General features: G+C 40.6%; 3 protein-coding genes across 3 annotated transcripts; 2 read left to right on the top strand and 1 right to left on the bottom strand.

Annotated features, from left to right (window-relative positions):
* Positions 1-214: 214 nt before the first annotated feature.
* On the top strand, positions 215-12,362 carry LOC125378363 (fucolectin-like). Its single transcript, XM_048393806.1, has 4 exons — positions 215-329; positions 3,598-3,822; positions 9,804-10,061; positions 11,744-12,362. Exons 1-4 carry the CDS (start codon positions 272-274, stop codon positions 11,959-11,961), a joined length of 759 nt encoding a protein of 252 aa, XP_048249763.1. The 5' UTR covers positions 215-271; the 3' UTR covers positions 11,962-12,362.
* An 8,001-nt stretch (positions 12,363-20,363) lies between these two features.
* Positions 20,364-24,958, top strand: LOC124117881 (cytochrome P450 26A1-like). Its single transcript, XM_046479923.2, has 6 exons — positions 20,364-20,449; positions 20,550-20,733; positions 20,905-21,402; positions 22,615-22,842; positions 23,328-23,507; positions 23,798-24,958. Exons 1-6 carry the CDS (start codon positions 20,430-20,432, stop codon positions 24,131-24,133), a joined length of 1,446 nt encoding a protein of 481 aa, XP_046335879.2. The 5' UTR covers positions 20,364-20,429; the 3' UTR covers positions 24,134-24,958.
* Positions 24,959-29,078: 4,120 nt separating this feature from the next.
* On the bottom strand, positions 29,079-51,583 carry LOC124118105 (synaptic vesicular amine transporter-like). The gene is made up of 17 exons (XM_048393807.1): positions 51,498-51,583; positions 50,673-50,789; positions 45,373-45,616; positions 42,198-42,256; positions 41,680-41,763; positions 40,598-40,690; positions 38,454-38,543; positions 38,159-38,199; positions 37,146-37,209; positions 36,235-36,330; positions 35,552-35,630; positions 35,006-35,057; positions 34,354-34,417; positions 32,950-33,069; positions 31,930-31,975; positions 31,565-31,655; positions 29,079-29,653 (listed from the first exon to the last, which is right to left on the bottom strand). Exons 2-17 carry the CDS (start codon positions 50,785-50,787, stop codon positions 29,555-29,557), a joined length of 1,437 nt encoding a protein of 478 aa, XP_048249764.1. The 5' UTR covers positions 50,788-50,789; positions 51,498-51,583; the 3' UTR covers positions 29,079-29,554.
* Between the last annotated feature and the right edge of the window lie 227 nt (positions 51,584-51,810).

Raw genomic sequence — 51,810 nt, forward strand, 5'->3', positions numbered from 1 at the left:
GTCTCTCACCATGCTATGATACCCATTGACAGACAAACAATTCGCTATTGTACATAAACAACAAAACACTCTCTCATGAACATTGATCCCCAGCCAGAACGGAAGCTCTGAGCTTTGAGCAAAGGGACCAAAGCCAAACACACCAGTCACATTGGACAGAGTTCTACAAAGTATGACAGAAACAAATCGATCCGCTTCGTTGTCTGTGGCAATTGACAGCGCGTCATAATGCTACGTTCCTTTCGAGTAAGAAGTTCAGTTCAGAAGAGGGATGGATAAGATCAGTATACCGTGGTTGACAATATGTGTGTGTACATGTACAATATCAGGTAGGTGCAAGTTTTTGTTTTTGATGTGAAACACCGAACCTACCAAAATAAATACAGATTCTTTATTCATTTTTAAAAAAAGTTTTAAAAATAGTTTGGAACATCTCTTGAACAACAGGATTACTTAGATCACTTCTATTTTATCGTAGGTAGGGGCCAGCATTTCGATAGTTGTATGTCATTTGTTACCATTTGATGTTGTTTGAACAAGGTTGAAAATCATTATTAAATGTCAAGGTAAATATTAACATTGAAATATACTGAACCGCAAAAGAAACGGCACCCTAAGTAACGTTGCATGAAAAGTTGTCATTTAAAGTTGTAATTTTTGTCAAAGTTTCTAAAATTTTAACTTTAGCTTGTCCGGAAAAATGAAATTTGATGATAAAAAAACAAAGCAGATGACAAAAAACCGATCGCCCAAACGCATCACGGCAACGGCCATGGTAACCCGATGCAAATTGAAATGCACATGCGTTCCCCCATTTCTTGCCCTATAAAAATCCACCCAGAACATTCATTCGTTATTGAATTGCTACCACATGCCAAGATTGACAAGAAATCAGCGACACCAAGCCCTTGGACGATTGCAAGCTGGACAATCCGCACGGCAAGTAGCCAATGCATTTCAAGTCCACGTAAGGACCATATACAGGCTCCAGCAACGATACCAGACCACCAACACTACAGATGACCGACCACGTAGTGGAAGACGAAGGGTCACCATCCGACGTCAGGATCGTCAGATTGCGCGACAGCATCTTTAATATCGCTTTGTTACTGCTGCGGAAACTGCTCGACAGACCATGGGGACACACCAGCGACACATTCGTGCGGACACCTGTGCGTCGACGATTGACGAGCAGACACCTCCACTGTCACAGGCCACAACGAGGACCCATTCTGACATCGCAACACGGTGTGGGCAACACAGCACCAGCATTGGCGCCACCAGCAGTGGAGAAGAGTCCTCTTCTCTGACGAGAGCCGTTACTGTATCTCAACAGCAGATGGCAGAGAGAGTCTGGCGACGCCGTGGTGAACGTTATTCGGGTGCTTGTGTTGTTTAGAGAGACTCGTAGGGTGGTCCGAGCATCCTGGTGTGGGGTGGAATTGGGCTTGCACAGAGGGTCGGCCCTGTGGTCCAGGGAGAGGCAGTGGTGTCACATCACCTCGGTACATTGATCAAGTCTTGAGACCACACGCCATACCTCATTTGGTACGTCGCCGCAACCACGAGTTTCAGCATGATAACGCCCGTGCCCACACTGTGAGAGCAACAGGAGACTTCCTCCAGCAGAATGGCATCAGAACCATGCAGTGGCCTGCCCTCAGACCCGATTTAAATCCCATTGAGCAACTGTGGGACGAGATATCGATTCAAAGACGGCTGAATGACGTCCGACCAGGGCCGACAACTGAAGCTGAACTACGTCAGGCGTTCCTCAGAGTATGGACTCAAGTGCCTATGGCCTTCATCAACCGCCTCATCCATTCCATGTATCGACTTTGCACGACAGTCATCAATGCACATAGCGGACACACGAGATACGGACTTGTGATGCCAGTTTCTCAGAGACTAGTGTTGTGTTTCACTTTAAGAACATTTGACACTTTAATTTCAACCTTGATGATCAGTTTTGCCAGGTTTCATCTTTTTAATATGTCTCAAAGTATGTTTACACTGTTTGGACAAATCAGGTTCCTCATATATCTATCCATGGTGACGTTTCTTTTGCGGTTCAGTATATATTGCTTTTGAGTGAGTCACAAAAATATATTTTTGCAGCACTTCATCACGCTTATTGCGTGTTACTAAGTGAGTTCCATTTTAAACAATCTTCAGTGCAATTGTTTTGGGCCCATTTCAACAAGAAAACTGTTATGTCATGAAAGGAGTCGATCGAATGTGTGATACATGTACATGTATTGTGAATATGTGTGTATATTGCACCTTGTTGTCCTTAAGCTAGTTTGAATAAGGTTTACGTTAGATCTGATTTTTATCTTACAGTCCATGTGTCGCTATTGACGACGACTTTTGATAAATTTAGCATTGTTCCCATTGCTTTTGGGCTGAGATAGTGCAAATGCAACGTCAATTTATCACTCGCTCGCACAAAAGCCGATAACAATCAGTATCGGATCGCGACCTGGTTCCATGACATTCTACCCGACCACTGGTTTATATAAATCAAACTAGATTATTTTTACATGCCGTCGTTACCGAGTAATTATATTGCTCACTGCTGCGAACATTCGCCCACCCACTATGTGGAACGTAATAGTGAAGTTTAAACCTACTCTGCATACTAACTTCAAACTAAGGCTATGGAATTAGGCATACCTACTTTTAAAGTAGAACATCACACGTTCTTTACAATGTAATTTGCATATACATGCAGGTTTAGAATGCCGTAGATACGCTCGTTCAAACATTTTAATATTGAATCAAATTAATACTACCCGATTCTTGCAGTAGAAAGTAAGCCAGTTAAATCTGTTGACATTTATTGTGTTATATATTTTTTTCATGCGTATTTATGTATACTGCAATTTACTGACTTTTGTAACAGCTTTACTGTGTCCAGAAAAACAACAACTTGAAAAGTCATTTGTCCTCAGTATTCGCTCAAGAAAATATATTGTTCGCTCAATATGCTGGATGTAAAAAAAACCGTGTTGGAAAACAACTTAAAGAGTTCGGCTCCTTTTTTCACAGACAAAGAACTGCATGTTTTGAAGTAGCACGAATTGACACGAGTGAATCAGCTCAGTCTGACATATCTCTGGCAAGTCTTGCAAAAACAACAGATACTAAAATAGTTTTCATTCTCAAAGCCTCGAAAAGCATAATTATTCGTGAACACAATGCCAATATGTACCTTTGAACAACATGTACGTTTGACTAGTATGCACGTCTAACAAATGTAAGTCTGGACAACATGTGTATGTCTGATGCGTCTGGGGGCGGTCGGGTAGCCTAGTGGTTAAAGCGTTCGCTCGTCACGCCGAAGACCCGGGTTCGATTCCCGACATGGGTACAATGTGTGAAGCCCATTTTCTGGTGTCCCCCGCCGTGATATTGCTGGAATATTGCTAAAAGCGGCGTAAAACCATACTCACTCACTCACTCACTCACTCACTCACTCACTCACTCACTGATACGTCTGAATGATATGTCTGAACACCGTCAACCGTCCACAAACACCACAGTATCGTTACTCTTGCCTTGCAATTCACTTGCACCCACTTTGATGTGAAACAGGTGTCGGAACAAACAACATTGCTCTGGGTAAACCGGCAACACAGAGTTCCGTTACCCTGGATGGGACGGCAGATCGGGCTGTTGATGGTAACCGCGATTCCTCTTTCTGGAGAAAGAGTTGCATTCACACATTACACGGAGAAACTGACCAGTGGTGGTCAGTCGACCTCTTGTCCACCTACAGGATCAACACAGTCCGGATCCAGAACAGAGGGGACGAACATGGTAAGGGGGGGGGGGGGGGGGGGGGGGGGGGGGGGGGGGGCAGGGAGTGATGAGATCGGGCTTATGACTGTATCAAATGCGCTTAACCCCTTTATGTAAATTTTGTTTTCATGTAAAAATTATAATGTTCCCCTAAATGACCAGATCCTAAGTAGCGTTCAAATTTGCAACATTTTGTTTTTGAAAAAAATACAACTGTGTCATGTTTTCATGCCTCACCACCCCAATATATAGTTGTGATAAATGTTTGAGTCTGCAACCCATGCTAGTCGCAAGATGCGACTAACGGGATCGGGTGGTCAGGCTCGTTGACTTGGTAGATATATGTCGTCGTATCCCATTTGCGTCGATCGATGCTCATGATATCAAACACTTGATTCTCTGGTCCAGACTCGATTATATTCAGACTGCCACCATATAGCTGGGATATATGCTGAGTGCGGCGTTAAACAACAAACAAACAAACAAACAAACAAAGCACATCAGCATATCGTGGCCAACTTTGATGATAGACCCCAATCAGGATGGCCAGGATCGACACCACCTATCAAGGGTCGTCTAGACCCAGGTTCTGCAGAAATGAGGACCAAGAGCAAATCAAAACACAAAATAGGCCTGTTGGTGTTAGAGTTCCCGGGATGACCATTCGCATTTGACTTTCATGCAGTTCACCTGCGTGTTCGTCGACCACCTGTTATTCAACATTGCAGCACTGCACCAGTGGTGCAGACAGCGTCGTCACTGGGATAGTAGGCCATGGTCACGTGTCAAGGGTCACACCAGGCGTCCTTTATAGGCGTGGTTGTGTTTGGAAACGTTCAAATACACGACGACAATGTCTGTTTGGAAACTTCAAAAACACGACGGCAATGTCTGTTATGAAACGTTCCAATACACGACGACAATGTCCGGTGGTGGCTCAGTGATTGCATGCAGTGGGACCACCATGGTGGACTGAACGCCGTTGCCCCGTGGAGGATAAAACGACGGTACTAACGTGACAACATTTTGGCGGCTACCGTGGTACACACGCAGTCAGGCTGTTACTGTATACGTGCAGCAGCAGAACGTCTTCATATTTCTTCTATGGTCAGCGCTGAGCACGTATGGGACATCATCGGGCGTCTACGCCCCAAACAGCCGTCGACCGCGCTGGATGAACTCGGCCCTGTGCTTCAAGGTAGAATACAAAAACAACATTGGCCGCATCATCAGTATGAATGTTTAAATCGTTGTGGGTTCACCTATTACTTAAGGAAACATGTGTAACGTGCATATGTCAGAATGAACCCTTGGTGATTTTTATGAACGTTTACCCCCAGTTTCCTTTGTTTAATCAACACGTGGTGATTCTGATTTGCCAATTCAATCATTGTAATGTTTACTCATAAACATAACTAAAACACACCCTACTTTGTTTAATTGTATTATAAATTTTTGTTTTGAAGCCTAACCGTGGCACATTGATACTAAGCTATTATAGAATAGAGTTGTTTTGTGTGTTTGTTGTTTATCAAGTCTGGACCAGACAATCCAGTGATTAATATCATGAGCATCGATCCACGCAATTGGGATCGATGACATGCATCAACCAAGTAAGCGAGCCTGACCACCCGACCCCGTGAGTCGCCTCTTACGACAAATGTAGTCGTATTTTACAGCAAGCATGGGTTGCTGAAGACCTATTCTACCCCGTGTCTTCACGGGTCGAATAGAGTTGTGCCCGACTTTGGAATATTGTTTGAGGACGGAATTATGTATGGAGCTAAATCGTGTGACGTTCTGCCGATCTCTGACGCATTGTTTTCGGATATAATTCATCGGGATGATATATGCAGCTATTACAGTTCGAGGTTGTCCGTCCCATTGTACATACTAAGCGTGAAGGTGTGGCTATCTTTTGTCCATCTATTGTCATATTTTCCAACAGCTGTTTTACCCAAAACCATAATTAATGTGATTATTAGTTGTTGACCACAACAGACACTTATCAATCAGCTTAGAAGCATAACTGTATAACTTTTGTTCAACCATCGAATGGTACCAAAATCAATAAGAATACTGTTTACAGTTTAGTCATTCTTCAAAGACGACAAAGGGTGAACTGTCAGTTGGTCTTCTGTGCATTGGATCAACCATTGTTCATATGAGTACACAGTATAACTTTCTATGCACGTGACAGAAACCACCCATGCCTTTGGGGTATATTTCTTTGTCAACTACACCCACTCACATTACACGATATCTATCCGTCACGATATCCGTGCAAGTGATGATTGGCCCGGTGCACACACAACATAATCAGGCAGTTATCTGCCAATCAGTGTTCAAAATTGACTTAAGTATTTCTTAAATTATAACTGAAAAGGACAGGTATGTTCTGTAAATCATAAAAAAAACACATATGTAAAGCACATAAGAGCAGATTAATCAAAGGGCGAGTGTTCCAGAATATTGTACCAAAGGATGTAATTCACCCTATGTCAAACAATCGTTAGATCAAATACCACCGAGATAGACCGATTAAGCACTGTTACGACGTAAATTGTAATAAAAAGGTAAATTGTAATACTTGCAGCAAATTGGCGTCTTGGACACTACGGTAGTAAGGTTATTACAATTTACGTAAGAATTTATTACATTTTACCGCAAGTAGAGATTATTACAATTCACGTCATTTTTTATTACAATTTGCGTATAACAATTTACGTCAAATTTTATTACAATTTACGTTGTTATTACAATTTACGTCAAAATTATTACAGTTTGCTGCAAGTATTACAATTTACCTTTTTATTACAATTTACGTCGTAACAAGCACGTTTGTAATTCGTGTGTGAGGTAGATGCATTTTGGTAACTGATAGCCAGAAGAATATTTACGAAAATTAAAATTGACTTTAAGGAAAGCTTCGTCCATTGACAACACCATATCACCATGGAAACGTCAATGTTGTTACCCTTTTGGGACTGATATTTATGTTGAAGAGACACAGCCGAACTTATCGACACAAGTCAGCCAGTATACATCGGGCATCAACAGAAATGTTTCCAATTGTGTCTACCTAGATTTCAATTCTGAAAATCACTCCGTCCTTCACATGAAAAACTTAGGATATTAGAAAATATATACCTTCCTTCTAATGATGTAACACCATGAAATGCAGTCGACGTTATAGAATGTCCAGAGACTATAACTGAATTCGACTGTTCTGTACGACAATGCCATATGGATGTAATGACAAAATAAAATACGTAAGCAGTCTTTCTAAGCAGCGAATTGCAAACGTCACTGCTTTGAGTCTGTTTCCGGCATCCCAAAGACGCAGCGATGGTCATAAGAAAGGTCGAAGGCCAAACGATACCAATTATTTGGAAGATGTGTTGTCTCTCCTTCAGGAACCATTGGGACTGCACAAGTAAGGACAATACTGTAATATGTTTCACTGAAAGGAATCAAACGACTCCAGTAACGCTTGATGAGGGTCTCTCACAAGTGCACAGTATCGAGAAGAGAGTAGTAGTTACTGTTGTTACTTTGAAATGGTTGGCCAAACGAGAAACATACTTCTCTAGATCAGACAAAGACCGCATGTTCTTGAGTTTGAAATGTGCACACAGGTGAATTAAAGTAGCATTACATTATTACAAAACGTGGTGACCATAGATAGATACTAGTATCTATCTTCAGAGGATCAGGACAATTTGTCAAAAATGAAAGCAAGTTTACTGAGAAAACAATATGTGAAATGCTGGACTTCCTCATTGATAACATCTAAGTCACATTTAGGGGTAAAACATCAGGCAAGAAGTAGACATCCCCATGGACACCAATTGTGCTCCCCTTCTAGCTGATCTATGTTTTTTGCATGTGAATCGTCATCGTCTCGGATTGGCAAAGTGAAAACAAGGTACTTTGGCCAAGAAGTGTTAACTTAAGCTTCAGGTATAGTGATGATCTGAAATCGTTCAACAACAACCAAATAGCCAATTCCACTCAGCCGAATTACCCACCTGAACACATCGGTGACCGTCTCATCTGTTTCGTATTTAGATCTATGCATACAGATTCAGAGTGACAAACCATTCTCCACAATATTTTATGACAAGAGGATGACTTCTTCATTCCCATAGTCAACTTTCCCCTTTTTACTTTGAGCAATATTCCTGCAGCTCCAGCCTTTGGTGTTTACATTTCACACCTTTTGAGGTACAATCGAGCATGCTCTTTCTTCCAAGTTTCCAAAGGGTGTCATATGACTTTTACTCAGAAGTTGTTCTATCAAGATTCCAAAGTTCAAGGCCTCAGTAAAGCCTTCAAAGGGCTGTATGGTAGACACGTGGAGGACATGATTGTGTTCCCCTGTTTTGTCAGGTGAACAATTGACTTTCCTTTGAATGTGTTTGTGACGGGTAGACCTGTAGGGCAGTATATGCCTTTTCGCAAACACCTGGTAGCATTACTATTTGATAGTGATTCATAAACAAATGCTCATGATATAGACAGAATCATACAGTCTACTTTGCTTTCTTATGGATATGGAAAGGAATTTGCCGCTTTTATTTCGGGTAGTCAAATTCTGACTGTGTCACATCAAACGGAACTTTAGACGGAACCTCGCCACTTGAAATGGAATCAAATGGCCGCTGACAGTCACCTGACTTCCTATCCTTACCTTGGTTGAAACCACGTGGTCAAAACTCAACGATGATGGTTATCGCTAGCAAAGTGGATGTTTCTTTAAAAAGCTATTATGCATTCTAAGAGGCGAGGACAAAAGCGAAAAAACAACAACAACAAAACGCACATTTATGAATAACTTTAAAGTTAAAGAGACGACACCAGGTTTTCGCCAAATGTTCGAGCATGTCATCTTGAGTGAATTTCATTGTAGCATTGAATACAAAACATCACTTCATAACGGAAATGACGTCATTGCTAAGTGACGTCATCTCGGACATGATATATTGTGAAAATGAGATAGCGTGTCTTGAATACATAGAGGATATTTATCTCTTCATGTTGGAGAACATGTTTATCTCATTGGCTGATCTGACACTTGATTTTCATGAGCGACGCAGCCACAAATGAAGATGTAACCTCTTTCAGGTTACGCGTTCAGTTAAACGTGTTACAGTAAACTACGTTTATAACGAACACGCTTATAACGAATATAATTGTCACCATTCTCAACCGAGCATTCATAAGGAATTAAACATAATTATTTGATCTTCATGTGTAAGCATCACCTGTACCTTTGATTAAATGTAACAAGTTTGACATAGGGATTATTGTTGTAATTTATGACGATCTTAAAGGAGTCCGCTGATCTTTTTGTGTATTACGCATCCACCTAATCTGTTTCATATTAGATCTATGCAGAGATTGATGACAAGAGGGGTGACTTAATCTATCCAATAGTAAACTTTCTCTTCATGTCCACAAATATTCCTGCAGCTCCAGCCTTTGGTGTCGATATTTCCCATATACAGTAAATTACGTTTATAACGAACACGCTTATAACGAACAGACGGATATAACGAACTTATTTTTTAGTCCCGGCCATTTGATGTATATATGCTGTATATATGCTTATAACGAACTACGGTTATAACGAACTAAAATTAGTGCTCCCTTTGAGTTCGTTATAACCGTAGTTTACTGTATTTGAATGAAAAGCCACATTGTTTAACATGCATATTGTGACACATTAATTTTCCGCTTGGAATACCAGAAGGGATAGTGCGGCAGCGTAGCCCTTACAAAACCATGCAAAAGGTTGACGGAACTAACCAAAGCGCGCCATCGCGACAACACGACAGTTTGACCATTGTCGCCTTTCATTAAAAAACAAACATAATATTCAAAACATTGTCTCGATATCACGCTTTGGTTAATTTTATGACTTGTGACTGGTTTCGTAAGGGCGACAACGCCCCTTATTTCACAAAATACACAATAAAGTATGTTTTTGTTTTTAGGATTCAAATTCCATGACTTTGAAGTGGAAGTGTACAAACAGAGCCCAGGCCATTGTCCAGGCGCCAACAAGACAACGTGTGCCTCACACCCAGGAGCAGCGAACCTCGATGAAAACGTTCAGCTGACGTGCGCTGAGGGGACAATTGGCAGATACGTAAAACTACTGAAATTACCGCAGTTCATATCCGGCCCTGAGGACGTGCTAATCATCTGTGAAGTAGAGATCGAAGGTGTTCTTGTTCATCAATGCCTAAAAGGTGGTGCTTTGAGTTGACTTTGAATAAGCTGAAAGTTTTGGTACAAACCTGTTCAAGCAATATAAATTGATTTCCCAATGGATCAGTGTGGTCCTATTTCAGAATTGCACGGTCGAAAACCATTCACAGTTCAGGTCTTGTGGGAGACATATTGATAACACATTTAATGTGTTCGTTCTTGTGTAACATCATGCTCAACCGAATGTGACGATTATTTATTTAAATATATTTATTCACAAGAGGCGAACGGGATTGGTGGCCAAGTTCTTAAAACTTAGATTGTATTTCCATTTTCGCGACCTGGAAAGGGATGTCTTCAGAGAACAAAGATATGATTTTAATGAAATTGTAGTGTACATATAATGTGGGACTGCCTTACACATATAGCTTCTTTAGCTGTAAAATCGTGATCTGCATTGCCGTATAACTATAGGTATGGTATTAACAATATTTTTTAAAACTGTTTAACGTAATTAAACGCTCATGACTAAACAGTGTCCTTTCCATGAAATAATGATATGCATTTTCACATGCATTTCAACATGTTCAGTGGGGGTGATCTTTTATACAAATTCTACATAAATTATAATTCAGTTGACTATATTTTAGTTGTTTATATTTTATGCAGTAAACTACGGTTATAACGAACTCAAAGGGACCACTAATTGTAGTTCGTAATAACCGTAGTTCGTTATAAGCATTTATACAGCATATATACATCAAATGGCCGGGACTAAAAAAAAAGTTCGTTATAAGCGTGTTCGTTATAAACGTAGTTTACTGTATTCGAAATGCGAAGTACGAAGGTGGCGTTTGACGATTTGTGAAACCGTGTGTACATTGTTGATCTGCAATGATATACTTTGAAGCCTTTCACTCTTTCATTTGTCAGATTTAGCAATGTATTTTCTGTTACACAAGCTATCAAATCGCTAATTCAAATAGTGTGTTATTTACTCAGTGGAGATACTGGAGTAGAATGAACCACCAGTAACCTATGCAGGACGGTTGTACCATAGAGCAGAGTGACAGATTTGAAAAACTCCCAACAAGAAGCAGAAAGAATTGTAACTGGTTTACCAAGCTATACTTCCGACTTGGTTGATGCATGTCATAGTATTCCGATTGCGTGGATCGATGTTCATGATATCAATCACTGGATTGTCTAGTCCAGACTCGATTATTTACGGACCGCCGTCATATAGCTGGAATATTGCTGAGTGCGGCATTTAACAACAGACAACAAATGTAAAAGTCGACAAAATAAATCAGTGGTCACGTTCCGTGACATAACTGATTGCGTGTCAACGTGCACCGATAGCTTAGATCGTTGTTCATGCTTTCAGTCACTGGTTTGCCTGACCATGACTTGATTATTTACTGGCAGTCCTGATATAGCTGGACTATTGTTGAGTGGCATTAAACAACACCTCATTTGTTTCACCGGGCTCTGGGGCTACAGTAAACTGATGTGTATGAATCTCATTCTCGTCACCTCGACGTGACATGACTTGACTATTTCTAAAAGCGGTGTATAACAATACGATCTCATCCATAGTGTAGTATATCACGTACAAACTTATCCTTATCATAGACCAGTTAAAACTTGTTTTTCTTGCATTGTGTTTCCACTTGTAGATTAATTGTCTGATGACTTACAAATATATTATTATTGTTTGCAGATAGACAATTCCATAAGCATGCAGGGAATAAGATGCAGTCGTCAAACCCGACTAACACTGGATTAACGCGGGCGGAGTGTTCCAGGAGATGTTACTATGACAATGGTTGCTATGGTATCAACATCCGGGTCACTGATGATGAATGTCAGCTCATCACTGAAATCGATAGCAATACATTAGCAGACGACAGTGGATGGAATTATTATCGGCTGTGTTAAGTCATTCAATGAAAAAACATCTATTCAGTGTTTGTCCATTAACACATTGTCCTTGTCCATTTAAAGGGATGAGATTGTGGATTAATTCCTATCAGCATGCGACTGACGCATTGCGTTTTGTTGTCGACTGAATAATCCGTGAAAAGAATAACTACTTAAATTACGAAGCACAAGTTTAACACAAGACACCGTGCAGATTTATTACATCAGGACGCAATGAAGGATGGATACATTTGTGATTGTTGCGGAAGAACTATCAAGTGTTGGAGTGTTCTGAAAACATATTTGCGGACAATATGTCGTTGATATGTCGCTCTGAAACCTTGTAGCGACCTCAGTGAAACGACACGTGAAGATCCGGGGTAGAATAGGTCTTCAGCAACCCATGCTTGCCGTAAAAGGCGACTATGCTTGTCGTAAGAGGCGACTAACGGGATGGGGTGGTCAGGCTCGCTGACTTGGTTGATGCATGTCATCGATCACAATTGCGTGGATCGATGCTCATGATGTCAATCACTAGATTGTCTGGTCCAGACTCGATTATTTACAGACCGCCGTCATATAGCAGGAATATTGCTGACTGCGGCGTTAAACAAATCAACCAACCTCAGTGAAACCTTTCAGAGACCCCTGAAACCTCATTGCGATTGTCAAATATTTTGGTCACAAGAAAGTTGCATCGCGGTCGCATTGTCTGTGTGACTGAGGTTTTAATCATAGGAAGTCGGAGACCATATTGCGGTTCCGACTATAGCATAAACATGTTTTGATTAATAACTTTAAAATAGTGATGACAACATTTGCGAAAAGGTGAGAGTATTCTGCACCACCGAAGGCAGGGGTTTCAGAGGGAAGTCAAGTGTTCCCCCGAACACACACGGAATATATGGTAAAAGTCAAAAGGCATTATCTTTATTTTTGGTTACTTACGGTCAAATTTTGATAGCTGTTCTAATGCCTTCAATGCTGTAACCCTGATCAAACAATATCTGAGCAAGTTCTTGAAAATATTCGCGGAAATTGTACCTCAAAACATATCCAGTAAACTACGGTTATAACGAACTCAAAGGGACCACTAATTTTAGTTCGTAATAACCGTAGTTTGTTATAAGCATATATACAGCATATATACATCAAATGGCCGGGACTAAAAAATAAGTTCGTTATATCCGTCTGTTCGTTATAAGCGTGTTCGTTATAAACGTAATTTACTGTATATGGGAAATATCGACACCAAAGGCTGGAGCTGCAGGAATATTTGTGGACATGAAGAGAAAGTTTACTATTGGATAGATTAAGTCACCCCTCTTGTCATCAATCTCTGCATAGATCTAATATGAAACAGATTAGGTGGATGCGTAATACACAAACAGATCAGCGGACCCCTTTAAGATCGTCATAAATTACAACAATAATCCCTATGTCAAACTTGTTACATTTAATCAAAGGTACAGGTGATGCTTACACATGAAGATCAAATAATTATGTTTAATTCCTAATGAATGCTTGGTTGAGAATGGTGACAATTATATTGACCGTCGGGGCTGTTAACAGTGCAATGGTCAGCGGGCAAACAATGTGTTTCTGAAAATGCTAAAAAAAAATATTAAAATAATATCTTTTTAATGGATATTAAAAATCAAACGATTTGTTTGGCACTACCTTTCGGATGAACAAATTGCTTGTTTCAAAACTCTGACTGATATATTGAATTGTCGGTCCTTTATTCATACTCTCAAATTACAGTCATCACACTTGTGTCATCTTGGGCGGATACAGAGAGAGGGGGGGGGGGGGGGGGTGCGCACCCCCCCCCCCCTTTTTTATTTCGAAAAAAATCTTTATATCTGTATAAATTACCACCAAAGACGATAAATAGATCTTAATTGTGCACCCCCCCTTTTCAAAAAAGCTGTATCCGCCCATGGTCATAACGCGTTGACTACTGTTCAACGCGGCGTTAAACTCACTCACTCACTCAAATAAACTTCATGGACACATGTTACCCGGTTACTCCGTAACGAACACGTCGTTCACCCACATGTGACCTCTGTAAAAACCAATACAATCGCTGTATCATTTTGTTCCATTACCTATTTTGCGATCTCTGGTCGTCATTTGAACCCGACAGGTCAGATCGATCTATCATCACACTGCATTGCTTCTAATCAACCTGTCAGGACCTATCGGGGCACGGATGGCCCAGAGGTCTAAGGCGCCGCGATTCGCTGTGCAGAGTTACGTCCCTTGGGTACGCCAAAAACCTATGATTATGGGTTCGAATCCCGGTTCGCCCCGATTATGTTTCGAGGTTTGTCAGCACCATACCCTTGCTCGTGGGTTTAACCGAAGTGGTAGACGTCTGAGCCCTGCATCACTTCGGGCTTTCCTCCCACATTAAGCTGACACGCCGTGATATAACTGGAATACTGTTAAAAGCGGCGCTAAACCCAACTCACTCACTCACTCACTCACTCACTCAGACTTATCTGTTTTCCTTTCTTGTTGTATATGGTAATGAAGTTTCATTTAATATGTTCCTTTTATTAATAAATGTTATAAGAAGTGTGCATGCTCGTCTCGGCATCAAGCACAATAGTTTAAAGGATTACATATCAAAGCACTTGATGGTGCCTGTTTTTATCATGTTTCGTCTGTCATAGTCTGATGTTTTTATTGTTCTAACACTAGTTTTAAAATATAATATGTGATTATTTCTTGTTGTTGTACTATCCTTCGACGACAGTTTATATATATATATATATTTGAGTGTATATATACTGAACAACAAAAGTTCCTGTGACATTGAATAAGATAAAATGCAAAGTTATGTTTTTACCACATCTGAAACACTTTCGGTTTGCAACAGATAAAAGACTCCTGTATGTGTTCAAATGGTTTAATTTGCCATACTGACTTCAGAAAATACGTGATTTCATAAAAAAAACATGAACATGCCAAAATGTCTCTTTACAAATCAATAACGTGTGTACATGTGTCCACCTCTGGCTGCGATGCAAGCAACACATCTTCGTCTCATGGAATGGACCAGGCGTCGCACAAAGTCCTGTGGGATATCTGTCCATATCTGCTGGAGCATGTTCCGAAGTTCCTGAAGTGTCTGTGGAACACGTGGTTGACGTCGAAGGCGCCGATCCATCTCATTCCACATGTGCTCGATTGGTGAGAGATCAGGGGAGCGAGCCGGCCAGGGGATGACATTCACGTTGTTGTTTTTAAGAGAATCCTGAACAAGTCGAGCAATATGAGTCCGGGCGTTGTCATGTTGAAAGGTAATGCATGGGGCTTGCTTTAAAGTCAACTTTTGCATGGAATGCATGCTTTTCTGTAGCAGTTGCGTTTTGTGACTTGATTCGATACATGTACTACAATATTGAAAACCAAACTTTACTTGTTAAATATTTTTAATTGTTAAAAATGCACTAAAATATTGGTGTCACAGGAACTTTTGTTGTTGAGTATATATATATATTCACCGTCAAAAGAAACGCGAACCATTGAAACATGAAGAGAAGTATGTACGTTATGAAGAGATGTTTCCAATGTGTACCGCTTAATGACCAAACTAACAATCAGTCAAGTGTTACCATAGAGTGACTTTATTCTTATCACGTGATATGAATATGCTGCACGTGGTCTCCACATTTTACACGCTAATCCTGCACGAGACAAATGGTGTATCTCGAGTCATGGATCTATGACGTCACATGTGATGCGTTCATGAATATCGGTTCACACAACATACCAGTATGTTCGTTTGTGCATTGAACCAATCTAATATCTCTGGAATATGAGTAAGTCTTTACCTATTAACCAACATGTATGGTATTCGTGTTTCTTTTGGCTGTGAGTATATATTGATGGAAACGAAAAAGGAAACATTTAGTATCAGCACGGTAAAATGGTATGCTAGCATGGGTTCTCAACCTTGTCTAACAAACACGCATTGGCAACAATGCACACAAACACATCTGAGCATTGATTCTGACATGTGTTGAATTTGTATGCGCGCTATTTCAAATGTACTGACAGTAAATCTTATTGGCCAATATGTTTCATTGTGCCCTTATACGTTTCCAACAGTATGTAATATATATGCATAACTCACTCACTCACTATAGTTACATAATAGTTTAAATGTTATTTTGTGATAGTCTAGCTATTTTACTGTCCTTTTTTGACAGGTTTGTATGTAGTCTAAAGGTATTTATCTTTAATGTATAACGTTTCATAGTCACGAAATACTGCCGATGTGACTTTACATTTGAACTCACTCACTCATTAACTCAAATCTTCAACAGTTCGTCGTGCATATATAATATGACTAATGTATAAGACAATCCAACTTGTGGTCTAGTGGTAGAGCGTCCGCCCGGAGAGCGGAAGGTCCGGGGTTCAATCCCTGGTCATACCAAAAGACGTTAAACGATGGAACCTGTTGTTACCCTGTCTGGCGCTCGGCATTAAGGTAATAAAAGAGTGGCCGGCTCGGAGTCAGTATGCAGCGTCTGAGTGGGGTATTCATATTTAAACTGCGGCAAGGTATCTCGGTGTGCTGGCACTATAAATCGGCAAAAGTCAAACTAGTACAAACAGCCACAAAAACACGCACGTCGGTATGTAAGTGCAATAATCTTAGACGCGACTCGAAACCCCATTTTAACTCACCTCACCTCACCTCACCTCACCTCACCTCACCTCACCTCACCTCACCTCACCTCACCTCACCTCACCCCACCAATCCAGCTTGCACCAATTAGAAACACCTTTAAAATTGGAACTGTTTCCATCAGGACTTACCTCATATGGGCATGCACAGCAGGAGTATTCAAAGTGATAGAATTAAGTCTGTATTGACTGGACTGGTCTGAGTACTAATATTCATGTTAACCCTAAGATATATTTCGGCAATGTATTGACATCACGCGTCTATTTAAGACTTAAAGCTACACGCTGTTGTGTTCTGCTTATACTACGTAATTGTACAATGTATGCGTTACAAACAATACATAAATACATAATAATATATGTATTGTATTAATAAACATTGCTTAATTAAACATTGTTATGATATTTTCTTTACCTGAACCTTATTCTTTCAATTCCCATGTCGAGTTGGGGTTAGAATTGTAGATCCTGGGCAACCGGACCCGTGAAGATTCGGGTTAGAATACGTCTTCAGCAACCCATACTTGCCATAAAAGGTGACTATGCTTGTTGTAAGAGGCGACTAACGGGATCGGGTGGTCAGGCTTGCTGACTTGGTTGATGCATGTCATCGTATCCCAATTGCGTGGATCGATGCTCATGATGTCAATCACTGCATTGTCGTCCAGACTCGATCATTTACAGACCGCCGTCATATAGCTGGAATATTGCTGAGTGCGGCGTTAAACAACAAACAAACAAAAACTGAGCAACCATGCTTCTTTCAAGAGGCGATTCACGAAAACGGGTGGCCAGGTCAGTCACTTGGTTGAAACCGTGCATCGTGCGTGGAACGTTGCTCATACTACCAGTCACTGGTTTGTATGGCCCTGGCTCGATAACTGACAACACGCCGCCATATAGCTGGTTCTAAACATAACAAATCTTAATTTATTTGAACCCTTGTTATTTCGGGGTAGAATGGGTTCCATCTATCCCATGCAGGAGTGAGTGAGTATGGTTTTACGCCGCCGAGGGGTGCTCTTTAAAGCGGCGTTAAAGCCAAGTCGTTTGCAGACACCTATTTTCATCTGTTTGTTTGGTCTCTGTGGTCACAGTGTGTGAGTGAGTGAGTGAGTGTGGTTTTACGCCGCTTTTATAAATATTCCAGCAATTTCACACATTGTACCCATGTCGGGAATCGAACCCGGGTCTTCGGCGTGATAAGCTAACGCTTTAACTATGTGGTCACAGATGTTTCCAAGCTGTTTTTGTTCATTTTAAATCATATATGTCATTGGCAAATAAAACATAAAAGAAACGAATGCTTCGTGAATTTACCAACTCTAAGCACTATTTTTACATTGCACCAGCGCCGTCAAATGATGAGTGTCATGTTTGACAACGTCTGATATGAAATAGCAGCTGTGACCTACATTAATGCTGGCATACAACAGAGCTGAATCATGTAGACACTGGTTAAATAATATACTCTTCAAAGAAAGAAACTTGACATAGATGTAAAACCACTTTTTGCCAAATATCTAAAATAATTACATTAAATGAGAACCAAATAAGTCAAACAGAAAGATGATGTGTCTATAATTCGCGAAAACACATGCAAAGCACGTAAACGTAGCGTTTGGGGATCAATTTTACAGCTTCATCCAAACGCAACCGCCTGTAAAACCGTGCAGCACGGGGTCCTGCATTTAGGCATGCAGGCCCCCCTGCTGAATGGGTATAAAAATCCACATCAACGGCTGTTCATACAGTCCTTATAACGGCAGTAGAGGCGGTGACAGAATGCCAAGACTGAATGCAGCTCAACGGAACAACGCCATTGGGAGATGACAAGCTGGAGCAACCCAAGCACAAGATCGATACATCCGGCTGCAACACCTCCGAGACCGCACTACCACAGCCACGTCTACAACCACACAGATCCCTGGGGTACTCAGAATATCAGATCAAACCGTACGCAACAGACTGAGGGAGGCTGGACTTTTTGCACGAAGACCTGTTCGACGTCATGTATTGACCCCACGTCATCTGGCGGACCGTCTGCTTTGGTGCCAACAGAGGGTAAGATGGGCACGTGCAAGGTTGAGAAATGTACTGTTTACTGACGAGTCCCGTTACCTACTCACACGTGTTGATGGGCGCGCACGTGTGTACAGACCAAAACCAAATACCAAAAGACGTTAAAAGATGTTACTTGTTGTTAGCCTGTCTGGCGCTCGGCATTAAGGGGCTAAAACAAGGACTGGTCGGCTCGGAGTCAGTATACTGTGTCTGAGTGGGGTGTTCATGTTAAACTGCGGCATGATATCTCAGTGGGCTAGCACTATAAATCGGCATCAGTCCGGACTAGCACACACACACACACACACACACACACACACACACACACACACACACACACACACACACACACACACACACACACACACACACACACACACACACACACACACACACACACGTGCATGCACGTCGCTATATGAGTGCAATAATCTTGGACGCGACGTTAAAGCCTATTTTAACTCACCACACCTTTAAATTTTGAAACGGAGTTAAACTCTACTTTCTTACTCCTCGGGGCTTTGGATATTGTTAACTAAAGAACAGTTCAAAAGACTTTGAAATAAGCTATTTTCTGTGACATTGCATGTATAACTTCCTGTCCTAAATGTCAAAATAACTACCGATTGTGTAGATTGCTGACTCGAAATATTTTTCAAACATCGGAACGAGGAACATTCACGTCCCTAAATCCCATGCCTTCAAGGACTACTTCTATTGTCAGTGTGCAACAAAAAGTGCTTCTTGCGAAAGTGTAATGGATAGACATTTGCATTAGGAATAAATTCATCTGATATTGAAAACTGTGTGTTTTTAAATGCATTCATAGCTCCTGAAGCTGTTGTCAACACATGTGTCTTGCACTGTGACACTCAGTGTTGACAGCATATGTCAACATCTCCACACGACAGGAGTGGCATTCTGAGTAACGACCTCACAATAACACAGCTCGTCATTAAACCATATTCATTTAAATATGGACCGCCTCCGTGGTCTAGTGGATTGTGTGTCGGATGTTCGATCCCCGATAGCATGACACCAAAATATGTTAAAAGATGGTGCTTGTTTATTGCTCTGCATTGAGGGTATAAAACGAGGACTGGTTGCTCGGATATTTCAATTCTCACTACAGAGCATATATATATATTTCAATTCAATATATATAGATATATATATATATATATATGCTCTGTCGTGAGAATTGAAATATTGGCCCTGGCAGGGTATGTCTCTCAGCTTCTGTAGTTAGAGGAAATTGTCAGTTCTTCCCGTGGAGAAAAACTGTACACTGCTCATAAACATATTTTTGATTATCTTTCAATAATGATTGGATCTTTATTGTATTTAATATATATTGGATTGTTATGTTATTTTGTTTATTGTATATATTATTTATACATTTCAAACGGAGTGGCATAATACTGGCCTTTACAAATGAAACCTATATTCATAGCTTATTTTCACACGAAAATTGAAATTGTAGTGCGGCACATCTGTCAGCTCTGCGATACGTTTCTCATTGATATATTTTTAGATTGTGCAGCAGATGAACGAATCAGAGGACGGTTAGGTATACTGACGCATTTCAAATTTTGACCATGTGACCATTTGACGAGTACTTAAAGACATGACAAGCATGGTGGGGCTAACAAAATAACATCTACAGCAGAATACGTTTACCGGTCGATGTAGGAGAGCCAAGCAATTCTGTAACAATGTTATACTCGTTTCCTGGGTAAGTTTGAAACCATTGATAAATCAATCAATCTCGAAATTATATGTTACCGTTTGTTTGAAGAACACACCGTATATAGATATACGTTATCTCTTTTCAGAACGGACGGGGGTGCCTCCTGGGTGGTTGTGGCGTCTGTGGTACCAACCGCTCTCTGTCTCATCATCTGGAAGCTGTGGAACATGCATAATCATAGTCTTAGAGACATGACATGCAGCCTACCTCTACCACCTGGCAGTATGGGGCTGCCTCTGCTTGGAGAAAGCCTTCATTTTGTGGCAATGGTAACTCTCCTTCCTACATTATAGATATTGTACTTATTTACGTATTTAGGTGGAAAAAATTGTAATGAAACATTAATGCTTTCCAAAAAGTAGGCTTTTGTAACGTAAACCAGATAATACACAATAGTTAATACAATATATTCAGACATTTATGTTTTTTCCTTGTTTTAGGGTGCTAATTTCTACAGGAAGAGGTTGAAATCTTACGGTGGAGTCTCAAAAACCAACATCCTTGGAAATCCAACCATTCTCGTCCTTGGAGCGAAGAATGTCCGCAAGATATTAATGGGAGAGACCTCGCTCGTGGCTTCTTACTGGCCACAAAGTGTTCGAACGCTCATGGGCGAAGGAACAGTAAGCCACTCCGAGGGCCCTACCCATAAAACACGAAGGAAGTCTATCGTCAAGGCTTTCAACCACGCCGCCTTGTCCTCCTACCTTCTAGAATCTCAGGACATCTTCCGCTTTTACATTAACAGATGGTGCAGACAAGGAACCGTTTTGGGCTTCGAGGAATGCAAGAAACTGTCCTTAAGGTTTGCCTGTCATGTACTGATAGGCTTTCAGATCAGCGAGAAGGAACTAGGACAACTGATCGAGTTGTATGCCGTGTTTTCAGACGGTCTTTTTTCCATACCTCTGAAAATTCCTGGATCGGGATTCCACAAGGTAAAATCCATAGTTCTTAATTGTCATTACGTGTTAATTAAATCATCTCAACTCACTTTGTAATTCCTAGATGATATGCAATGGTGGCAATGTAATTCCTAGATGATATGCAATGGTGGCAATGTAATTCCTAGATGATATGCAATGGTGGCAATGTAATTCCTAGATGATATGCAATGATGGCAATGTAATTCCTAGATGATATGCAATGATGGCAATGTAATTTCTAGATGATATGCAATGGTGGCAATGTAATTCCTAGATGATATGCAGTTGTAGCAATGAAATACCTAGATGACATGCAATGATGGCAATGTAATTCCTGGATGATGTGCAATGATGGCAATGTAATTTCTAGATGATATGCAATGGTGGCAATGTAATTCCTAGATGATATGCAGTTGTGGCAATGTCATACCTAGATGACATGCAATGATGGCAATGTAATTCCTAGATGATATGCAATGGTGGCAATGTAATTCCTAGATGATATGCAGTTGTGGCAATGTAATTCCTAGATGACATGCAATGATGGCAATGTAATTCCTGGATGATGTGCAATGATGGCAATGTAATTTCTAGATGATATGCAATGGTGGCAATGTAATTCCTAGATGATATGCAGTTGTGGCAATGTAATACCTAGATGACATGCAATGATGGTAATGTAATTCCTGGATGATGTGCAATGGTGGCAATGCAATTTCTAGATGATATGCAGTTGTGGCAATGTAATTCCTAGATGACATGCAATGATGGTAATGTAATTCCTGGATGATGTGCAATGATGGCAATGTAATTCCTGGATGATATGCAGTCGTGGCAATGTTTTTCCTGGATGATATGCAATGGTGGCAATGTAATTCCTGGATGTTATGCAATGATGGCAATGTAATTCCTGGATGATATGCAATGATGGCTCTTGTATTTAGATTAATGAAAGTGTATCCTATGTTCACTTTGTTATATCAATAACAGAAGTAACAGACGTAATATCTCACAATCAAAATAGACCAACTTCATACATATGATGGTGAACTCATACATGTGACACCATAGTTGTTCTCTCCATTTTAGTGCCGTTGATAATTGTTTACCTTTATCTATTTGCACAGCGTCAGCATTTTTTTGGATTTATTAGTGTAATTGTTTTAAACCATAAGTAAATATTGGTAAATAGTGTATGTGGTAGGCATTAAAAATTGTCTTTAGGGTATGGTAGCTCGCGAAAAACTGATGGAGAAGATCGGAGAATTTCTGGATCGGCGGAAGGAATGGAGCGGTGCCCCCGACGCCCTCACCTACATGATGAAACAGTCGGAAGAGGAGCTGAGCCGGAAGGAGCTGAAGGAGGTGGCCATGGAGCTGCTTCTAACCGGACATGTCACCGCTGGCAGCGCAGCCTGCTCCCTCCTCCTTTACTTGGGGAGAAATAGAGAGGTGATTACTGCTTCAAGTACAGACCACTGTCTTTTTCTCAAGCTCGATTGCATGCAGTTAATTATGACTTGCCTTCTGATAAATTACGTTTGCCCTTTGGGATTTGGGGTCAGAAAAGGTCCTAAGCACAATTGCATGTCGAACGAGGCTGCTAAATGGTTAGATTTCTTGACTCAGTCATGTACAGACCACCGTGATATAGCGCGGAATATCGAGGACTTTGGCGTAAAACAAAACATAGCTTCGAGGTCAATACAATGTGAAATGAGTGTGTGCCTATCATCAAAGAAGGAAAACTATAATTAGTGTTTATTATTGTGTAGCGTTTCTTTCAACTTGTGACGAGCAGATGCTGAAAGCTGAAAAATGGACGTAATTCTGCAGATCACTGGGAGAAATGCACCTCCTAAGCGTCGTTGCATTGTGATAATAAACGATACGTGTTTGCACTGTGGTTTCATTATGTTCTTCTGTCGACGTTTAAGGTGCTTGATAAGGTAGTTGAGGAACTGCGACAACACAACATGTATGATGATGTAGGAGGGCTCACCCTTGAACAACTTGGCCAGCTGAAATATGTATCTAATGTTGTGAAGGAAGTTGTTCGAATTGCACCACCTGTTGGCGGAGGTTTCAGAAAGGCACTCAAAACCTTTGAGCTAGATGTAAGTAATACATATACAATGCGTTAAAGCATATGATAATATTTAATTAAAGATTAAGAGGAAAATGATTTTTTTTCACATAATTTGTATAATTTGAATTTCAAAATCATGCTAATCTTCAGGATAATGTTGTAAAATGTTTACATTGAATACAGGTTGCTGCATAACGCCTTTCCTTCAATTCAAAACACTACTTTAACGAAGCAGTGTGTGACAAAGCACATCATAGTTACATATAATGACGTTCACAACTCTGGAATTACCATTTCATTTCCCTCCCTTGGATTCAGGGTTACCAAGTACCCAAGGGATGGACTGTTGCCTTCAGTATCCGTGAAGCTCAAGAACAAAGCGACATTTTCCCAGATGGAGACAAATTCGACCCTGACAGGTGGGATGATATGACAATGGAAAGGGAACACTTCTTTCCTTTTGGTGCTGGGAGAAGAGTGTGTGTTGGGAAAGAACTTGGGAAGCTTATGCTTAAAATTTTCGTTGTTGAACTTGCTATAAACTGTCGATGGAATCTCTTGAATGAGTATCCAGTTATTGAAGAAATGCCTGTTCCTCGACCAGTAGATGGACTCCCAGCTGTCTTCTCTTCACTACAGAAACTTGGGATCTGAAAGAGACGTATTGACTAAGCTGCAAAGATTCCTTCAAGTAACTCTTACCTCTATCGTTAATGAAAGGTGTGGGGTTTATATATATACTGAACCGCAAAAGAAACGTCACCCAAAGTAACAATGCATGAAAAGTTGTCATTTAATATCTGGGTAATTCTTGTCAAAGTTTCTAGATTTTAACATTACCTTGTCCGGAAAAATGAAATTTGATGATAAAAAAACAAAGCAGATGACAATAAAACCGCTTGCTCAAACGGATCACGGCAACAGCCATGGTAACCCGATGCACGTGAGTTCCGTTCAAATTGAAAAGAACATGCGTTCCCCCATTTCTAGCCCTATAAAAATCCACCCAGATCGGATAACATTCATTCGTTAATAGAATTGCTACCACATGCCAAGATTGACAAGAAATCAGTGACACCAAACCCTTGGACTTTTGCAAGCTGGACAAATCGCCCGGCAAATCGCCAATGCATTTCAAGTCCACGTAAGGAACATATACGGGCACCAGCAACGGTACCAGACCACCAATACTACAGATGACCGACCACGTAGTGGAAGACGAAGGGTCACCAACCGACGTCAGTATCGTCAGATTGTGTGACGGCATTTTCAAGATCGCTTTGTTACTGCTGCGGAAACTGCTCGACAGACCTTGGGGACACACCAGCGACACATTCCTGTGGACACTGTGCGTCGATGATTGACGAGCTGACACCTCCACTGTCACAAGCCACAACGAGGCCCCATTCTGACACCACGTCATGGCCGGGACCGTCTTCAGTGGGCAACACAGCACCAGCATTGGCGCCACCATCAGTGGAGAAGAGTCCTCTTCTGAGACGAGAGCCGTTACTGTATCTCAACGGCAGATAGCAGAGAGAGTCTGGCGACGCCGTGGGGAACGTTATTCAGATACTTGTGTTGTTGAGAGAGACTTGTGGGGTGGTCCGAGCATCATGGTGTTTGGTGGAATTGGTCTTGCACAGAGGGGCGGCCCTGTGGTCTTCCAGAACATTGGTCCAGGGAGAGGCAGTGGTTTCACAGCAGCTCGGTACATTGATCAAGTCTTGAGACCACACGCCTTACCTCATTTGGCACGTCGCCCCAACCACGAGTTTCAGCATGATAACGCCCGTGCCCACACTGCGAGAGCCACAAGAGACTTCCTCCAGCAAAATGGCATCAGAACCATGCAGTGGCCTGTACTCAGTCCCGATTTAAATCCCATTGAGCACCTGTGGAACGAGATTCAAAGATGGCTGAATGACGTCCGACCAAGGCCGACAACTGCAGCTGAACTGCATCAGGCGTTCCTTAGAATGTGGCTCAAGTGCCTATGGCCTTCATCAAATGCCACGGCAGTCATCAATGCACATGGCGGACACACGAGATACTGACTTGTGAAGCCATTTTCTCGGCGACTAGTGTTGTGTGTCACTTTAAGAAAATTTGACACTTTAATTTCAACCTTGATGATCAGTTTTGCCAAGTTTGATCTTTTTAATATGTCTCAAAGTATGTTTAAAGTGTTTGGACAAATAAGGTTTCTCATATATCTACCCATGGTGACGTTTCTTTTGCAGTTCAGGATAGTACTAGTTACATGTGTTAAAGTATGCCATTTGCTCCTTGAAAATTATTTGATATGTGATAAAATATCACATGTAATTATGCTTAACATATGTGGCCTAATGGCTGTTTTCCATTATTGAAAATGTTACACAGCTTTGCTTTGTCAACAATCAGTGTCACTGTTGAAATAACAATACGTCAGGGCAACTCAACACAAAGGCCAAGCCTGTCACCACGTTTCACAGATTTAATCCCTAAACCAAATGATTGCCTTCATTAGAACCCCCGATGGCTATATCCCCTTATATCTTTGTTTGAATTAATGCAAATCTCCTTCCAATAAACATATATTACATTAATATGTAATCACTGCTAATTCCAGGAACAACACATGAAAAGAAATTATATCTCAATAAAACGGTGAAGATACATTTCGATCAAATCAGAGCAGGATGATCGTCTCTATCTCATCAACATTTTGGAAATACAAGAACAGGGCAGAGCTATCCGAATCACTCTGTTCCTGTAATAAACTTTGGAACTGGCAAGTTGCTCTTCGTCAGCTGTATCTACATTATTCGTAATTCTTCTTTACTAGTTATCTTGAGACAAACTCTATCTCAGTTGGTGGACCCCCCTGAACCTCTCAATGGAAAGAAATTTAGCCAACCCAACACAATTTGTCATAGCACAATGCACGAAGCCATCCGACCTAAAGTACAATCATCCCTCATCACAACGCCAGTCACAGTCAAGATCACAGTGGAAACAACAACCTAAACAACACCGGATTTGCAAGGAATGTTCAGGTTGGTGTCCATCTAGACCACAATGTCCACACTAGGGACACAGGTGTAGGTGCTGTAACAGGCTCAACCATGAAGAATTAGAATGCTGCTCTTCGAAATGAATAGGATAAGGCATCTGATTCTCTACAAGAGATCGGACACAAATTCAGTTCAAGTTCACTTACTGTGAGAGCTCCTAAAACAGTATTCAGTTAAGGCACCCTAAATATTCCAAACAAAAATGTTCAGCATCCAAATATGTTTCTAGTAGTGCCCCTTGATAAAACTATTATTTAAGTTGATATCAGTAAAAAAACATACAAAACCTAATGTACTCTAAACATTCTCCCAAAAGCAGGAAACCTTATAAACAAGTTGAAACCAAAAATGTTGTAGGTGTTGGTGGTGATACACATCCTGTGCTAGGTGCTATAACATTGCCTATCAACATAGGCTATCTAATAACTGAGCACAACTTTCTTTAATGCCTACTGCTTCCTAATATTAGGAACATATTTCTCGAAGCAAACACAGACACTATTTGCCTATTTATTGCGTCATCACCAGAAATATTCCACGAGGAACCAATGAAAGAACCCACTTTCAAAGAACCGTTTACGTGCCAAATGTCTTATCCATCCTTTGGGTCTGAAAGCTATCATGCACGTCATGAATGCAATAAGTGAGACTATTGACATCCCCCCTGGCAACATATTAGTCACCCCGTTACTGTTGACACGTCCTTCATCCAGCCCTTGGATAACCCAACTACCAACAAAACTTATCACTCTTGTGCTAATCATAAGTCAAACGTCACACTTACCCAAGATCAAAAGTATCCACTGGAGCAGGGAAAAACGGATCTGCATCCACATGAAATGAAAACTGGTGAAGCAGATTCTGTTTGCATGCCTTTTTACAGACAATTAGTTCATGTAAGAAAACAAACATGTTCAGGAAATGCTTTGGGCTGATATTATTTAACCCAGTAAATCTGAATGGAGATCTCACATTGTCATGTTAAGCAAGTAAGATGGAAGTTACCACTTTGCCATAACATGGAGGAAATTGAATGCTATCACAAATGTCTCCATTTTCATGCGACAACAACAACAACCAATGTATCACATATTAACCACTTTCAGAAAATGTACTATGTACAGTGATCATATATAACGAAGTAATGGACACCAGTATTTCAGTATAGAACCTTCAACTGTACAGTCGTCATGACGGAGGCCCGGGTCCGATTCCCCACATTCGTACAGTGTGTGAAAGACATTTCTCATGTTTGACATTGTTTGAGTATTGTTGAAAGGGACGATAAACCATTCTCTCACCGCCCATTACCTTTCAAATCATGAGTGTAAAGCACTGTTCTCGTCATTAAAAAGTATATATTTGTATATCACTGTTTTGTGAGTGTATGATTCTGTGTCATACGTATATAATAAAGATAACATTAAGTATTGTTCGTCTCCTTACTAAAACGAAGCCATGTCATTACAGCTAAGAAGGTGTATAGACAAATATAGTGAATATATAAGTATTGAGTGTGTGGTAGTGCTAAGGAAGCTGGACCCTGGGAGTGGTTTGAGGGGTCGAACAGGAAAGGCATCCTCGACTATCCGGGGTAATATATCGCCATTCAATAATGATATGTACTCTGGGTTCACTCGCCACCATAACTTCGATTTGAGTCTGGTTTGAATGGCACAGTATTAAAATCCAATTTCATTCATAATTAAAGCCATTACTCGACTCGCCTTCTCTGTCTCAAGAACAGCTGGGGACGTTTGCGGCATTAAGGACTTTTTATTTAAGGACATTTATTTTTAAATAGTCTTCTCAACTGATTATGTATGTCCAGGGGGCGGTCCTATGAGAGCCCGATTTTGAATGTGGAATGCTCATGTGCGAGAAATACTCTGTGATAAAAGACGGATATTGCAAGAAACGAAGGTATGGTAGCAAAGGGCCCAGGCTATGTAACATAGTAGAATGGAGATAAAATACACTGGATAAACGACGGTGTATTGTGGGTTCGAATTCCACGTCACAAGTCTTCACAGCGAATTACCAGGCCTTAGAAGACTGGGCAATCCGTTCCCCTGCACTGCAATGGAGGTGAGGTGAAATGGGGTTTAACGTCGCGTCCAAGATTATTGCACTTATATAGCGACGTGCATGTACGTGTGTGTGTTTGTGTGGCTGCTTGTACTAGTCCGGACTGATGCCGATTTATAGTGCTAGCTCACTGAGACACCATGCCGCAGTTTAACATGAATACCCCACTCAGACACAGTATACTGACTCCGAGCCGACCAGTCCTTGTTTTAGCCCCTTAATGCCGAGCGCCAGACAGGGTAACAACAAGTACCATCTTTTAACGTCTTTTGGTATGACGCGGCCGGGGATCGAACCCCGGACCTTCCGCTCTCCGGGCGGATGCTCTACCACTAGACCACGGAGGCGGTCTCACTGCAATGGAGCATAAGGTGATGATATAATACAATGTATCCTTAAATACGTGAATACATACATATCAAATACACGTACAGAAAGTTTCATGAAACAATAATAGGATTTTATTAAAGTTCATTAAAATGAATATTAAATATATCATTAAACACTCTAGATAATTATCAGACATGATGAATTATGGATTGGTGGTTGGGATGCCGGGTTAGAAGAAATTTCCAGCATCCTATGCTGGTCGTAAGAGGCGACTTAATGAATCGGGAGGTCAGGCTAGGTGACTTGGCGCAATGTGTCATCATACCCCGACAACACTGGATGGTGTTCATAACATCAATCACTGGATTGTCTGGTCCAGGCTTGATTATTTACAGGCTTCCGTCAAATAGCTGAATACCGCTGAGTGTGGCATTAAAATACAAACAAGCAATGTATAGTAGACACACAATTATATTACGAAACATGTCCTATAGAATTACGTCCTGGGACGTTCAACGTGTCGGTACTGGAGAGACGATTCGCGATTGTCTTGAACAGGAAGATGACGTCAGCATGTGCAGGTATCCTGTATATCTGTTCAGTCGTCTTCACACAAACGTCCATAAGAAAAGCTGCTGTTCTCTGTGTCCGCGTCTTTGGTGTAGTTTTCTGTTTTTGTCTTGTGGGACATGATGACCTGAAGTCAATGTAAACATAACATCATTATTGTCATGCCCATTGACCACAGCTACACCTCCTATGTACAGTGGCCACAGCGATACCTTCCACTATGGAGAGTGACCACAGCGATACCTCCTACCATGTACAGTGACCACAGCAATACCTCCTACTATGTACAGTGACCACAGCGATACCTCCTACCATGTACAGTGACCACAGCAATACCTCCTACTATGGACAGTGACCACAGCGATACCTCCTCCCATGTACAGTGACCACAGCTATACCTCCTACTATGTACAGTGACCACAGCTATACCTCCTAGTATGTACACTGATCACAGCGATACCTGCTACTAAGTACAGTGATCACAGCGATACCTCCTAGTATGTACAGTGATCACAGCGATACCTCCTACTATGTACATTGACCACAGCGATACCTCCTACCATGTACAGTGATCACAGCGATACCTCCTACCATGTACAGTGATCACAGCGATACCTCCTACCATGTACAGTGATCACAGCGATACCTCCTACTATGTACAGCGATCACAGCGATACCTCCTCCGATGTACAGTGACCACAGCGATACCTCCTACTATGTTCAGTGACCACAGTGATACCTCCTACTATGTACAGTGATCACAGCGATACCTCCTACTATGTACAGTGACCACAGCGATACCTCCTACTATGTAAAGTGTTCACAGCGTTACCTCCTACCATGTACAGTGACCACAGCGATACCTCCTACTATCTACAGTGACCACAGCGATACCTCCTACTATGTACAGTGATCACAGCGATACCTCCTACTATCTACAGTGACCCCAGCGATACCTCCTACTATGTACAGTGATCACAGCGATACCTCCTACTATGTACAGTGACCACAGCTATACCTCCTACTATGTACAGTGATCACAGCGATACCTCCTACAATGTACAGTGATCACAGCGATACCTCCTCCCATGTACACTGACCACAGCGATACATCCTACTATGTACAGTGACCACAGCGATACCTCCTACTATGTACAGTGACCACAGCAATACCTCCTACTATGTACAGTGACCACAGCAATACCTCCTACTATGTACAGTGACCACAGCAATACCTCCTACTATGTACAGTGACCACAGCGATACCTGCTACAATGTACAGTGACCACAGCAATACCTCCTACTATGTACAGTGACCACAGCGATACCTCCTACAATGTACAGTGATCACAGCGATACCTCCTACTATCTACAGTGACCACAGCGATACCTCCTACTATGTACAGTGATCACAGCGATACCTCCTACTATGTACAGTGACCACAGCTATACCTCCTACTATGTACAGTGATCACAGCGATACCTCCTACAATGTACAGTGACCACAGCGATACCTCCTCCCATGTACACTGACCACAGCGATACATCCTACTATGTACAGTGACCACAGCGATACCTCCTACTATGTACAGTGACCACAGCAATACCTCCTACTATGTACAGTGACCACAGCAATACCTCCTACTATGTACAGTGACCACAGCAATACCTCCTACCATGTACAGTGACCACAGCGATACCTGCTACAATGTACAGTGACCACAGCAATACCTCCTACTATGTACAGTGATCACAGCGATACCTCCTACCATGTACAGTGATCACAGCGATACCTCCTACCATGTACAGTGACCACAGCAATACCTCCTCCCATGTACAGTGATCACAGCGATACCTCCTACTATGTACAGTGATCACAGCGATACCTCCTACTATGTACAGTGATCACAGCGATACCTCCTCCCATGTACAGTGATCACAGCGATATTGGGGGCGTTGCTAGATTGTTTAAAGGCTACCATCATAAAACTGGAATGCTGCCGATTGCGGCGTTAAACAACAAAGAAAGAAAACTCACTGGTATTTCTTCATCCGTCCTGGGAAACTTTCTCAGGAACAAGCACAGTGGACAATACAGCAGATTGAGGATAGCAGTTCCTCGTATCAACCTGGAAATGTAGGTGATCAAATATACAATATCATCAGCTGGCACTTTAATGGTGTTAATGTCTTAGAATGTTCTTAATTTATGGTTAGTATTACCAGCAACAACCTGCCGCTGAGAATTCATGAAGGAAGCAGAGTTACTGAACGTTCAAATATCAATCACTGGGTTGTACCAGTCTTGATTACATTTCGGAGTATAGATAGCTGGTATATCGCTGAGTGCGCCGTTAAATAAGAAACCAAATGAAGTTTCGGTTGAATATTGTCTGCCCTTACCAGGGGAAGCCAATTGCCTTGACGATCTGTCCGGCTACCGATGGCCCTGCAAGTAATCAATGATGGTGTGCGAAGCATTGGCAAAGTCAAAACAAGGTAATTTGGCCAAGACGTTTAACGTCAGCTTCAGGTATATAGTTCAATAACCATAAAATACCAATTCCTTTCTAATGATAAACCCACCTGAACTAGAAATGGAGACGATTCATTTAGATCTATGCATGTGATTCAGACACAAATTGTCCACGAAACTGAATGACAATAATCAACTTTCTCTTCATGTCGAGCAATATAAGATCAGCCCCAGCCATTGGTATCTACATTTGACAAGTTTTGAGGTGCAATCGAGCATTCCCTTTCTTCGAAGATTTCAAACGACTCTTGCTGAAACGTTGTTTGATCAAGGCTACAATATTCAAGGTCTCAGTAAAGCTTTCAAAAGGTTTTATGGTAGGCATGTCGAAGACATTTCCAAATTTGATGCATCAGTGAAAATATGATGCTTTATGCAGTTCCCCACTTTGACTTGTACCGTGCTTTCTCATGTGAACAATTGACTTGCCTGTGTACTTGTTTTTGACGTGTGTCCCAGGTAGGGTAGGATAGGCTCACCTTTTCGCGAACATCACTACTATTTGATAGTGATCCATAAACACGTGCTTATTATATAATCAGATTCGTACAATCGACTCTTCTTTTGGCAGAGATTTCAATGAGTATAAATTTAATATACATACTCAGAACATAATAACTGCGACACACAGTCGTCTTCATGCTCCTTGAACAGCTCGATGATGCCAAATATCATTCACAAAGCATCATTCATAACGTTGTGCTCTGAACAGACGTTCCGAAGTTAACGCCTCGCCAATTTGGGTATTCAGTCACAGTGTCAGATATGCATTAAAACATGTGACTTTAAACTTAAACTCACTCACTCACTCACAAAACGGGAATGCATTTTGGAATTCCCAATCTTCCAAGTGAAACTGCATCCATACATAAGATATGGTCCATTACCTATTGAATACGCCAGACAGACGGCCAGTTGGGCAATAGCGTACACACTTCCATAGAAAGCGTCATGGCGAGTGTCCACTAGAAGCGCCAGCAAAGGAAACAAGGCAGCGTCCGTGATGCCTGAAACATAACGACAACAAATAACCTCCAGTGACGTCTTTGACATTTTGGAAAATGTGTTTAAAGCTGATATTTCCTAAAACGACTGCAGGTCCCACATGAAGTCTGGTTTCAGATGGTACATTATTACTTGGTTTGATTTGTAACACATACCAGTGCCAAGTCCTATATATAACACATACCAGTGCCAAGTCTTATGTACAACACACACCAGTGCCAAGTCCCATGTACAACACATACCAGTGCCAAGTCCTATGTACAACATATACCAATGCCAAGTCCTATGTACAACACATACCAGTGCCAAGTCCTATGTACAACACATACTAATGCCAAGTCCTATGTATAACACACACCAGTGCCAAGTCCCATGTACAACACATACCAATGCCAAGTCCTATGTACAACATATACCAATGCCAAGTCCTATGTACAACACATACCAGTGCCAAGTCCTATGTACAACACATACTAATGCCAAGTCCTATGTACAACACATACCAATGCCAAGTCCCATGTACAACACATACCAATGCCAAGTCCTATGTACAACATATACCAATGCCAAGTCCTATGTACAACACATACCAGTGCCAAGTCCCATGTACAACACATACCAGTGCCAAGTCCTATGTACAACACATACCAGTGCCAAGTCCCATGTACAACACATACCAGTGCCAAGTCCTATGTATAACATATACCAATGCCAAGTCCTATGTACAACACATACCAGTGCCAAGTCCTATGTACAACACATACCAATGCCAAGTCCCATGTACAACACATACCAATGCCAAGTCCAATGTACAACACATACCAATGCCAAGTCCTATGTACAACACATACCAATGCCAAATCCTATGTACAACACATACCAATGTCAAGTCCTATGTACAACACATACCAATGCCAAGTCCAATGTACAACACATACCAATGCCAAGTCCTATGTACAACACATACCAATGCCAAGTCCTATGTACAACACATACCAATGCCAAGTCCTATGTACAACACATACCAGTGCCAAGTCCTATGTACAACACATACCAATGCCACATCCTATGTACAACACATACCAATGCCAAGTCCTATGTACAACACATACCAATGCCAAATCCTATGTACAACACATACCAATGCCAAGTCCTATGTACAACACACACCAATGCCAAGTCATATGTACAACACATACCAATGCCAAGTCCTATGTACAACACATACCAATGCCAAGTCATATGTACAACACACACCAATGCCAAGTCATATGTACAACACATACCAATGCCAAGTCCTATGCCAAAATGTGGTAAGATAAGCTGCGGTACAGTTGTTGCAAACGGAAGCTGAAAAAGAATCAGGAAGGCATTGAGATGACACATGCTGTTGGAGTGTTTCTGACTTGACATAGTCAGGGAAATGATTGATGAGGTTGGAATTATAGTGTCGAGTTTGACGACTTAAATCAACTTAAATGGTAACATATCTAGATAAAATCGATAGTGGCTTATGAATATCACCGCGATAGAACTGTTCCCCAGCAACCTATGTATGTCGTAAAATGCGACTAAAAGGGCAAAAGAAAGAATACACGTGAAAAATGGATTTGACGAAATCATTGCAAAAGATATGAAAACGTTACTAGACTTGAAGCAATCGGCGGAACACAGCAAGGTCAAAAACACAAGTTTGATACCCGTATCAAATACATTATATCGAACAACCATTTCTTGGGTTATTTCTTTTTAGCCACCATTAAAAATGGGTGTGTACTTTCTTTTGCCCGGAAGTTGACTTTAAAGTGAAAAATCATTTCTGGTAGGTTAATAATTCAGTTGTACACATCACCCAGTTAACTGTTGACAGTCTCAGCGGTCTGTAAGGTGTATCCCATGACAATAGGAATGAATTATATATCGATAATGAATACTCACACAGACGAGGCACAGCCCAATCAATAGCATACAACATAGTGTTGTGATCCACCTGTAATATGAAACATGCAGTCAATATCACTGTCTGGTAAACTGACAACGCCCACTTTAGAAACATTTTTATCAAAACTTAAATCTTAACACCGACACTGTGTAAAAATAAGGTTGTGTTCAGTTTGAAAAAATCTTAAATTGCGAACCAATTAGAGAACGAATTATAACGAAACCACATAAAGAGTGTTTAAGTTTCTTCATCATTTCGGACCTGACCCCTATGAGGGTATTTAAGAGATAATAATTTCAAATTATGTAGTCATCATTAGGGAATAGACTTCAATACAGTAAACTACGTTTATAACGAACACGCTTATAACGAACTGGCGGATGTAACGTACTGTTTCTTGGTCCCGGGCATTTGCTGTGTGTATCCTGTATATATGCTTATAACGAACTACGGTTATAACGAACTAAAATTAGTGGCCCCTTTGAGTTCGTGATAACCGTAGTTTATTGTATTAAGCGACTGCGTCGGTTATAGGAACATACCTCCCTATGCTTCTAGCTGCAATTCCAAAGAAGTTGGTTCCAACCAAATACCCCACACTATCTGGGAGAAACACTAATCCTGAAAATGATTATAGTAGACTTATTATTTCACGACGATGATCTAGCTATTTACTGTGGATAAACGTACAATTTCCTGGGTAGGAAAAACATTTAGAGGAATCTTTATGGTAGGAGAAGTTAATCACAGTAAAACCCTGGTATGAGACATATCATTCGAAGCACAGAACATGTAATACTGATTCGTGTTCACACTAATTCAATATACAGCCAAACACCGTTGTGTCGAAGTTGAAGTGACCGACCTAAATACTTCGAGTTATCCGAGGTTCGACAATGCTGAATAAAGAAGAAATACGCAGGGACTAAGGTTTTACTTCGACCCAACCGAAAGTTTGACACATCAAAGTTCGACATTGCGGTGCTTGACTGCAGTCCTTAAGATCACTGACTTTGTGCAAATATATATTATATTTATATTTATACATATTTTATTCGATTTTTATTTATTTTTCTATAAACGTGAACAATAACATGGCGATAATGAGACCGGATATCTTTTTCTTGATTTAATCATCATACCAGGATAGCATACACGTTACAGTCCAAGGCGGGATTGCACTGAACAGACAACAAGCAACGAGTGTTGCATGTAAATACTGTACCAAGTTGCCACTTTTCAGCATGCATCTTGTCCAGGATCCAGAGCGGCACCGTCGGCTCCAGCACCGACATGGCCATCGTAGAGATCATGATGATTCCTAGATAGGAATACATTACCAATGTGATTGTGTAAAAGTAGTTGGTTATATCAGAACGTGTTCGCTTAATAGGGGGAGGTGACAGATGTATCCGCTATTTCTTCGGGACTTACCATTGGATATTCTGTGGGAAGACTGGGACTTTGGGAGAAAAAATATTTTCTTTCACAGGAAAAAGCAAACTAATTCTATCTCAGGATTTTCAACAAAGGTTCTAGATATGCTGGCTATCCCGACCTGTGATGTGAAGATATTTTTGTATCATCCGAAAAAAGATGTAATACCCGCTACTCCACTCCATAACACCTCCACTCCCCATTCCCTGAAGGGTCGTATCCTTAATACGAGCACAGATAGAGTGCCAACAAACCAAAGATCTGAGATTCCAACCTATGATCGCATCGTGGCACCTAAGGAACAACATATCCTATTCCAGAATTACCTACCTTGCCAAGTACAGGAAACTATCATACTGAAATACGTTTGTGGACTATTTGCCTTCTACACAAATATCAACATTACCAGTTAAAATATTTGGCAAAACTGCAAATCGTTCATATTATTATTCTTGGTATTTAAAACGTTTTGATTATATCAGTATGTGTACTTTTAAACAATATGTGTACTTTAAACACATGTAGGCCCTTATATACATGAGTATCCACAGGCAGGTCCATGCTTTGTCCGGTACAAGCTGCATGTTCCAATCAAGAGATACGTTTTCGTATGGAATTAGATAGTTGCCATTTGATCAAAAGTTTCTCATGTTTGACGAAACAACCGACAAACAAATATTACTTTTGTAGCTGCCTCACCTGACACTATCAGTATGTAGGGATCACGCAACAGCTTGTGCAGAGGCGTTGATCGACAGGCATTCTGAATAGGATGGTGTTATAAGCGTGATGACATCAGTAAAACAAACATCGGGGTGACATCAGTAAAACAAACAGAGTACAAGCTGAGTACACCACAATCGCCGTACACGTACATGATTTTTTAGTTGAACTTGGGTGATTGAAAAAAGGGAAAATTTTACGTAGTATGTTATTTAATAAGTATCCACAAGACTATATGACAAGAGTGGTGACTTCAGCTTTCGAATAGTCAACTCTCCCTTTATGTCTAGCAATATTCCTGCTGCTGCAGCCTTTGGTGTCTACATTTCACAACTTTTGAGGTACCATCGAGCATTCTCTTTCTACGATCATTTCAAAGAACCTCACGCGACTTGTTTGAACAGGGTTACAACATGCATAATTAATTTGTAGTGAGGTGAAATATGGTTTAACGTCGCCTCCAAGATTATTGCCCTTCTATAGCGACGTGCATGCATGTGTGTGTGGCTGCTCGTACTAGTCCGGACTGATGCCGAGTTTATGGCGCTAGCCCACTGAGATACCATGCCACAGTTTAACCTGAATACACCCCTCAGTATACTCCGAACCGACCAGTCCTTGTTTTAGCACCTTAATGTCGTGCGCCAGGCTGAGTATCAACAAGTCTTTTGGCATGACGCGGCCGGGGATCGAACCCCTGACTTTCCGCTCTCCGGGCGGACGCTGTACCATTAGAATCACGGAGGCTGTCGTTTTTTGTTTGTGACGGATGCTACCAGTGGGTCTGAAAACGCCCACCTTTTCGTGTACACCCGGTATCGTCAATGTTTGATAGTGATTCATTAATACATGTTTATGATATAATGGACTTCTTATCATTATGAAAATGTTTCTGTCGTTTTTATAAACATAATTAGTAACTAAATATCAGATTTAAGATTTAAAGTAATTTCACATTAGGTCCCATCGATAACATTGATATTACTTACCTCAGTCGTGACTGAGAGATTAAAGACAAACCATTGTAATCCTGAAAATAAGTTGTAAAAAGGCATTAAAATATCAAACAACGCACGAATTGACTGTTTACGGACATTCAAAATATTTTTTTAAATGAATTAACTAAAACATCTTGCTTTGATAAAAATAAAATATACATTATTTTACTCGTTGATTGTATTTTGACAATATTTCTACACATTGATACAATTGTTGCTGTCGTACAGACGTAATTCTGAAAGCATCAAGACAACAATGACATGATAAAGGTTATGTGCAGCTTACCGAGGTCGACGCATATGAGGACACAGATGACTAGAAATGGTGATACTTTGCCCACAAACGTGTACATAAATCCCCCAAATGGGTAGCCAACTGTAAAGATAAGAAACAGTGCCAGACAAATACACTGAACGGAGACAATATTTGGCTTTTCTTGTCCAATAACATGATTATCTCATCGATTGACCTGACAAAATGGATATGTTCTTGAGTGGTGCAGGTCAAGCTGACTGAAAACAGTTCCGGGGAACATTTTATGCAGGTTGTTTCACCCGAGTAAAATATCGATTTTTATGTTTATATATTTAACTAATAAACTAAAAAATCCATCTATATTATTTCTTTTAAAAAGAAATTCCAGGTCCCCGACAGAGTACCGAATGGTGGGCCCCTAACTCGCATCACCAAATACAACATAGTCAATGTAATACGTGTTCGACTGAATTAAGTTCATTCTCAGAAGGAGTGTCGAACAATATTGTGGTATACTCCAGGATAGCGAATTAATGTACATCTTTCGGACTTCAAAATAGTACAATGTATGTTTAATAATTCAACAAATCCCCGGGATAATAATTCTTGATATGCTCTCAGTTTGGAACTTCAGATGATATGACCATGAACTCTGCTCATTTTAATTCATTTTACCGTTATTGTCGTTTAGATGAGGTGGGTAATTCACGCATGTCCAAATCATTTTAGCTAATTAACTTGATTCATCAAAAGAAATACAATTCAAGTTAAATAATGACTGGAATACGACCGTGTGGCTGTTCCTGGTGAACATGCAGTTTGCATCGACGTCTGTTTCATGCTGTGCTTACAGAACAAGGATATAATGTGTGTGTGAGTTGTGGTTATCTAGATATAAGATAGCTACGCGATTAATCGCAAAGAACGAAGTGTCGTTTATTTCACGATAAAACGTTGTTCTATCATGACGTCGCAACTTGATGACGTCATAAATTGGACGACGTTATTTTGGAGAGGGAAGTGTCCACCACAGATGAACATGGGCAACGCAGATGACCGCCGAACGATCGCATCCAAAAGTGGGAGAGAAAATCGGTATTGGGAGAAAAGGTACAGATAATCAATGTGAAAATTGTGAGAATATCTGGGAAATACCAAACGTAACCCCCCTGTTCATAAAATGGACTTGTCCGACATTGCCGAGGTTGAAGTGTATTCAAGGGAGTCATCATTATTTAAACACGGGTAAATATGTTTAAAGCTTGTACATTTTATTAACATCCTTAAAGAGGCAATACAAAATGTTGATATATCATGTAGGAAATTAACGAATCTTTGTCGTTGTTTATCGTACAATAAAATACTGCATGGAGAATAACCCATGAGGGACGCAGTAGCAGACAGTATATAAGATAACAGGTAGGGTGATGATGAGGTTGGTGTGTAAGTTACAGCATATCAGTATCACTACGGTTTGTGTGGAAACACGAGGAGTGAGCGAGTGAGGTTTTACGCCGCTTTTAGCAGAATTCCAGCAATGTCACGGCGGGGGTACACCACAAATGGGCTTCACACATTGTACCCATGTCAGAGATCGAGCCCGGGTCTTCGACGTGACGAGCGAACGCTTTAACCACCAGGCTACCCGACCGCCCCTGGAAACACGAGGAAGTGTCCAGGAAGACCGAAGTGTTGTAAATGTACGTATTAGAGAAACCCAACCGCACGGGTAATGTGCTGACTATAAAGAATGATACTCAGTGCGAATCAGGGATTCGAGCCCACGATCACTGGATTCTGGCACGCCTAAGGGACGTAACTCCACACAGTGACGCGGGGCCTTACATGGCTTCCGTGTCCTCATGATAGACGATTCTGTGAATTTGTGTTGGAACGTTGGACCACATGAACTTCCTAAACGTCTAGAACACATAGCACACGTGTTGAGGGAGTGATTGAGTGAATGTGGTTTCGACCCCCTTTTAGCAATAATCCCGTTTTGCCACGGCGGGGCTCACAAGAAATGGACTTCATACATTCTACACGATGTGGGGAATCGAACCTGGGCATTCGGTGTGACGAGCCAAATTGAACGCTTTAATCACTTGACTATCCCACCGCCCTACACGTGTTAAGCAATAAAGTTATGTTGATGTCGAAACACATGATGTTACCAAGAACTCCAAAGGCCGCTCCTCCCATCGCGAGTCCCATAGCTCCGCTTCTTGCCCTGTCATCCGGGTATCGTGATGCAACTATGCTCATCCCTGTTAATAATACACACATACATACAATTTTCCACAAGGAGGGTACAACTTAATATTAGCAGTTGTTTAATTATGCCAGACTGGGACGAGCACGATCGAGAGCTCATATGGAAATACTAGACTGACACGCTTATTATAGAAACGACTACATAGCCGACGTATCGATTCCTATGCACTGAGAGTTTGGTCTAACAACTGCATCAAATCACCCCCCCCCCCCCCCCCCCCCCCCTTCCAATCTTATAAAATAAAAAATGTATTTATGATCACTCCCCACCCCCCATCCCATCCACCCCCAAAATTACATGTAACATATTTACATATCCACCTTCCCCAAAATAAATTACCAGTCCCCTTGATAATGTTCAATTTTTTAAGAAAACGTCTCTTTTGCTGACAGTTTCCCATAGCCCCTATTTCTAAACCCCTCCCCCTACAATAAAATACCAGTCCCTTAAGAAAGTATTTACATCTGTACTACCTTTTATGAATACCTTTGAAAGAAAGGATTACATTTCTTTAGAATGTTTAATGTTGAACCTTCGAAATCAAGATTAACTTAAAGACTGCATTTGAGAAGGTTAACTATGAAACGTCACCGCTAGAGACTATTTAGTCTCGATTGGGCGTAAAAGGCAAAATACATCAACTCAACAGCAACATGACCTTGATATACGTATCACTAGTCTTCACATGCATATTTAGACCCGTGAAGATCCGGGGTAGAATAGGTCTTCAGCAACCCATGCCTGTCGTAACAGGCGACTAACGGGATCGGGTGGTCAGGCATGTCATCGTATCCCAATTGCATGGATCGATGCTCATGTTGTCAATCTCTGGACTGTCTGGTCCAGAATTAATTACTTACAGACCGTTGTCATATAGCTGGAATAGCGTTAAATAACAAACAAACAACATGCATTTTTAATTGCCTACAGTGTTCCAATGCAATAATATCACTGACTGTCGTGTCGTACAACACTGAGTACCTGCAATGACTGTGCCAGCGGACCCCAAACCTTGCACGGCCCTGGCGAAGAACAGGGGGATGTACATCTCTGCGCAGGCAAAAACTGAAAACGTATATTAAATATCCTTATTTACGTTTTTACATTGTCAAGTTATCAAGTAGTCAGGAGCGCTAAAAAATCTCTGTGCAGAGTTGCGTCCCTTAGGCGTGACAGAAACCTAAGACCTAAGACGGTGGGTCGAATCCCAGGTTCGTTTTCTTGGATAGGGTTTCACCAAAGTGGTGAACGTTTAAGACCTGCATAACTTCGAGATGTCCTCCCACTTCAAGCTGACACAAGTGATAACTTAAATACTGCCCAAAGAGGTGTTAAACCAACCTCACTCACTCACTCCCTCGTATAGCGTTGTTTATACAGTATAAAGATGATTTTCACAATCTGAAATATACTTACCTATATTATATCATTTATGTCCAGTTCTTGTTTCAGAAATATGAACTATATTGTTAAATGAGAACTTTCAAATATGTACTCACTTAGAGCTGAGGCCAATATCACCACACAGCCACAGAACAACACTATGGGATATCCCACCCTGAAACAAATAGTATTGGTTGATGGTGTGTTCATTTGATCACCAATCAGCAAACAGCAAACAAGAGACATAGATAGAAAGTAGCATCTCTATAAACTAAAACTTCACTGCAATTAAATAATCAGGCTTCGTGGTTGCATGTGATAGTACCCACATTTCTGGAAGTGTTGCTCAATAATGTTTCAGGCACTGAGTTGCCTTGTCCAGACCAGACTACGTTAAGGCCGCTATGACGTGGGAGGAATATTTGACCGGTGCGTTATACAAAATTCACTCATTCTCTCATCCTGGCGTGATAATTCTGTTCATAGAGACCCTGCAACAACATTCGTGACCAACTCGTGTTATTCCGGGACAAGCCGAATAGCGGTTCGTGCCCCTCTCATGGCCATTTTTGCGACCGAGTTCCGTCTTAGCGCAGACGGGCATACCTAAACAATTGTCAACTCGTTGCGTAATGGTTCACCTTTTATTTCCCCATAGATTATATATATTTCAGATGCAATGTAAAGCACATTGGGACATGCGGAATTATACGGTATGATTGAACACATTTAACTGTGTCTTGGGTATATTTTTAGATGCAAGACATATGTAAAATCAAAAAATTATTTCTGAGGGAGCATACTTCATACGAGCATTCTGATTGGTTTGTCATATTTTCGCACATAACATTCATCGATAGGGGGGCGAGTCTTCTTGCAGGTTACGGAAAGGGGCGAGTGGTTACGGAAAGGGGCGAGTGGTGACGAACGCCTGCAACCTGTATTCCCAAAATAGCCCCCTTTTGATAGCAAAGATGTCATAAATAATATACATTTACATTGTTCTACATAGTGCTTGTGTTCTTGTTAATATTATTTTCGAAATACCTAATAAAATCTACAGTTAAATTTCCATTATTAGTTCAAACGATATGTCGCGGGCCTGGTAAAATAAACACTTACGTCTGACATCATAACTCTGTTTTTCTCGAACTCGACGTATAATGAACGTTTTACATGTACTTCGGGTTAACGAGATGTAGTTGTATGTTTAAAAGCATGGTTGATACGTGGAAGACAAATACTAAATTTTAAAATAATTGATTGAAACAGAACACAGTGAATAAACTAAATCGTCTTTGATTTATTTGTTTGTCTGTTGTTTTGTTCGTTGTTTAACGGGGGCGGTTGGGTAGCCTAGTGCTTAAAGCGTTCGCTCGTTCCCGTTAAGACCCGGGTTCGATTCCCGACATGCCTACAATGTGTGAGGCCCATTTCTAAGTGTCCCCCTCTGTGATAATGCTGGAATATTGTTTAAAGCGGCATAAAACCATACTAACTCACTCGTTGTTTAACGCCTCACTCAGCAATATTTCAGCCATATGAAGGCGGCCTGTAAATAATCGAGGCGGCACCAGACAAATCTGTGATTGATATCATGAGCAACATCCTACGTTCTCACCGTCGAGTTACGATCGCACACAACCAGCCTGGCCACCTGATCTCTTGAGTCTCCTCGTACGACAAGCAGGCTCGTATTCTAACTATGAATTCCCAATCTCAAAAATTGTATTGATGCCCCCATCAATTTTGACTGAAGGATGGCCGTAGCCAGATGATGGTCAACTCAGAATTTGAACTTTTTCAAGGAAATAAGATTTACGTTATTAGCTTTCATCAAACGATTGGTTCGCTTCATGTTACTTTAACAAATACGAATGAATCATTTCAGCTACTCTTGCGTTACAATATTGATCAATTTTCTACATTTTTGTCTAAAATGCATTATTTTCATCCTTAATAAAACTCTTCCTATATTTTACCGGTTGAGATTGTTTAATCATTCTTTTGGAAAGCAAGCGATATTAAAGACTTTTTTATCCATAAAATATCGCATAAAAGACCATATTTCAGTCTTAATGACAGCATTGATGTCCTAAATTTTCGTCTTAATGTAAGGCTTAAGTTTAGCAGATCCATTCATGTCATTAGAGGGCGGAAAGCATGAAATCGAGTGACTTGGAATCGCGAGATGGAATTGAGATGCTCTGTCCATGAAATCGCAATTTGCTGAAGAAGGAGACTGGCTTTGTGATGTAATTGAGGTGATTGACAAGAATAATTCCATAAGACGAGAACGCCCTCCCCAGATGATAAGCATCGCATGAATGGTCTGTACGCTGAAGCCACGCAGCGATCATACAGACGTATGGGTGGGATGTATATGTACATGTACAAGCTATAAGTATAGTGATGTAGACTTAGAGACCGGTCCTTTCACAACCTGCAGGTGAATGTGTAATTTCGAGGGAGAAATTTTATTTTTCTTCCAGAATATATTTTTTTTAAATCGCATTTTACAAAAAAAATTAGAAAAATTCGCTAGTGGTGCAGGGTGTGATATAAGTATATAGGTACCTGTATGCAGAGTCAAATGTACAGTTGTCAGTTGCTGAGATTGCAATACTCGAAGCATGGCAATGAGCATTGTAGGCTTGCTAGGACCACAACCCCTCTGCTTCGAATACTAGAATAAGTAGCAATGGCCGTGGGAATGCAGAAATGCATAAAGGTAACAAGATGGTACGTCAATATTGCTGAACTCCTCTGCAATTAAATCCATTTTCTAACTTGAAGTAGTGTCTGTTAGTACTAGTTTATCATACTATCAGTATACATGTACACTGGACATAGCCCTGACCTTGTCAAACACTCGACACTCCAACATATATATCTTGCAGTGGCAACGAATCTTTAATATTAATAATACTATATACGTCACTGGACTGAAGTGTAATCTTGACGATTATACAGGTTAACAAAATCGAACTACAAATTAAAAATATTTTTTACAAATATTGTTCACCCGGACGGAACAAATCTGTGGGCGTTCACATAAATGCAAGGTTTCTGGAATAACAGTGTCCAAAATTGAGAGATGTCATTTTATATATACAATATATGTTCATCTGACCTACCTGTTAATCGGGAAAACGAATTCCAGAATAGCAGAGCCACATAAACAGAACATATATGTAGGACTACACGGAAGGCGATATTTCCGGAATAACGATGTCTTGATTGACGGGGTTTCATTGTATGAAGTATGTATATATACGTTAACATCCATACCTGTTACAGAGTGGCCCAATGAGGGGTCCCGCTATGAGTTGTATAATAGCCTTGGATGAGAGCAGCCATCCCACTTTAGTATTCTCATTCAGAGCACTAACTGACAGGGAAAAGGCCTTTTGTGTCAACGACTGGCTCTGCGTTTGATTCAAGCTTAGCCCTGATTCATTTCTGTACAAAGTTCTGTTCCTGGAGTGAAAGTTGGCTTCATCCAGATCCAGCAGGATGTCCGGAATGATAGGAACTGAAACAGGAATATGAAACCAGTTACGGCCCTGTAGACCAACATGATGATCGGAACTGAAACAGGAATATGAAACCAGTTACGGCCCTGTAGACCAACATGATGATAGGAACTGAAACAGGAATATGAAACCAGTTACGATCCTGTAGACCAACATGATGATAGGAACTGAAACAGGAATATGAAACCAGTTACGGCCCTGTAGACCAACATGATGATAGGAACTGAAACAGGAATATGAAACCAGTTACGGCCCTGTAGACCAACATGATGATCGGAACTGAAACAGGAATATGAAACCAGTTACGGCCCTGTAGACCAATATGATGATTCGAACTTTTATCATCCAAAACTGGCTCCCACAGGAGATATCGCTTTTGTGAGATATCGCTGCAATGAAATTGCATCATAATGCTTTGCAGACCATTGTGACGTCATTGGTGACATGACGTAACAATCAAATGACATCACTAATGACTCTGCTACTGAAGCTGTTAGTTCTTTTTACACTTAAGACACTGCTTATTACTGTCAACAAACTGAAAAAAAGTAGGAAGAATGATGTTGGATGATAAATAAAATCTCACCCGAGTGTCTTTTGATATCAAATATATCAACGAGTGTTCTCTATTTACAGGAATATGAAACCAGTCACGATCCTGTAGACTAATAGGGGGATAGGAACTGAAACAAGAATAAAAGTCCAGTTACGATCCTGTAGACTGATGGGGGCATATGAACTGAAACGGGAATATAAGTCCAGTCACGATCCTGTAGACCGATGACAGTATATGAACTGAAACAGGAATAAATATAAGTCCAGTCACGATCCTGTAGACTGATGGGAGCATAGGAACTGAAACAGGAATAGAAGTCCAGTCACGATCTTGTAGACTGATGGCAGTATAGGAACTGAAACAGGAATGTAAGTCCAGTCACGATCCTGTAGACTGATGGCAGTATAGGAACTGAAACAGGAATATAAGTCCAGTCACGATCCTGTAGACTGATAGGAGGATAGCAACTGAAACAGGAATATAAGTCCAGTCACGATCCTGTAGACTGATGGCAGTATAGGAACTGAAACAGGAATGTAAGTCCAGTCACGACCCTGTAGACTGATGGCAGTATAGGAACTGAAACAGGAATATAAGTCCAGTCACGATCCTGTAGACTGATAGGAGGATAGCAACTGAAACAGGAATATAAGTCCAGTCACGATCTTGTAGACTAATGGGAGGATAGCAACTGAAACAGGAATATAAATCCAGTCACGATCCTGTAGACTGATAGGAGGATAGCAACTGAAACAGGAATAGAAGTCCAGTCACGATCCTGTAGACTGATAGGAGGATAGCAACTGAAACAGGAATATAAGTCCAGTCACGATCCTGTAGACTAATGGGAGGGTAGCAACTGAAACAGGAATATAAGTCCAGTCACGATCCTGTAGACTGATGGGAGGATAGGAACTGAAACAGGAATATAAGTCCAGTCACGATCCTGTACACTGATGGGAGGATGGGAACTGAAACAGGAATATAAGTCCAGTCACGACCCTGTAGACTAATGGGAGGGTAGCAACTGAAACAGGAATATAAGTCCAGTCACGATCCTGTAGACTGATAGGAGGATAGCAACTGAAACAGGAATAGAAGTCCAGTCACGACCCTGTAGACTAATGGGAGGGTAGCAACTAAAACAGGAATATAAGTCCAGTCACGATCCTGTAGACTGATGGGAGGGTAGCAACTGAAACAGGAATATAAGTCCAGTCACGATCCTGTAGACTGATGGGAGGATAGGAACTGAAACAGGAATATAAGTCCAGTCACGATCCTGTAGACTGATGGGAGGATAGGAACTGAAACAGGAATATAAGTCCAGTCACGATCCTGTAGACTGATAGGAATTGAAACAGGAATATTCAGATCAATGGTATAATTCATTCAAAAATGTGTGACATATGTTCTGTGTCATATGGCACATATTTCTATGAGATATCCCAATTCAAGTCACATCATAGTTATAGCGTAATATACGCACTTTACGGCCTTCTTGGCCTTTTATGACATACAGTTGCAGTCTGGCTCATCTTGGATAGTGTAATCTAGCATCTGTGTTACCAGTGTTAGCCACTCTGGGCTGCTACTGTCGTTCTTCATAAATGCAACACAAGATCATAGTACTAGCACGTGGTAGAAAGGCAAAAGTAGACGAACTTTTATCACGGCAGTGTAGTTAATGTTCTTGATTGGGTTGTGGAACTAATATAAAGCCTAATGAAGAGCCACAGTTACAGCCTAGGAAAGCTGTGTCAACGGGGGAATGACGTCATGTGTGTACGACGCCATCACACATGGCGTCGTGTCATCGGGATTGAAAATTACTTCAACAAATTAGACCTATCACAGACATGAGACCTAGGCCCCGTTCCACAAAGCGATATAAGCGCTACGATTGTCTTAAATCTTTGGTAAACTAAGGGAATTACGATCGCCTCAGCGCTTAGCTTAGGATTGCTTTGTGAACCGGGACCCTGCCCATATATACACGCAATATCATACTGCACATTGAAAGAATTCTCCCTCTACATTCTCATTTCAAAACACCCTGCAGTATTCTGGTTAATGACGTTGTTATCTGACTTCCGTTAATTCCACAGCTACACCACTTCTCATTTGATGTATCAGATCACCCGTGGTTCTTCAGCATATACGGTGATGGGAGTGCAATAGCAATTAAAGCAAGAACTAGGATTTCCCTAAACATATGTGCATTTGCATTACAGTAAACTACGGTTATAACGAACTCAAAGGGACCACTAATTTTAGTTCCTAATAACCGTAGTTCGTTATAAGCATATATACAGCATATATACATCAAATGGCCGGGACTAAAAAATAAGTTCGTTATATCCGTCAGTTCGTTGAAGCGTGTTCGTTATAAACGTAGTTTACTGTTTATTTACAGAACTGTTCAATGATCGCTCAGTGAATGACCACTCTGTGCCTCAATTTCTTTTCCAAATTTCTAATATCACACCATGTATGTGATATCCCTTTAGTTTACAAACCAATATGTCAGACTACCTTCAAATGTCACATGTCGAAGGCTGTTGGGCAGATGCAACTATTCTCAGTAACATGCTTTTTATTGTTTGATTTTTATTGCAACACGAAGTGAAACCCGCCGTCGTTTGTTCCATATATATACACCACCCTGCATGGGTGGTAATTACTTTCATACCCTCAAGATATGGTTCCGTTCCCGTTGTGAAATGTGCCGCCCTCAATTTAATTATTAAAGGAACCCTCGTGGGGTATGGAAAATTGATATAATTGTATAAAGGCAGAAGAAACAGATCCATTACTAATGATTAATTATACATGTACAATGATGCATGGGAAACACATAATAATTCTGATAAACAATTATATTGGAAAAAAATGTAACCTGAGAAAATAAAAGCGAAAAAACATTTCCATAATCATACGTGTTATCGACTGAAAACAGACGTCATTGTACGATTCTGACTATAATGTAACAATTATTTGTGTAATAAGGAAATCAACATTATGAGATAAATAATGAACAGGCGTTGATTGCAATATTCTGACAATACTATAATGTTGAGATGTCTATAAAGAGATGTCATTATGGTGTTAGAATTAAGTTACCAACTAATTAGTAAGTAGTAAATTTTGTGAAGTAATGATTCTGTACCAACGTGTATGAGATGCCTCCCTTTGAACCAATAGTTTCATGAATAGCTTGACTATTTCCTTGTGTGTAGGTACTCAGACAACGTTGCACATAACAAAATGACAACGCTAAGGTATATCTTTCACAGTCTAAACTCACCTTAACATATAATTACATGATTACAACCATAGGTCATTACCGACTAGTGTATATAAATACCCTTCGGAAGAATTAAATTCTGTAAAGTATACAGAGACGCAGGAAACTCTTTCTTTCATGAACTATGTTTTATCTGTTTAACGTAATAAAGTGTGTAAAAAGCATAACTACCCTTTTCATAAGTTATGCTATTTTTACCTCCAGGTTGCATTATATGCCTAATGAAAACTGTTTCGTCTGATACGTCGTAGTTATTTTCGTTGACGTTTAATATTCAGTTAATAATAAAACTTAGATAATATCTAACTTGTAATATTTGCATAGATGACACAAAAGGGCGAATATATTAATTATCTGGAAACTTCAATATACTTTCCTGATTAAAATGAAATAAATAAACATCTTACTTTCGTCTTGAATTTCAGTACGTAATGAACTAATAAGGTAAAGAAATTATCTTATTCCCTCAGCAAGGATTCGAAAACTCACCTTTTAAAAAAAATATATATAAACTTCCTCTCAGACCATCACTTCGCGTAACAACAATCTTCGTGCAGTAAATTTAAAGCGTCAACGCCAGAAATTAATCAGTCTCTATTATCCGCCGAAACAATTTCCATTAGAAGCAAAAAACAAACTAGTGAAGACAATTGTATGAATGGATCACTGAAAATCAGTGATGACACCAGGTGTTCCCGAAAGGGGTAAATAATGTTTTTTAGTTCATCGATCACTTGATTGTCTGTTTAGTTTACAGGCCGCCGCCGCATGGCAGCAATACCGCTGTGTGGAGTCGGGCAATACATCCTTACTTTTAAATGCAAGAAAATGTGAATGGCAGATGCTACAGGTATGACGGGACATGCTCACTCTTTTCGCGAACACCTGGTGTCATCACTGATTTTCACTGGTCCATTCATATAATTTTCACAGTAATTTTGCCCTTGACGCTAGATGGAATCTGTTTCAGCGGATAATCTGGACAGATTATTCCCTTGCACTGGTAATTTACATTCGTAATAAAGACCACCTCCGAAAATGATAAGTCTCACCAATACGATGCTACATTAATAAACTGCCGGGGAGAAGAAAGTGTACACCCATTTTTTGTGGTGGCTTTCAAGTGTATACATTCTTTTGTCCGTCAGTTCATCTGCTTAGAAGGTTCCTTGGTGTGTACACCTGTACTTACCTACCGCCGTCAACAACAGACTGTCCAACATGTTGGTGTAAAACACGATGAACAAGGCTAACTTCGTGGAGTGCTCACAGTTCCTTCGAATGCTTCTAATCCGTTCAAAGGCCATTTCTGAATAGAAAGGAATGTAAACTTTCATAACGCAGACCATAAAACTGGTCAGCAAAACAGTCAATCTTTTTTAATGTTATTGGGAATATTGATATGTGTGTTAGCATCAGAAGCATCACTCATGAAAGAAAACCAGTGTTGAAGATACGTGCATGGCATTTTGTTACAATACGGTGTACCACATTCCATACATTGCAATTAATGTTCAGTTAATGTAAACATCTGTATTCAATTCTTCTTGTTTGAAGATACGCTTCGAATGTGAATTACAATAATACCAGGGTATTTTTATATCCATAAAATCACTAAAATGATCGTTGATCTTAATAATTAATCTGACAAATGATGAAATCTTTGACTTAAGTGTACTTACAACACATATATACATGAACGAAATTACCAAAGAATACACACGTATTCCACTGTATAACGAGGAAGGTTCGGAGACAAGCTTGAATAAGAACCGTAAATGTTTTAAAATCAAGTTAGTATATAACCTATTCATGTGGTTATGCCATCATATACTATGCTGACATTCTCTTTGCAAAGATTAGTGTCAAGTAGTACATATTTCTTCATGAATTGTCTTTTAGTTTTCCATAATGAAGACAGTTAAACCAATTCCATTTGCAAACACAGAAAATCTTTAAAGTCATTCCGAAGAAAACTAAAATAGGCTGCATTGGCAATATCTAGATATCGACTTACCTTTTGTGTCTGTAGATGGCTAAAAAGTAGAACGTGTACTTGACTTGCTCTTTTAAAATCCCACCGGTATTTAAGAACAGGTCTACTTTGGCGCTAAGGCAGACCAAATGCAATTCCATGGGCCCGCCAACGTGCTCTTCACAGCTCGACCAAATTGGCACGACGGAAAATGAGTTAATGCAGGGATGAGGAAATAGCCCATGAGGAAAATTGGCACTTAGAGGGTATTGTCACCATGAGATTCTGTACCGTTCCTTCACAGGAGACATTGTATCTGTTTCTCCCCCTGAATGGACTGGACAGTGCATGACGT

This window comes from Haliotis rufescens, unplaced genomic scaffold (assembly GCF_023055435.1).
Source record: "Haliotis rufescens isolate VD_foot unplaced genomic scaffold, xgHalRufe1.0.p SCAF_12, whole genome shotgun sequence".
Taxonomy (NCBI): domain Eukaryota; kingdom Metazoa; phylum Mollusca; class Gastropoda; order Lepetellida; family Haliotidae; genus Haliotis; species Haliotis rufescens.

What these genes read in the sequence shown, in the direction of transcription:
- LOC125378363 (XM_048393806.1), top strand. Translation starts at nt 272, where the DNA reads ATGGATAAGATCAGTATACCGTGGTTGACAATATGTGTGTGTACATGT. An exon ending in GTGTACATGTACAATATCAG is followed by an intron (nt 330 to 3,597) that starts GTAGGTGCAAGT and finishes GATGTGAAACAG; the next exon opens with GTGTCGGAACAAACAACATT. An exon ending in GAACAGAGGGGACGAACATG is followed by an intron (nt 3,823 to 9,803) that starts GTAAGGGGGGGG and finishes TTTTGTTTTTAG; the next exon opens with GATTCAAATTCCATGACTTT.
- LOC124117881 (XM_046479923.2), top strand. Translation starts at nt 20,430, where the DNA reads ATGTTATACTCGTTTCCTGG. An exon ending in CTGGATCGGGATTCCACAAG is followed by an intron (nt 21,403 to 22,614) that starts GTAAAATCCATA and finishes AATTGTCTTTAG; the next exon opens with GGTATGGTAGCTCGCGAAAA. An exon ending in ACTTGGGGAGAAATAGAGAG is followed by an intron (nt 22,843 to 23,327) that starts GTGATTACTGCT and finishes TCGACGTTTAAG; the next exon opens with GTGCTTGATAAGGTAGTTGA.
- LOC124118105 (XM_048393807.1), bottom strand. Translation starts at nt 50,787, where the DNA reads ATGGCCTTTGAACGGATTAGAAGCATTCGAAGGAACTGTGAGCACTCC. An exon ending in AGCGGCCTTTGGAGTTCTTG is followed by an intron (nt 38,544 to 40,597) that starts GTAACATCATGT and finishes TTATCTTTACAG; the next exon opens with TTGGCTACCCATTTGGGGGA. An exon ending in AAGGCAATTGGCTTCCCCTG is followed by an intron (nt 31,656 to 31,929) that starts GTAAGGGCAGAC and finishes CTACATTTCCAG; the next exon opens with GTTGATACGAGGAACTGCTA.